Here is a 72,089-nt window from a genome sequence, read left to right as displayed (position 1 = left end):
AGAAACTCAGCGGGTGCACAGCATCTACGAAGGAAATAGGCAACGGGGGTGAAAACCTTCTCAGACTGAGGGAGATGGAGTGGGCAAAGAAAGGGAAAAGAGGTTAGGTTTGGGTGGAAGGGAAGTGGTTTGGTCTGCGCGCCACAATTTCTAGTGGTCTTGGATGGAGTGGTTTAGTTCAGTTCAATAGACAATAGGTGCAGGAGTAGGCCATTCGGCCATTCAAGCCAGTTCAGTTTAGTTTGTTATTGTCACGCGTACCGAGGTACAGTGAAAGGCTTTTTTCTTGTGTGCGACCCACTCAGCGAAAAGACTGTACGTGATTTCCATAAAACATTGTTAATGTGAACTTTGGTAAGTAAGTAGATTTTGATCTGCCTTGAAAATATTTTGGGACATCATCCTTTGCCAAGCAAAACATTCATTTTGGAGAGCACTTTGAGATGTTTGTGAAAAAGTTACGATCCACTACTGCAATGCATAATTCATAATTGTAACAACTCCACTACAATGGATAATGGATAATAGATTATTCTGGCATTAGACTTTGTAAAAGGCAGTTAGAGTGTAATCTTCTGGCATGACAAGTAACATTGCTGGCATTTTAACGTCGGAATTTTCATTAATAATGCAATTCCCTGCATGAAACTATCAAGTGTGAAAATAGTCTAGTTATGGGTGTTTAATTATCATATGTGTGCTTACAATGGAACAATGAAATTCTTACTAACAGCAGCATAACAGGCCTGAAAACACACAACTCATAGATAACTTAATAAGGGGCAGCACGGTGGCGCAGCGATAGAGTTGCTGCCACACAGTGCCAGAGACGCGGGTTCGATCCGGACTACGGGCGCTGTCTGTACGGAGTTTGTACGTTCTCCCCGTGACCTGCGTGGGTTTTCACCCAGATCGTCAGTTTCCTCCCACACTCCAATAACGTAGAGGTTTGTAGGTCAATTGGCTTGGTAAAATTATAAATTGTCCCTAGTGTGTGTAGGATAGTGTTAGTACGCAGGGATCGTTGGTCGGCACGGACTTTGTGGGCCGAAGGGCCTGCCTCCGTGCTGTTTCTCTAAACTAGATGAACAAAAGAAAATCAATCAGTTGGAAACAGTGCAATTAGTGCAAAATAGCCCAAAGTGCAGTCAAGAAAATTTGTAGTTCGGTGTTTCGTTGGTGTTTGTGGTGTTCCTGAGCCTGATGGTTGCAGGGAAGAAGCTGTTCTTCAACCCGGAGGTCACAGATTTCCGGTTCCTGTACCAGCTTCCCAATGGCAGGAGTGAAATGAGACCCGTGGCCAGGATGGTGTGGGTCTCTGACGATGTTGGCTGCCTTTTTGAGGCAGCGACTCCTGTAGATCCTTTCGATGGTGGGGAGGTCAGCAGCCGTTATGGACCAAACAACATCCACCACTCTCTGTAGATGCCTTCGATGGAAGGGCCGAAGGGCCTGTTTCCGTGCTGTACCTCTAAAGTCTATTTATTTTGTGAATGAGTGGGATATTAGACAATAGACAATAGGGGCAGGAGTAGGCCATTCGGCCCTTCCAGCCAGCACCGCCATTCAATGTGATCATGGCTGATCATCCACAATCAGTATCCCGTTCCTGCCTTCTCCCCATATCCCCTGACTCCGCTATCTATAAGAGCCCTATCTAGCTCTCTCTTGAAAGTATCCAGAGGACCGGCCTCCACCGTCCTCTGAGGCAGGGAAGTTCCACAGAATCACAACTCTTTATGTGAAAAAGTGTTTCCTCATCTCCGTTCTGAATGGCTTACCCCTTATTTTTAAACTGTGGCCCCTGATTCTGGACTACCCCCAACATGAGGAACATGTTTCTTGCTTATAGCGTGTCCAAACCCTTAATAATCTTAGTACAATAGTACAATATAGCACAAATTCTCCGAAGTCTTAAGTCTAAAGACATTTGGACAAACTGTATATGAATAGGAAAGGCTCTGAAGAATATGGACCAGATGCATGCCAATTAGACGAGGTTAGATGGGGCATCTTGGTCGGTGTGGATGCTTTTAGTTTAGTTTAGAGAGCACAAAAACAGGCCCTTTGACCCAACATGTCCGTGCCAACCAGCCATTTCTCACACTGTGGAACAATTTCCAATTTTACCGAAGCCAATTAGCCTACAAACCTGCACGTCTTTGGAGTGTGGGAGGAAACCGGAGCTTCCCAGAGAAAACCCACGCAGGTCACGGGGAGAACGCACAAACTCTGTACAGACAGCGTCTGTAGTCGGGATCAAGTGGTTGTGGTGCGACTGTTAAGATTGTTAAGGGATTGGACACGCTAGAGGCAGTTTCTCTGGATGCTTTCAAGAGAGAGCTAGATAGGGCTCTTAAAAATAGCAGAGTCAGGGGATATGGGGAGAAGGCAGGAACGGGGTACTGATTGTGGATGATCAGCCATGATCACATTGAATGGCAGTGCAGGCTCGAAGGGCCGAATGGCCTACTCCTGCATCTATTGTCTATTGTCTATTGACTCTACGACTGCAAGTTGGGAAATCGGGCACCGACTGTAAGTTGCGGGAGGGAGACACAGGAAAGACGTTTCACCTCTTGTCCTTTTCGTCGCAGGATGATTACATCCATTGGGTACTTTGTGCTAACCCTCGGCACCCCCAACATGTATGGAGACCTGTACCTCAACTGCTTAATCTCCGCCATCAGCGAGATAATAGCCTACACCATAGCCTGGTGGATGATGCACAACTCGCCGCGCCGGCTCGCTACCTCTTTCATGCTGCTGATCGGCGGACTCATACTCCTTGTCATCCAGTTTATTCCTCCAAGTAAGTGCTTAAAAATCTAGAATAGACACAAAATGTGGCAGCGCCTAACGACAGCGGCTCGCCCGGCGCGGCTTAAACGGCAGCGGGACTTACCATCGACTGCCATCGGGGCTTTAACATTGTAAGCCCCAGTCGCCTCGACGCTGCAGTTGGACTGCTGGACCGCGGGAGAAGAACAAAGGGAAGAGATAAGACTTTTTCCTTCCATCACAGTGAGGAGGTGTTGGAGATTCACTGTGATGGATGTTTGTGTAAATTGTGTTAAGTGTGTGGCTTGGTTTTTTTTTGTAATGTCATGACTGTAGGAATGAAATTTTGTTCAAACCTTGTCTGTTTGAATGACAATAAAAGGCATTCTATTCTATTCTATTCTAAAATGCCAGAGTAACTCAGCGGGACAGGCAGCATCTCTGGAGAGAAGGAATGGATGATGTTTCCAGGCCAAGACCCTTCTTCAGACTGAAGCATCGCCCACCGTCATTCCGCATCCTATGACTTATGAGCTCATGAAAGATACAGCGTGGAAACAGTCCCTTCGGCCCATCGTGTTCACACCGACCATCAATCATCTGTTGACACTAGTTCTACATCATCCCACTCCCATACACTTCCCACGCATTGGAGGCTTCCCACTCAGTGGGACCACACTTCCCACACGTCTGTGGAATTCTCTGCCTCGGAGGGCAGTGGAGGCAGGTTCTCTGGATTCTTTCAAGCGAGAGCTAGATAGGGCTCTTAAAGATAGAGGAGTCAGGGGATATGGGGAGAATGCAGGAACGGGGTATTGATTGGGGATGATCAGCCATGATCACATTAAATGGCGGTGCTGGCTCGAAGGGCCAAATGGCCTACTCCTGCACCTATTGTCTATTGCCCTATTGAGGCAATTTCACAGAGGGCATAATGGCAGTACATTGGCTCAACGGTAGATCTGCTGCCTCACAGGATTGAAGCCGGGTCTCTGGCGCTGTAAGGCTGCAACTCCACCATTGCGCCATCGTGCTGCCCCGGAATAACGTTTGACGCAAGGTAAAGTCCAGTAAAGTCTGATTAAAGATAGAGCGAGCATCTCAAATCAGGTGGACGGTAATGTCAAGAAACTATTAGACAGGTACATGGATAGGAAAATGTAGAGGGATATGGGCCAAATGCAGGCAGGTGGAACTAGTGTAGATGGGACATGTCGGCCGGTGTGGGTAAGCTGGATCTGGTTAGCACGCAACAAATGTTTTTCATTGTACCATGGTACACATGACAATAAACTAAACTTAACTGTGTTGAAGGACCTGTTCCCACTCTGTATGACTATCACTCTATGATATGACGATATGACTCTATGACTCTATGATATGACTATGACTCTCTGATATGACTCTATGACTATGATATGACTATGATTCTATGGTATGACTATAACTATGATATGACTATGGTATGATTCTATGATATGACTATGATTGTATGATGACTGTATGATATGACTCTATGGTATGACACTATGACTATGACTATGGTATGACTCTATGACTATGATTTGACTATGACTCTATGATATGACTCTATGACTATGGTATGAATACTATGACTTTGAAATGACTCTATGATATGACTATGACTTTATGGTATGACTATGACTCTATGGTATGACTCTATGACACTATGATATGACTCTATGCTTCTATGGTATGACTCTATGATATGACTATGACTGTAACATTGTTTCCACAGCACTTCATATTCTGGCTACAGTGTTGGTGATGATTGGGAAAACCAGTATCACGATAACCTTTGCGATCATCTACGTGTTCTCTGCGGAGTTGTACCCGACGGTGGTGAGGAACATGGGCATTGGAGTGTGTTCCATGGCTTCCAGGATTGGCAGCATTGTGTCTCCGTACTTTGTCTTCCTCGGTAAGTGAGGAGTCCATGGATCAATCAGTGGCCATGTCCATGCTAAACTCTCCTACAAACATCCCAGGGATGACAGCTCAGTGGGAAGACTGAGAGCTTGTTCAGTTCAGTTTATTGTCACATGTACCGAGGTACAGTGTAAATATTTTGTTGCGCGCTAACCAGTCAGCAGAAAGACAATACACGATTACAATCGAGTCATTTACAGTGTACAGACACATGATAAGGGAATAACATTGAATAGAGTCATTGAGGGACACAACTGGAAACAGGCCCTTCGGCCCAACTTGCCTGCACTGGCCAACATGTCCCAGCTACACAGGTGCCACCTGCCAGCACTTGATCCATGTCCCTCCAAACTTGTCCTATCCATGTACCTGTCTAACTGCTTCTTAAATGTTGGAATAGTCCCAGCCTCAACTACCTCCCCTGGCAGCTTGTTCAATACAACCACCACCCTTTGTGTGAAAAAGTTACTCCTCAAATCCCTATTAAATCTTTTCCCCTTCGCCTTGAACCTATGTCCTCTGGTCCTCGATTCACCTACTCTGGGCAAGAGACCCTGTGCATCTACCCGATCTATTCTTCTCATACACCTCAATAAGATCATCCCTCATCCACCTGCACTCCAAGGAATAGAGTCCCAGCCTGCTCAACCTCTGCCCACAGCTCAGACCCTCTAGTCCTGGCAACATCTTCGTAAATCTTCTCTGTACCCTTTCCAACTTGACAACACGGTGCCCAGAACTGAACGCAATACCTTAATGCAAGGAAAAGGCAGCAAAGTCTGGTCAAGAATTGTCCGAGGGTTACCAATGAAGATAGTAGCTCAGGACTGCTCTTGGCTGTGGTGGGATGATTCAGTTGCCTGATAACAGCTAGGAAGAAACTGACCCTGGATCTGGAGGTGTCCGTTTTCACACTTCTGTACCACTTACCTGATGAGAGAGGGGAGAAGAGGGACTGGCCGGGATGCGACTGGCATCTTGATTATGTGAGGTGTAAATGTATCTCGGTACACTAGGCAGTAATAAAACCAATACCATCGCCAACATGTTATGACCATTGACTGCACATATTGTGAGAAATAAAAATAATAGTCAAGTTTGTTTCAAATTTAATTTGCTGCACTGAAATTCTCAAGGCTTCATTAGTTCATAAGTGATACGAGCAGAATTAGGCCATTCAGCTCATCAAGTCTGCACCACCATTCAATCATGGCTGATCTTTCTCTCCCTCTCAACCCCATTCACCTGCTTTCTCGCAATAATCCCTGATGCCCGTACAAATTAAGAATCTGTCTCTCTCTGCCTTAAATATATAATTTGACATGGCCTCCACAGCCTTCTGTGGCAAAGAATTCCACAGATTCATCACCTTCTGACAAAAGAAAATCCTCCTCATCACCTTTCTGCAAGAATGTCCTTTAATTCTGAGGCTATGACCTCAGATCCTAGACTCTCCCACTAGTGGAAACATCCTCTCCACATTCATTCTATCCAGGCCTTTCACTATTCGGTAAGTTCTAATGAGATCCCCCCTCATCTTTTTAAACTCCAGCGAGCAGAACCGCCATTCAACGTGATCATGGCTGATCATCCACAATCAGTACCCCGTTCCTGCCTTCTCCCCATATTTCCTGACTCCGCTATCTTTAAGAGCCCTATCTAGCTCTCTCTTGAACGTATCCAGAAAACCAGCCTCTGAAGCAGAGAATTCCACAGACTCATAAATCTCTGTGAGAAAAAGTGTTTCCTCGTCTCCGTTCTAAATGGCTTACCCCATTTCCCTTAAACTGTGTGTGGCCCCTGGTTCTGGACTCCCGCAACATCAGGAACATGTTTCCTACCTCTAGCGTGTTCAAACACTTAACAATCTTAGATGTTTTAATAAGATCCCAGGCCCAGTGCCGTCAAACGCTCATAGTATATTAACGAACGCTTGGTCGGCTGCTCGCATTTATAGATGACATTGTCTTTGCCTGTCCTTCAGGAGTGTATGACCGGAAGCTGCCTTTCATGCTGATGGGCACGTTAATTTTGTTGGCTGGATGCTTCTGTTTGCTGCTGCCTGAAACACGAAACCAAGTCCTTCCAGAAACCGTGTACCAGGTACACCCAATTAAATGGTAAGTCATCCTCAAGAAACGGATATCGTACCTATGTTTAACACACATTTGGACAGGTACATAGAAGGTAGACAAAAAAAGCTGGAGAAACTCAGCGGGTGTGGCAGCATCTATGTAGCAATGTTACAACATTTTGAGATTTTAAAAATCAAGTCTGCAATTTATCCCATCAGATAAAGCATAAAAAGAAGTTTAATTTGAGACCTAATTCACTTTCATATTTTCAGTATTAAAAACGTTATGGCCATTTTCATACACGGAAATTAGCATCTTGTTCCCTATTGCTTTTCCATTGACTTAACACTAAAGCTGTGATCGAGGACAGTCAAAAACCCATAACTTTCTTGAAAATTAAGAGAACTGAAAGAAATTTTCAGTTATTATAGACTGAAGTATTCTGAACAAACATGAAACAATCTTACTTGGATGACCTGAAATTAAAGCATATAATTAGTTAGTTACCTAATTGTAGCTAATTACAAATTTCAATTACTAGATCTAAACATCTATCCATTTCTTAAGAAAAGGTTAACATCTTAAAATAGCCTAAGTGTCCAAATAACATTCACACAAGAATTCACAATATACATGATTTTTAAATCTCATTGTCATTAATTTATAGGCCAAATGGAAGGAATTTAATGTTTAATTCCCGTAAATTAATGGCCATTTTAATCATCTTGCGAGTGGGTTTTTGTGGAATGCGATCGATTGGAACGTTGCGATTGCAGTGAATTTAAACCCCATATCGGCAAGAAAAACACTGCCGGCTCGTATGGGGCCAAAATCACATTTTCGCCAAAGGAAATGTTGATTAAAGTCATCCTAAGAAGCAAGTTTATATGTAAAATACACGACTTACATTATGTTTTGTCCCCTACGTGAGATCCATCCCATTGTCGGCATTGACGGCGTTAGAAGTCGCTTTTTTATTTTACTCCAGCGATTTAAATTGTCCTGCGATTTTGTTTTTTAAACTTCCGAGAACGAAAGTCGGAATTCTTCTCAAAGATGGGCATGGGCAAGTTCATGATCATGTGATAGGAGAAGAAGTAGGCCATTCAGCCCATCGAATCTACTCCGCCATTTAATCATGGCTGATCTATCTCTCCCTCTCAACCCCATTCTCCTGCCTTCTCCCCATAACCCCTGACACACGTACTAATCAAGAAAGACATCAACTCTTCCAGTTGGGCCAAAGGAACTGTTTCCAGGCTATATGAATCCATGTAATAATTTAGTTTGAAAGTTTAGTTTAGTGATACAGCGCAGGAACAGCCCCTTCGGATGTCAATAGACAATAGGTGCAGGAGTAGGCCATTCGGCCCTTTGAGCCAGCACCGCCATTCAATGTGATCATGGCTGATCATCCCCAATCAGTTCGCAGTTCCTGCCTTCTCCCCATATCCCCTGACTCCACTATCTTTAAGAGCACTATCTAGCTCTCTCTTGAAAGTATCTAGAGAACTGGCCTTTGAGGCAGAATTCCACAGAATCACAAATCTCTGTGAGAAAAAGTGTTTCCTCATCCCCATTCCCCTTATTCTTAAACTGTGGTTCTGGACTCCCCCAACATCGGGAACATGTTTCCTGTCTCTAGCGGGTCCAAACCCTTATTCATCTTACATGTTTCATGTCCGCACCAACCAGCAGTCTACACACATTTGTTATAGCTCCAAGATTTCTTATGTTCACCAATGTCTTCCTTTCAGCCTCTGCACTTCAACTGTCACGTCACATTCTGGACCCAATGCTCCCAATGCACCTACAATGCAAGATGTCCAAGCGGCCAACAATGGTGCCTTCTCCTTGCCAACACAAATGGACCAAACTATGAGCGTATGTTAGCGGCCGACCGTCAGGTGAGAAACGTAAGTACTCCTCCCCAATTTTCACCGTGATACGGCGTCTAAAAACAGGGTAACCACCCGAAGAAGGGTGCAAACCCAAAACGTCACCCATTCCCTCTCTCCAGAGATGCGCCTGTCCCGCTGAGTTACTCCAGAATTGTGTGTCTATCTTTGGGGAAATAAGACTCAAGTCTAGAGTGTTTTATGTCGTGTGTCCCAGATAGAACAATGACATTCTTACTTACTGCAGCACAAACGACAGAATATGTAAACATAGTACACTGTAAACAATATGATAAACCAGAAAAATGTTTAGTGCACGTGTGCGTGTGTGTGTGTGTGTATATATATACACACGCACGCGCGCACACACGCGCGCACACACACACACACACACACACACACACACACACACACACACACACACACACACACACACACACGTGTGCATACATAAAAACACAATAATAGTGCAATAATAACAATAAAAGTCTTTGTAGTTAAGTAAGTAAGTAAGTTTATTGTTTATTGGCCAAGTATTCACATACAAGGAATTTGCCTTGGTGCTCCACTTACAAGTAACAACATGACATACAGCGACAATTACGAATGACTCCGAAAACACTAAACATTAATAATAATGAAACATTAATGATAAAACACCATTGATCAAGCATGTGAACCAACAAAATACCAGATCAAAGGGAGGCTATAGATTTTTGGCTGTTGAGTAGAGCAACTACTCGTGGATAAAAACTGTTTTTATGTCTGGCTGTGGCAGCTTTGACAGTCCGGAGTCGCCTTCCAGAGGGAAGTGATTCAAAGAGTTTGTGGCCAGGGTAGGAGGGGTCAGAGATGATCTTGCCCGCTCGCTTCCTGGCCCTTGCAGTGTAGAACAAACAGTTCAGTGCTTATTTGAGGTTGTAGTGTTTAATAGCCGAAAGGTTGTAGGAAGAAGCTGTTCCTAAACCTGGACGTTACAGTTTTCAGGCTCCTGTACCTTCTTCCTGATGGCAGGGGTGAGATGAAAGAGTGGCCAGGGTGGTGTGGGTCGCTGATGATGCCGGCTGCCTTTTTGAGGCAGTGATTCTGGTCAATCCCATCGATGGCGAGGGGGTGAGAGTCAGTGATGGACTGGGCAGTGGTCACAACTTTTTGCAGTCTTCTTCATCGAAAACCTATCGAGAACCATGTAAGGTGCAGGTAACACCCAAAACCCAGATACATATAACATTATAACGTGATACTCAAAGAGCGTTTTGTACAAGGTTGATTACAGGTTTGCAAATTTGTGATTAATTGTGTGCTGTGCCATGGAAACATACTTTTTGTTTAGTTTAGTTTAGCTTTTTTATTATCATGTGTACCTGGTATTCCTCAAAGTGTTTAGGCTTTAGAGATTCAGGGTGGAGACAGGCCCCGTCAGCCCACCGAGCCCGCGCCGAACAGCGATCCCCGCATGCTAGCACTATCCTACACACACAAGGGACAATTTACAATTTTACCCAAGCCAATTAATCTACAATACTGCACGTCTTTGGAGTGTGGGAGGAAACCGGAGCACCCGGAGAAAACCCACGCAGGTCACGGGGAGAACGGGGACAAACTGTACAGACAGCACCCGCAGTCAGGATCGAACCCGGGTCTCTGGCGCAGTTAGGCAGCAACTCTACCGCTACTCCACCGTGCCACCCTATCTCAAGAAATCTATTCCAGTTGGTACCTGTAAAAGTAAGCAAAGACTTGATTTTTTTTTTTGATCATAGATTTTTAAAAATCAAATCCTATTCCCAGATACAAAATGTATGACCAATGTAGGTCTAATAATCCTCATTAATATTCGTTACATTTATTCTTCTGTTGACGCCGTTGCAGTTTTCTGTCATTCCCAGGCAGAGGTTGCTATTCAAAGCAAAATATCTAGGCACTCTCCCCCCCCCCCCCCCCCCCCCCCCACACCCCCCTGGAATTATGACACAAAGTGCTAAAGTAACTCAGCGGGTCAGGCAGCATCTGTGGAGAACATGGATAGGTGACGTTTCACAGAAGTGCTGGAGTAACTGGTCAGCGGGTCAGGCAGCATCTCTGGAGAACATGGATAGGTGACGTTTCACAGAGTGCTGGAGTAACTCAGCGGGTCAGGCAGCATCTCTGGAGAACATGGATAGGTGACGTTTCACAGAGTGCTGGAGTAACTCAGCGGGTCAGGCAGCATCTGTGGAGAACATGGATAGGTGACGCTTCACAGAGTGCTGGAGTAACTCAGCGGGTCAGGCAGCATCTCTGGAGAACATGGATAGGTAACGTTTCTCCTCACACCTCCCATTCTTTAGACTTTAAACTATTTTGGAGTACGGAGCGCAAACAGGCCCTTTGGCCCGTCGGGTCCGCACCGCCCAGAGGTCACCAGCAGGTCGAGGAAAAGCTTCTTCCCGGCGGCTGTCACTCTACTTAACAACGTACCTTGGTGACTGCCAATCACCCCCCCCCCCCCCCCCCTCGGACACTCCTCCCACAGGAAAAACACTATGTCTGTATATATGCTAATGTAAATATTTATTCAAATCATATGCTATGTCGCTCTTCCAGGGAGATGCTAAATGCATTTTGTTGTCTCTGTACTGTACACTGACAATGACAATTAAAGTTGAATCTGAATCTGAATCTAAATCTGTACACTAGCACTATTCTGCACACTTGAGTCAATTTACAATTTTACTGGAGCTAATTCACCTACACAAACATGTACGTCTTTGGAGTGTGGGAGGAAACCGGGGCTCCTGAAGAAAACCCACGCGGTCACGGGGAGAACATACAAACTCCATACAGGCAGCACCCGTAGTCAGGATCGAACATGTTTCTCTGGCGCTGTGAGGCAGCAACTCTACCGCTGCACCTCCATTTGTGAAGATAATCTCTTCAAATGTTTATGTTTATCATTTGAGAATTTCTCAAATATTTAAAAATTCCTACGTGGTAACTTGTAAATGCCATTTCATTATTCCACAAAGTTATTCCATTTGCATTTCTATCTCCTCCTCCACATCTGGATAGGAGGTTATTAGCTACTGGGGGAGTTTGTACAAACTCGGAATGCTTTCTCTGGAATGTCGGAGGACGAAGTTTGTCAAACTCATGTCAGGCATTGAGAGGATATTGAATCAGAATATTTTTCCCCGGGTGGAAATATCAAAGACAACTGCCCTTATATGTTGAAGGCATAGATAATCTCAGGAGAAATTCAGAAGAATCTTTATTGGCCACGATTAGTGAGAATGTTCATTCCCGCAGGCCGTAGCTAAAGCAAATTGTCAACATTAGATCGGTTTAAGGGGAGGCTGGACTAGCGAAATAGAGAGGGGGAAGAGAGGGACTCCGTGATAGATTCAAATGACCAAACTCTGGAAGTGGCTCAGGTGTAACAAAAGCTAGTTTAGTTTAGTGGAGTTTAGTTTAATTTGGTTTGGTTTGGACTAGCATAGTTAGTGTGGTGTGTAGTGTGGTGTGTAGTGTAGTGTGGTGTGGTGTGGTGTAGTGTGGTGTGTAGTGTGGTGTAGTGTGTAGTGTGGTGTAGTGTGTAGTGTGGTGTGTAGTGTGGTGTGTAGTGTAGTGTGGTGTGTAGTGTGGTGTGTAGTGTGGTGTGTAGTGTGGTGTGTAGTGTGGTGTGTAGTGTAGTGTGGTGTGTAGTGTGGTGTGTAGTGTGGTGTGTAGTGTGGTGTGTAGTGTGGTGTGTAGTGTGGTGTGTAGAGTGTAGTGTGGTGTGTAGTGTGGTGTGTAGTGTGGTGTGTGTGTGTGTGTGTAGTGTGTCGTGTGTGTGTGTAGTGTGGTGTGTGTGTGTAGTGTGGTGTGTAGTGTGGTGTGTGTAGTGTAGTGTGGTGTGGTGTAGTGTAGTGTGGTGTGTGTGTGTGGTGTGTGTGTGGTGTGTAGTGTGTGTGTGGAGTGTAGTGTGGTGTGTAGTGTAGTGTGGTGTGTAGCGTAGTGTGTAGTGTGGTGTGGTGTGTGTGTGTGTGTGTGTAGTGTGTGTAGTGTGTGTGTGTAGTGTGGTGTGTAGTGTGGTGTGTGTGTGTGTGTGTGTAGTGTGTGTGTGTAGTGTAGTGTAGTGTAGTGTGTAGTGTAGTGTGGTGTGTAGTGTGGTGTGTAGTGTAGTGTGTAGTGTAGTGTGGTGTGTAGTGTGGTGTGTAGTGTGGTGTGTGTAGTGTGTAGTGTAGTGTGGTGTGTAGTGTAGTGTGGTGTGTAGTGTGTGTGTGTGTGTGTAGTGTAGTGTGGTGTGTAGTGTGGTGTGTAGTGTGGTGTGTAGTGTGGTGTGTAGTGTGTAGTGTGGTGGTGGTGTGGTGTGTGTGTAGTGTAGTGTGGTGTGTGGTGTGGTGTGTAGTGTAGTGTAGTGTAGTGTGGGGTGTAGTGTGGTGTGTAGTGTGGTGTGTAGTGTGGTGTGTAGTGTAGTGTGGTGTGTAGTGTAGTGTGTAGTGTAATGTGGTGTGTAGTGTAGTGTGGTGTGTAGAGTAGTGTGTAGTGTGGTGTGTAGTGTAGTGTGGTGTGTAGTGTGTTGTGTAGTGTTGTGTAGTGTGGTGTGTAGTGTAGTGTGGTGTGTAGTGTATAGTGGTGGTGTATAGTGTTGTGTGGGTAGTGTAGTGTGTAGTGTAGTGTGGTGTGTAGTGTAGTGTGGTGTGTAGAGTAGTGTGTAGTGTGGTGTGTGTAGTGTAGTGTGGTGTGTAGTGTAGTGTGTAGTGTAATGTGGTGTGTAGTGTAGTGTGGTGTGTAGAGTAGTGTGTAGTGTGGTGTGTAGTGTAGTGTGGTGTGTGTGTGTGTTGTGTAGTGTGGTGTGTGTGGTGTGGTGTGTAGTGTAGTGTAGTGTGTGTGGTGTAGTGTGGTGTGTGTGTGTAGTGTAATGTGGTGTGGTGTAGTGTGGTGTGTAGTGTGGTGTGTAGTGTAGTGTGGTGTGTAGTGTGGTGTGGTGTGTAGTGTGGTGTGGTGTGTGTGTGTGGTGTGGGGTAGAGTGTGGTGTGTAGTGTAGTGTAGTGTGGTGTGTAGTGTTGTGTAGTGTAGTGTGGTGTGTAGTGTTGTGTAGTGTGGTGTGGTGTGTAGTGTAGTGTGGTGTGGTGTGTAGTGTAGTGTGGTGTGTAGTGTTGTGTAGTGTGGTGTGGTGTGTAGTGTAATGTGGTGTGGTGTAGTGTGGTGTGTAGTGTGGTGTGGTGTGTAGTGTGGTGTGGTGTGTGATTGGCTCTAGCCCAAGTGGGAGGAGAGAAGTGAGTCAGAAGGGTGAAAACAGTTGAAAACTGAGGTATTTGCTTTGTAAATTGGTAAATCAGGCAATTTATCAGTCAATTTAAGCAGAACAGCTCTTAGCGAGCGGCAGTCAGTGAGCGGCCTAGTGAGGGAAGTGCCCTGTGAGTCTTTGGCTCGAGAGTCTTAGGAGAGGAGACCACGCAATACGCTTGAGAGGTAGAGACAAAAGAAGGAGATGTCAGGCAAGCTGATTCAATGCGATGCTTGCAGTATGTGGGAGGTCAAGGACACCGCTGGTGCCTCTGGCTGCTACAAATGCGAAAAGTGCATCCAGGTAGAGCTCCTGAAGGGCCGTGTTGGGGAACTGGAGAAGCAAGTGGATGACCTCCGGTTCGTACGAGAAACGAAGTCGTTCCTCGACAAGTCCTACAGTACGATTGTTACACCTAAGGTACTGGAAGAGAGAAGGTGGGAGACAGTGAGAAAGGGAGGGAAGCATGGAATGCCAACGTCCCCGGGTGGTGTACCTCTTGTAAACAGGTTCATCCACTTAGAAGCTGTTGGGACAGAAGACGTGAGCGGCGGACTGACTTGCGATGCGAATAGGGCTGTTGAGCCAAAACCAAAAAGGCCTAAGACAGGCAAGGCCATTGTAGTGGGAGACTCCATCGTGAGAGGTACGGACAGGGGTTTCTGCGGCAACAGACGGGATGCGAGGATGGTGTGCTGCCTTCCCGGTGCCAGGATCCAGGATGTCACGGACAGAGTGCAGAAAATCCTCAAGGGCGAAGGTGAACATCCGGAAGTGGTAGTGCATGTCGGCACAAACGATGTCGTAAAAAAGGGGATGAATATTCTGCAGCGTGACTTTAGAGAGCTCGGAAAAATGTTGAAAAGCAGGACCTCCAGGGTTGTTATCTCCGGTTTGCTTCCAGTTCCCCGTGCTAGCGAGAGCAGGAACAGGGAGCTACGGGACCTGAACGTGTGGCTGAGGAACTGGTGCACGGGGCAGGGATTTAGATTCTTAGATCACTGGGACCTGTTTTGGGGTAAGGGGGAACTGTACAAAAGGGACGGATTGCATCTTAACAGGTGTGGGACCAGCATTCTGGCAGGCAGGTTTGCCACTGCTACACGGGTGGCTTTAAACTGAATAAGGGTGGCGGGGTGTTGAATGGGATAGTGGAGGATGGAGTTAAAGGGAAAGGGTTTCTTAAATGTGTGAGCGTAGAGACCGAGGGGTGTAAAACGAGGGTAGAAGAAATAGGTAGCAAGGTGAAAAGTAAAAGTGGCAGGCAGACAAAACCAGGGCAAAAATCAAAAAGGGCCACTTTTCAACATAATTGTATAAGGGGTAAGAGTGTTGTAAAAACAAGCCTGAAGGCTTTGTGTCTCAATGCAAGGAGCATTCGTAATAAGGTGGATGAGTTGAATGTGCAGATAGCTATTAATGACTATGATATAGTTGGGATCACGGAGACATGGCTCCAGGGTGACCAAGACTGGGAGCTGAACATCCAGGGATATTCAATATTCAGGAGGGATAGAGAGAAAGGAAAAGGAGGTGGGGTAGCGTTACTGATTAGAGAGCGGATTAATGCAATGGAAAGGAAGGACATACTATCCAGTCAGTGGAAAAACTATACATGATTCCAATCATTTGAACTGATAAAGGGAATAATATTTAGTGCAAGATAAAGTCAGATAAAGTCCAGTATAGTCTGAAAAAACACCCTATGATGTTTCGGATGGATGTGAAAGGTTTAGAGGGATACGGGCTTAACGCGATGAGGTGGGGCTAGTGTAGATGGGGCATCTTGATTGGCATGGGCAAGTTGGGCCGAATGGCCTGTTTCCATGCTGTACAATTCTATGGCTCCATCAATGTTAATTTGTTGGGCTGAATGTCCTGTTTCTATGGAGACACAAAATAACACAAATGTTTAAAAGACATTTGGACAGGTACATGGATAGACCAGGTTTAGAGGGATATGTGACTATTGTGGGTGGGGCACTTTGGTCGGTGCGGGCAAGTTGGACCGAGATACTCTTTTCACGCTGTATCCCTCCATGACCTGAGAAAAACACTTGTTATAGGGATAGAATCATGCTTATTTTAGTTTGTGCCTCTTAGAGTTGTTGACTTTGCTATTCACGCCTTCTTCATCTCTGTCTAGGCACATCCCCAGCTCCCCTGCCTTGGCCACCGTCACGTCAGCATGAGCCAAGATTGAACAGCATGGTTCTTTGGTCTTAATAGTTTTGCGATTCTTTATCTCGTTGTTTCCTGGTCTGGTATTAAATTATGATGCATATCGTGCTGTACAAAATCATGAGAGGAATAGATCCGGTAGAGCACAGTCTCTTGCTCAGAGGAGGGGAATCGAGGACTAGGGGACATAGGTTTAAGGTGAAGGGGAAAACATTTATAGACAATAGACAATAGGTCCCAAGTAAGCTGCCCAAGCGAAATATGAGGTGCTGTTCCATACCTCTAGTTTCCCTCTCCCCTGACACTCAGTCTGAAGAAGGGTCTCGACCCGAAACGTCACCCATTCCTTCTCTCCAGAGATGCCGCCTGACCCGTTGAGTTACTCCAGCATTTTGTGTCTATCTGGTGTAAACCAACATCTGCAGTTCCTTCCTGCACAACACTGCACATGCAGTGGTCCCATAAGCTGTAGACAATAGACAATAGGTGAAGGAGTAGGCCACTCAGCCCTTCGAGCCAGCACCGCCATTCAATGTGATCATGGCTGATCATCCCCAATCAGTACCCCGTTCCTGCTTTCTCCCCATATCCCCTGACTCCGCTATCTTCAAGAGCCCTATCTAGCTCTCTCTTGAAAGTATCCAGAGAACCGGCCTCCACCGCCCTCTGAGGCAGAGAATTCCACAGACTCACCACTCTCTGTGTGAAAAAGTGTTTCCTCATCTCCGCTTTAGAGGGCTTACCCTTTATTCTTAAACTGTGGTCCCTGGTTCTGGACTCCCCCAACATCGGGAACATGTTTCCTGCCTCTCGCGTGTCCAAACCCTTAATAACATTATATGTTTCAATAAGATCCCCTCTCATCCTAAATTCCAGAGGATACAAGCCCAGCCGCTCCATGCTCTTATACTCATCGCCCCAACTGATGAAGGACACTCCATGGCCTCTTTACCGTCTAACCACTTCTGTTGTCACTTTCAGACAATTATGGACTTGGACTCTAATATCCCTCTGTACATCACTGCATCTAAGACACTGCACAATTAGCAGACCTAAAACGGTGGACCAAAATACTCATTTTTTGTCACACAGATTCTCCGTTATAAGTTAAAGTTAACCTAATGATGCAGGAGGATGGGGTTAGAAGGGAGAGATAGACGAGCCGTGGCGGAGTAGACTTGATGGGCCGAATGGCCTAAATCTGCTCCTCTCACTTGTGGACGTGAACTTTAGAATGTATGGATGGTCAGCCATGATCACATTGAATAGCGGTGCTGGCTCGAAGGGCCGAATGGCCAACTCTATTGTCTATTGTCTACAGCACAAGAACAGGCCCTTCGGCCCACAATGTCTGTGCCGAACATGATGCCAAGAACAACACTTATCTGCCTGCCTCCATTATCCCTGCATATCCCTGTGCCTTTCCGAAAGCCACTTAAACGCCACTATCACCTCTGCTGCCACCACCACCCCTGGAAACACGCTCCAGGTACCCACCACCCTCTGTGTAAAAGAACTAGCCCCGTACATCCGTTTTAAACTTTGTCCTTCTCAACTTAAAGCTATGCCCTCTAGTATTTGATGTTTCCACCCTGTGGAAAAGGTTCTGACTGTCTGCCCTATCTAGTTTAGTTTAGAGATACAGCGCAGAAACAGGCCCTTTGGCCCAGCAAGTCCGCACCGACCAGCGATCCCCGCACATTAACACTATCCTACACACACTAGGGACAATTTACCATTTTCACCGAAACCTATAAACTAACACTCCCACACTCCAAAGACATACATGTTCGTAGGTTGATTGGCTTGATAAATGTAAAAAATTGTCCCAAGTGTGTGTAGGATAGTGTTAACATGCGGGGATCGCTGGTCGGCACGAACCCGGTGGGCCGAAGGGCCTGTTTCCACGCCGTATCTGTAAACTAAACAAACCAGTTTGTGGGAGAAAACTGGGGCACCCGGAGAAAACCCACGCAGGCTCACGGGGAGAAGGTACAAACTCCGTACAGACAAGCACCCGTAGTCGGGATGGAACCCGGGTCTCCGGCGCTGTTAGGCAGCAACTCTACCGCTGCGCCACCCCTTTTGAAATATCCGAAAATTCTGTAGCGCAAGAAAATGTGTTTGAGGAAAGTACATTTTGATATGTGTCAGGAACGACTGACCTTGGGCCTAGAGATAGGGCAAAAATGTATACAAGCATCACAGGAACCTGCCACATTATTCAAGGCAGCTGGAATGAGACAAAACAAAATGAGATAACATAAGTTCTTAAAAATATTTAAGAACGTAACTGCAAGCAGTGCAGAAGAAAGTGTAAGTGCTGTCTGACTGTAAGAGAATACTCTCTTCATTGTAGGATGTACTAGTAATGAATGAATGTTCCAAAAAAAATTTGCCGCATTGTATGTTATATTTCAAAATGTGATGAACTTTATAAATAAATATAATTTTGCTTAATAAAAAAATCTGTCTTATTTAGCGGCATTCAAGAAACGTGCAGCTGTGAATAGTTTGACGCAAATATGATAACATTAGATGAGCAAATATAGGGTGAGGTTGTGTCGGGAGGAACTGCAGACGCTGGTTTAAGCTGAAGATAGGCACAGAGTGCTGGAGTAATTCAGCGGGACAGGCAGCATCTTCTTCAGCCTGAAAGAGTCAGGGGAGAGGGAGACTGGAGATAAAAAAAACATGATGGGTTGAGCAGGCTGGGACTGTATTCCTTGGAGTGCAGGAGGATGAGGGGAGGTCTTATAGAGGTGTACAATATCTTGAGAGGAATCTTGGAGTCCAGAACCAGGGTCAACAGTTTAAGAAATAGGGGGTAAGTCATTTAGAACGGAGACGAGGAAACACTTTTTCACACAGTTGTGAGTCTGTGGAATTCTCCGCCTCAGAGGGCCGTGGAGGCAGGTTCTCTGGATGCTTTCAAGAGAGAGCTAGATAGGGCTCTTAAAAATAGCAGATATGGGGAGAAGGCAGGAAGGGGATACTGATTGGGGATGATCAGCCATGATCACATTGAATGGCCGAATTGCCTACTCCTGCACCTATTGTCTATTGTCTGTTGAATAGATTGGGTAGATGCACAGAGTCGTTTACCTAGAGTAGGGGAATTGAGGACCAGAGGACCACAGGTTCAAGGTGAAGGGGAAAAGATTTAATAGGAATCTAACGGGGTAACTTTTTCACGCAGAGGGTATGGAACGAGCTGTCGGAGGGGGTAGTTGAGGCAAGGACTATTGCAATGTTTAAGAAACATGGTTAAGAAACATAAATTATATGGATACGACAGGTTTTGGACGGATATGAGCCAAACGCAGGCATGTGGGACTAGTGTAGATGGGACATGTTGTTTGGTGTGGGCAAGTTGGGCCGAAGGGCCTGGTTCCATGCTGTATGACTTTTTATCACATGACACAATTGGAAAGGACAAAATGTGTTTGCCTACTGTTCAATAATTCCGGATCAGACTATCCATGAGTACAAACAAACCATACAGAAGTCAAAAAGGCAGAGCAAGTTGCAAATGATAAGAGATGTTTTCAAGAGAGAGTTAGATTTAAGTCTCAGGGGTAAAGGAATCAGGGGGATATGGGGAAAAAAGCTGGAACGGCTACTGATGTTAGATGAGCAGCCATGATGATATTGAATGGGGGTGCTGGCTCGAAGGGCCGAATGGCCTACTCCTTCACATATTTTTCGATGTTTCTATTTTTCTATGAGATGCAGAATATAATTTTACTGTGTAGTAGAGTTGCAGTAGCAGAGGAAAAAGTCTACCGTGTGTAATGAGGTTGGTTGGAAGATCGTGACTACACCCTAACCTGGGAACAATAGACAACAGACAATAGGTGCAGGAGTAGGCCATTCGGCCCTTCGAGCCAGCACCGCCATTCAATGTGATCATGGCTGATCATCCCCAATCAGTACCCCGTTCCTCCCTTCTCCCCATATCCCCTGACTCTGCTATCTTTAAGAGCCCTATCTAGCTCTCTCTTGAAAGTATCCAGCGAACCAGACTCCACTGCCCTCTGAGGCAGAGAATTCCACAGACTCACAACTCTCTGTGAGAAAAAGTGTTTCCTCATCTCCGTTCTAAATGGCTTACCCCTTATTCTTAAACTGTGGCCCCTGGTTCTGGACTCCCCCGACACCGGGAACATGTTTCCTGCCCCTAGTGTGTCCAAACCCTTAATAATCTTATATGTTTCAATAAGATACCCTCTCATCCTTCTAAACTCCCGAGTGTACAAGCCCAGCCACTACAATCTATCAACATAAGACAGTCCCTCCATCCTGGGAATTAACCTTGTGAACCTACGCTGCACTCCCTCAATAGCAAGAATGTCCTTCCTCAAGTTTGGAGACCAAAACTGCACACAATAGACCATTGGAACGATCAGTAGTCCAAATAGTTCAGATATACCAAAGGTTTCCAAGGTTTCAAAGGCCTTTTATTGTCACGTGTAACAATTATGCGAATTACCATACATAGATACAATCAGGTCAAAATCAAGTACAATAGGTAAAGCAAAGGGGAAGATATAGAGTACATAATATAGCTCTCAGCATCAGTCCCAGAGACAAAGTTCAATGTCCGCAATGGGGTAGAGGTGAATCGGACAGTACCCTAGCTAATGGAAGGGCCATTCAGAAGCCTGATAACAGAGGGGAAGAAGCTGTTCCTGAGTCTGGTGGTGCGCGCTTTCAAGCTTCTGTGCCTTCTGCCGGACGGGAGTGGGGAGAAGAAGGAATGACCGGGGCGGGACAAGTCTTTGATTGTGTTGGCTGCTTTCCCGAGGCAGTTTGACCACAGATTCACTCAGCCAGAAGCAGCATCTGTGTCAAGCGTAACGGCTGCGACTCCCGCCTTGCCAGCACTGCCCACAGTCAGACCAGAATTAGGCCATTCGGCCCATTCGAGTCTACTCCGCCATTCAGTCATGGCTGATCTATCTCTCCCATTCTCTTGCCTTGTCCCCATAACCCTGGCACCCGCACTAATCGAAAACTTATCAATTTCTACTTTAAAAATACACCACAGCCACCAGTGCCAATGAATTCCACATATTCACCACCCTCTGGCGAAATAAATTCCTCCTCATTTCCATTCTAAAGGTAGGTCCTTTTATTCTGAGGATGTGCCCTCTCGTCCTAGACTCTCCCATTACTGGAAACATCCTTTCCACATTTCAAGTAAACACTGCATTCAATTCCCCCCCTCCCCCTCTCCCCCCCCCCCCCACCCTCCTCCCCCTCCTCCCCCCCCCCCCCCCCCCCCCCCCCCCCCCCACCACCTCTCCCTCCCATCACCCACCCTACTCATGCTACTAGTTCCACTGTCCGCATCCCTCTCGGTAGCACACCCTGCCCAGCCAACAATGGACCATTGTGGACTCTACTCTTGAGGAGGTCATCTGTTGCCGGCCCTATTTTGGCCTGGCTTTTTCACACCACCAGTTTTCTCCCCCCCCCACAAACACCCACCTCTATCTTTCAGTCTGAAGAGGGGTCTCGACCCGAACTGTCACCTATCCGTTTCCTCCAGAGATGCTGCCTGACCCGCTGAGTTACTCCAGCGTTTTGTATCTATCTTCAGTATAAACCGGCCACTGTAATAATTTTATACTTCAGGACAAAATGCGGCTCAGTGGCGCAGCGGTGATCTTGCTGCCTCGCTGCGCCAGAGACCTGGACTGGATCTTGACCGCAGGTGCCGTCTGTGCGGAGTTTGCACGTTCTCCCTGTGACCGCGTGGGTTTCCTTCGGGTGCTCCGGCCTCCTGCAACATCCCAAAGACATGCAAGTTTGTGGGTTAAATCGCCTCCGTGATTCGCCCCTAGTGGTGTAGGGAGTGGTTGAGGAATCCGGGTAACAAAGAATTAATATTGTGTTTAGTTTGGAGATACAGCGTGAAAACAGGCCCTTCGGCCCACCGAGTCCGTGCTGACCAGCAATCCAGCGTATGCCAAGCACTATCCTACACACAATTTACAATCTTTACCGAAGCCAATTAACCTGTATGTTTTGGGAGTGTGGGAGGAAACCGAGGCACCCAACGTACAAACTCCGTACAGACAGCACCAGTAGTCAGGATGGAACCCGGGTCTCTGGCGCTGTGAGTCAGCACCTAAAGGGTGATCAGTGTGAACGGATGATCGATGGTCAGCACGGACTCGGTGGGCCGAAGGGCCTGTTTCCATGCAGGATCTTTGCAGCCTGCTGAAGTGACGAGGCGCTGATCCAAATCGACAGCTGCTGGTCTCATTCGCATTCTATGAAACTGTTGGACTGTCTGTGGTGCGGGGAGAGGCGGAGAGGGGCGGGTGGGGACACAGAGGCACGGGTTTGACAGCCCACGAGAAATGAGCCAATCCTTTATTTGGTTTCGCCCAAAAAGAAATGTGTGGGAGGCGCATAAAAGCGCTGATTCATTTCCAAGAACTTTGTCAGATCGAGTGACGGCTGCGGAATTAGCCTGGGCAGCATTTAAAACTGTGCGGAGCTCCTTTGAGGAAAAACCTGACGGCTTGTCAGTGGATTAGACCAGGCAATATTGGGTGTTGCCGGCTAAAAGTTAATTCTAAATAATCCATTCGATTATCCAGTCTGGCAGCCGTGATAAATGGGAGGGAGCCACAACTCTGTCAGGAATTTGACTTTGCATTATTCGGCTTGTTCCGCTTGCCCGAGAAGTCAAAGCAGCAGCAATTGTGCAGAAAAATAGTGATTCTTTTTTTTATTTTTTTTTTAAACACGAAGAAACGATGGACAGTTACGATGAGGTGATTTCTTTCCTGGGGGAATGGGGGCCGTACCAGAGGAGCGTTTTCCTCTCTATCAGTATCATTATCATTCCTAACGGATACCTCGCTCTTTCAATGGTCTTTCTGGCAGACACCCCCCCACACCGCTGCCAGCTGAGTAACTCATCCGCGGACGAGACCTTCCTCGGCAACCTGAGTTTGCCGCTGCCCACGGAGGAGGTGGGCGGCCAGCAGGTATACAGTAGGTGCTCCAGGTACAGAGCCGGCCAGGACCTCGGCTCCAATGGCTCCACTCTTGTCACGGAGCGTTGCCTGGACGGTTGGGTGTACAGCACGGACAGATACGTCTCCACTATCGTCACGCAGGTAGGTCAAGTCAAGTCAATTTTATTTCTATAGCACAAGATTTAAAAACAAGTCTCGTTGACCCAAGTGCTTTACATCCGTGCAGGTACTAACGTGCCACACACAGTGGTACATAGATCAACAATACATACATAAATACATACATATAGCGCTCCCTCAGAGGACCTCAAGAAACGCTTGTGAGAAGAAATAAGTTTTAAGTCTAGACTTAATAGACAATAGACAACAAACAGGTGCAGGAGTAGGCCATTTGGCCCTTCGAGCCAGCACCGCCATTCAATGTGATCATGGCTGATCATCCTCAATCAGTACCCCATTCCTGCCCTCTCCCCATATCACCTGACTCTGCTATTCTTAAGAGCCCTATCTAGCTCTCTCTTGAAAGCATCCAGAGAACCTGCCTCCACCGCCCTCAGAGGCAGAGAATTCCACAGACTCTCAACTCTTTGTGAGAAAAAGTGTTCCCTCGTCTCCGTTCTAAATGGCTTAATGTGGGGTGGGGTGGGGGGGGCAGTTCTGATGAGAAGTTCCACAGTCTAGGTGCTGCAACCGCAAAAGTGCGGTCGCCCTTGAGTTAATACCTGGACCGCGGGATGATCAGTAGCCCCAAGCCGGCCGACCTGAGGGACCTGGAGGCTGAGTGGTGGGTTAGCAGATTTTGGATGTAGGTTGGGGCAAGCCGGGGCGAGGAGAGGGTTCGCGGGACGGCCTGGACCGCAGCAACGGGCCTGTCGTCTTGAATGTGTACTGAAAGTAAACATGCAGGTACAGCAGGCCGTGAAGAAAGCTAAGGGCATGTTGGCCTTCATAACGAGAGAAGTCGAGTACAGGAGCAAAGAGGTCCATCTGCAGTTGTACAGGGCCCTGGTGAGACCACATCTGGAGTGCCGTGTGCAGTTTTGGTCTCCTAATTTAAGGAAGGACATTCTTGCTATTGAGGCAGTGCTGCGTAGGTTCAAGAGGTTAATTCCCGGGATGGCGGGACTGTTGTATGAGGAAAGATTGGAAAGACTGGGCTTGTATACTCTGGAATTTAGAAGGATGAGAGGGATTCTTACAGAAACGTATAAAATTATAAAAGGATTGGACAAGCTAGATGCAGGAAAGATTTTCCCGATGTTGGAGGAGTCCAGAACCAGGGTTCACAGTCAAAGGATAAAGGGTAGGCCATTTAAAACTGAGATGAGAAAGAACATTTTCACCCAGAGAGTAGTGATTTTGTGGAATTCTCTGCCACAGAAGGCAGTAGAGGCCAATTCACTGGATGCATTTAAAAAAGTTAGATAGCGCTCTAGAGGCTATTAAATTTCAGCTTAATGGCATCCTTTCTATAGCAGATTGACCAAAACTGAACACAATATGCCTAGTGCGGCCACACTAATGTTATGTACAACTGTAACATGATGTCTGGGGACGGATCCCAACCTGAAATATCACCTATTCATGCTCTCCAGAGATGCTGCCTGATCCGATGAGTTACTCCAACATTTGTGCCTTTTTGGTTAAAACAGCACCTGCAGTTCTTTGTGTCCCTTGTTTTTTTTATACACAGTTCCCCGACTGATGAAAAGCCAAAAGCATTCTTCGCCACCCTATCCACCTGTGATGCAAGCAGATAGGGCGTACCAATCTACAACATGCTGGAGTAACTCAGCGGAGACAGGCAGCATCTCTGGAGAGAAGGAATGGGTGACGCTTCGGGTTCGAGACCCTTCTTCAGACTGAGAGTTGGGGAAGAAGGGAACTGGAGATAGGGACGGGTAGAAGGAGCATGGACGGCGTGAAAGCAGATCGAAGCTGACGGTGATATAGGAATTGTTCAATGGCTCATTGTTAGCTGAGGGGAAATTCCAATGGGGCACACAAACAGCAAAAATTAATCAGGACAGTGAAACGAGTCAGAGAACTAGGATGGGGGAGGGATGGAGTGAGAGGGAGAGCAAGGCAAGGGTTACTTGAAGTTAGAGGTCAATAGTCATACTGCTGGGTTGTAAGCTGCCCAAGTGAAATATGAGATGCTGTTCCTCCAATTTCAATTCCCTTCAGTCTAATTCCCTTCAGTCCTCCCCAGGGTCTTACTGTTTACTGTGAACATCCTGCCCTGGTTTGACTTCCCAAAATGCAACACCTCATGCTTTTATATATGTAGGGGCAGCACGGTGGGGCAGCAGTGGAGTTGCTGCCTCACAGCGCCAGAGACCCCGGTTCGATCCTGAGCACGGGTGCTGTCTGCTCGGAGTTTTGTACGTCCTCCCAGTGACCTGCGTGAGTTTTGTCCAAAATCTTTGGTTTCCTCTCACACTCCAAAGATGTGCAATAGACAATAGGTGCAGGAGTGGGCCATTCGGTCTTTCGAGCCAGCACAGCCATTCAATGTGATCATGGTTGATCATCCACAAACAGTATCCCGTTCCTGCCTTCTCCCCATATTCCCTGACTCTGCTATCTTTAAGAGCCCTATCTAGTTCTCTCTTGAAAGCATCCAGAGAACCTGCCTCCACCGCCCTCTGAAGCAGAGAATTCCACAGACTATCTTTAAGAGCTCTATCTAACTTTAGCTCTATCAAACGATCTAATTGTAGGTTAATTGGCTTGGTATAAGTGTAAAATTGTCCCTAGTATGTGTGCAGGATAGTGTTAATGTGCAGGGATGGCTGGCCTTGGTGGGCAGTAGGGCCCGTTTCTGTGCTGTATCACTAAACTAAACTAAACTCCATCAGCCATTTGTCAGCCCACTTGCCCAGCTCAAGTCAAGTCAAGTCAAATTTATTTGTCACATACACATACGAGATGTGTAGTGAAATGAAAGTGGCAATGCTCGCGGACTTTTGTGCAAAAGACAAACAACCAAACAAATTATAAACACAATCATAACACACATATTATTTTACATAATAAATAATGGCAGGAAAAACGTTCTGTAGAGTTAGTCCCTGGTGAGATAGGCCTTTACAGTCCAAATGGCCTCTGGGAAGAAACTCCTTCTCAACCTCTCCGTTCTCACCGCATGGCAACGGAGGCGTTTGCCTGACCGTAGCAGCTGGAACAGTCCGTTGCAGGGGTGGAAGGGGTCTCCCATGATTTTATTTGTCCTGGAGTTGCACCTCCTGTTGTATAGTTCCTGCAGGGGGGCGAGTGAAGCTCCCATAGTGCTGATCAAGCTCCTGCTGTAATTCTTGATAGCTTTCTTTTTCGCTATCTATGATACTACTTATTTTGATGTCATCTCCAAACTAACTAACAAGCCTCGTACATTCTTATCTAGGTCATTGCTATAAACCACAAACAGTAGCGGGCCCTGTACCGAACCCTGAGGCACACCATTAGTCACAGGCCTCCAGTCCGAAAAAAAACGACCTTCCACCATCACCCCCTGCTTCCTTCCATGAAGCCAATTGTGTATCTGGTCAGGTGACTCTCTCTGGACCCCATGTGATCTAACCTTCCAGAGCAGCCTACCATATGGAACATTGACACCGAATGCTGGAGTAACTCAGCGAGACAGGCAGCAACTCTGGAAAGAAAGGAACAGGTGACGTTTTGGGTCGGGACCCTTCCTCGGGTTGGAAGGTGGGGGTGGCCGGAATAAAACGGAGCCGGCAACAGATGCCCCCAGGCAGGGTGGTAGCCTGGTGGGTCCCACTGTTGGTTGGGGAAGGTGTGATCTCAAGAGGGATAGACTTTGGTGAACTGTTTAAATGAGTAGGGTGGAGGAAGGAGGCCAGGAGGGAGGGAAGGCGAGTGTTATTTGTAGTTTCTGCTAGCTGTGATTGTCATTGTGAATGGAATGTAAAAGGCACTCCAGCAATGGTCGAGGTCTAACTTCATAAGATCATGTGATAGGAGGAGAATTAGGCCATTTGGCCCATCAAGTATGCTCCGCCATTCAACCATGGCTGATCTATCTCTCCCTCCTAACCCCATTCTCCTATCTTCACCCCATAACCTCTGACACCCGTACTAATCAACTACATACTACAATGTAGAGGCCTGGTCAAGTCAAACTAGACCTAAACCCTGTGAGAGGCTACTTCCTTGCGACACCTTACACACTTCAATAACTTGCCCTCACCGCACTCTGGGTGACATCAGTAGTTTGGCATCATCCAGCTAATTTGTTTAGAGACACAGCGTGCCGACTACATGTCGCTGGAAAGGGTGCAGAGAAGATTTACGAGGATGTAAATCGAGAGTCTGAGATATAAATGCCCAGAGTCTCTTACCCAGAGTAGACAAATAGAGTACCAGTTGAGTATTGGAGAAAAGAGGTCCTTCTGCAGTTGTACAGGGCCCTAGTGAGACCACACCTGGAGTATTGTGTGCAGTTTTGGTCCCCTAATTTGAGGAAGGACGTTCTTGCTCTTGAGGGAGTGCAGCGTAGGTTTACAAGGTTATTCTCTGCAAAGAGTGCAGAGAAGATTTAGAGTCTGAGAGTCTTACAGCATGGAAGCAGGCCCTTCAGCCCAACCTGCCCACACCGGCAACATGTCCCATCTACACTAGTCCCACCTGCCTGCATTTGCCCATATCCCTCTAAACCTGTCAAACTGTTTCTTAAATGTTGTGATAGTCCCAGCCTCAACAGCCTCCTCCGGCAGCTCGTTCAAGAGTCTAGAGAGTTTTATTGTCATGTGTCCCAGATAGGACAATGAAATTCTTGCTTCCTGCAACACAACACAATATGTAAACATAATACAGAACAAGAGACAAAAAGTTCAGTGTGTCTATGGACCATATATATACACAATAAATAAACAGATAAAGTGCACTGATAATAATAGGCTGTTATTGTTCAGGGCTTGTTTGATGTTGTGTTTAATAGCCCGATGGCTGTGGGGACGAAGATGTTCCTGAACCTGGATGTTCCAGACTCCATACACCCACCACCCTTTGTGTGAAAAAGTTACCCCTCAGATCCCTATTAAATCTTTCCTCCTCACCTTAAACCCTTACAAGGATGTTGCTGGGACACGAGGGCCTGAGCTACAAAGAGAGCTGGGACCTTTTTCCTTGGAGCGCAGAAGGATGAGGGGAGATCGCATAGAGGTGTATAAAAATCATGAGGGGAATAGATTGGATGAATTAATTTAGCTTAATGTCACGTGTACTGAGTTACAGTGAAAAGCTTTTAACCATATAACCATATAACAATTACAGCACGGAAACAGGCCATCTCGGCCCTACAAGTCCATGCCGAACAAATTTTTTTTTTTTTTCCCCCCTTAGTCCCACCTGCCTGCACTCATACCATAACCCTCCATTCCCTTCTCATCCATATGCCTATCCAATTTATTTTTAAATGATACCAATGAACCTGCCTCCACCACTTCCACTGGGAGCTCATTCCACACCGCCACCACTCTCTGCGTAAAGAAGTTCCCCCTCATATTACCCCTAAACTTCTGTCCCTTAATTCTGAAGTCATGTCCTTTTGTTGCGTGCTACCAAGTCAGCGGAAAGATGATTACAATCAAGAGCTAGATCGGGCTCTTAAAGATAGCAGAGTCAAGGGGTTATGGGGAGAAGGCAGGAACAGGGTACTGATTGGGGATGATCAGCCATGATCACAATGAATGGCGGTGCTGGCTCAAAGGGCTGAATGGCCTACTCCTGCACCTATTGTCTATTGAGCCATTTACAGTGTACAGATGCATGATCAATGGATTAACTTGAATAACGTTTAGTGCAAGGAAAAGCCAGTAAAGTCCGATCAAAGATAGTCTGAGGGTCACCAATGAGGTTGATGGTAGTTCAGGACTGTTCTCTAGTTGTGGTAGGATGGTTCAGTTGCCCGAATTCACCAGTGCCTTTTAACATACCCATGAATCTTCAGGTATTGTGTGCTTCTCTTAACTTTCTTAGTAATCTAGGGATAGCTCATGAAGCCTTTCTTTTTCACTGGGGTTTAGTATTTCTGAAATTTATGGAACATCTCCTTTAAATGTCTGCCACTGCTGATCGGACATTTTTCCCGGTCTATTTTAGCCAATTTACAATCACAATAAAATCACTAATACTATTAGCCAAGTGTGTTTTGCACATACGAGGAATTTCATTTGCCAAGTCAGTCATACAAATAAAAGCAACAGAACACACAAAACACATTTTAACATAAACATCCACCACAGTGACTCCTCCACATTCCTCACTGTGATGGAAGGCAGAAAAAAAGTTCAAATCTCTTCCCTTCTTTGCTCCCCTGCGGTCGGGGGCCTCGAGCCCTCTGTTGACGGGATGATCCACTCCTGCATCGGGCGGGGGGGGGGGGGGTGTCAGCTCCCCCGTGCCGGCGATTGACCCCTGCGTCGGGGCTGGTCGAGCCTCTATTTACATAGAACAGTACAGCACAGAAACAGGCCTTTCGGCCCATAATGCCCATGCTAATCTCTGCCTGCACGTGATCCATATCCCTGCATATCCACGTGCCTGTCTAAAAGCCTCTTAAACACCACTATCGTATCTGCCTTCACCCCTGGCAGCGCGTTCCAGGCACCCACCACCCTCTGTGCCCCCTCATCCGCATCAAACCTTTGCCCTCTCACCTTAAACCTACGCCCTCTAGTGTTGGACTTTTCCACTACGTGAGAAAGGTTCTGACGGTCAACCCTATCTGTTTACTCAAATCATTTTATATACTTCTATCCTTTGACCTTGCTAATTGTCTTTATTTACACTTGGCTCAAGATTCCAGCATCGGCAGTTCCTACTCTCGGTGTCTCCTATTCTCTTGACGTGTGCCACTCTAACATAACTAAGGGCGGCCACGGTGGCGCATCGCTAGCGCTGCTGCTTTACAGCGCCGGAGACCAGGGTTCGATCCCGACCGCGGGTGCTGTCTGTACGGAGTTTGTACGTTCTCCCCGTGGACCGCGTGGGTTTTCTTTGGGTGCTCCGGTTTCCTCCCACACTCCAAAGACCCGAATTGTCACCGTGAATACGCGGGGCAAGATACACGTCGCTCAAACCTGTGTAAATGTCATCATGAAACCTTGGCCTACACAGCTGTCGATGCAAGACTGCGAGTTTAAGGTCATGTGCGTGCACTAAATATAGAGGTTGAAAAAGCGCACTTCACAAACAGCCAGATAATTAATCAGCCCGTGATCATAAGGTCATAAATTCATACGCTGTACGGCCCATCAAGTCTACTTCGTCATTCAATCAAGGCTGATCAACACCCGTACTAATCAAGAATCTATCTATCTCTGCCTTAAAAATATCCACTGACGACCTCCACAGCCTTCTGTGGCAAAGAATTCCACTCTGACTAAAGAAATTCCTCCTCATCTCCTATCGAAAGAAACGTCCTTTTATTCTGAGGTTATGGCCTTTGGTTCCAGATTCTACCACTAATGGAAACATCCTCTGCACATTTACTCCATCCCAGCCTTTTATCATTCAATGTGGTGAGGCGAAGAGGGTCCTGACATGAAACGTCACCTATCCATGTTCTCCAGTGATGCTGCCTGACCCTCCGAGTTACTCCAGCACTCTGTGAAACGTCTCCTATCCATGTTCTCCACAGATGCTGCCTGACCCGCTGAGTTACTCCAGCACTCTGTGAAACGTCTCCTATCCATGTTCTCCACAGATGCTGCCTGACCCGCTGAGTTACTCCAGCACTCTGTGAAACGTCAACTATCCATGTTCTCCAGTGATGCTGCCTGACCCGCTGAGTTACTCCAGCACTTTGTGTGTACAGTGCACTCAGAGAGTAGTCAGACCCCTTCACTTTTTCCACATTTTTGTTACGTTACAGCCTTATTCTAAAATGGATTAAATTATTTTATTTTTTTTTACCATCAATCTACGCACAATACCCCAGAATAAAAAAGCGAAAACAGGTGTTTAGAAAATTTCGCAAAGTAATTAAAAATAAATAACTGAAATATCACATTTACATAAATATTCAGACCCTTTACTCAGCACTTTGTTGAGGCACCTTTGGCAGCGATTACAGCCTCAAGTCTTCTTGGGTATGACACTACAAGCTTGGCACACCTGTATTTGGATAATTTCTCCCATTCTTCTCTGCAGATCCTCTCAAGCTCTGTCAGGTTGGATGGGGAGCGTCGATGCACAGCTATTTTCAGGTCCCTCCAGGGATGTTCAATCAGGTTCAAGTCCGGGCTCTGGCTGGGCCACTCAAGGACATTCACAGACTTGTCACAAAGCCACTCCTGCGTTGTCTTGGCTGTGAGCTTCAGGTCATTGCCCTGTTGGAAGGTGAACCCCCGCCCCAGTCTGAGATCCAGAACGCTCTGAAGCAGGTTTTCATCAAGGATCTCTCTCTATCAGTCTGGAGAAGGGTTTCGGCCCGAAACGTCGCCTATTTCCTTCGCTCCATAGATGCTGCTGCACCCGCTGAGTTTCTCCAGCATTTTTGTGTACCTTCTCTCTGTACTTTGCTCTGTTCATCTATCCCTCGATCCTGACTAGTCTCCCAGTTCCTGCCGCTGATGCTGCCACCACCATGCTTCACCGAAGGTATGGTATTGGCCAGGTGATGAGCAGTGTCTGGTTTCCTCCAGACGTGACACTTGGCATTCAGGCCAGAGTTTCATCAGACCAGAGCACCAGAAAAAACAACCCTTTTGGCAAATTGCAAGCGGGCTGTCATGTGCCTTTTACTGAGGAGTGGCTTCCGTCCGGCCACTCTACCATAAAGGCCTGATTGGTGGGGTGCCGCAGATATTGTTGTCTTTCCGGAAGGTTTTCCCATCGCCACAAAGGAACTCTGGAGCTCTGTCAGAGTGATCATCAGGTTCTTGGTCACCTCCCTGATCAAGGCCCTCTCTCCCAATTGCTCAGTTTGGCTGGGCAGAAGAGTCCTGGTGGTTCCTAAGTTCTTCCATTTAAGAATGACACTGTGGCTCTTCAGGACCTGCAATGCTGCAGAAATTGTTTTATACCCTTCCCCAGATCTGTGTTTCAACACAATCCTGTCTCGGAGGTCTACGGACAATTCCTTCATCTTCATGGCTTGGTGTTTTGCTCTGACATACACTGTCAACTGTGGGACCTTATATAGACAGGTGTGTACCTTTCCAAATCATGTCCAATCAATTTAATTTACCACTGGTGGACTCCAATCAAGTTGTAGAAACATCTCAAGGATAATCAATGGAAACAGGATGCACCTAAGCTCAATTTTGAGTGTCATAGCAAAGAGTCTGAATATTTATGTAAATGTGATATTTCAGTTATTTATGTTTAATTACTTTGCAAAAATCTCTAAACACCTGTTTTTGCTTCTTCATTCTGGGGTATTGTGTGTGGATTGATGATGATAAAAAAAATTTTTAATCCATTTTAAAATAAGGCTGTAACATACAAAATGTGGAAAAGGTGAAGGGGTCTGAATACTTTCTGAATGCACTTTATCTTTGGTATAAACCAGCATCTGCAAGTAGAGGTTTAGTTTTTAGTTTAGTTTAGAGATAGAGCGTGGAAACAGGCCCTTCTGCCCACCGAGTCCGTGCCGACCATTGATCCCCACACACTAGCACTATCCTACACACACTAGGGACAATTTACAACTATACCAAAGCCAATGAACCACAAACCTGCACGTCTTTGGAGTGGGGGAGGAAACCGGAGCGCTCGGAGAAAACCCACGCAGGTCACGGGGAGAGCGTACAAACTCCGTAAGGACAGACACCGTAGTCAGGATTGAACCCGGGTCTCTGGCGCTGTGAGGCTGTGCCGCCGTGTCGCCATTAGTATTAGATTTACTCTTAGCAAATCACTGATGCAAAAGATGTAAGTGAATATTTAAAGGTTTTCTTCAAGATCAAGAGTTCAAGGGAGTTTAATGTCATGTGTCTCTGGTAGGACAATGAAATTCTTGCTTTGCTTCAGTACAACAGAACATAGTAGGCATTTACTACAAAACTGATCAGTGTGTCCATATACCGTAATATAAATTGCTAAGAGTAAATCTAATTTAAGAGAGTATTTTAAGAGAGTTAATAGCCACGTATAGGTGGTAATCTCTGTGCCTTTATCTCTCCTCCATCACTGCAGTGGGATCTGGTTTGTGACCAGAAATGGAAAGGACCATTTACCACATCGGTATTTTTCCTGGGGGTGCTGTTTGGTTCAGCAATCTCGGGACAACTTTCCGACAGGTAACAGACTGCTATAAGCAAGAGCACGGTAACACCCATCTTGTATTTGTCAATGGTTCATTCTTTGTTCCCTGACCTTTTTGGCCTCCTTTTCGAAGTGATGATTCCGGATTTTATTTTTGAGACACAAGGTACGGCAAGGGCTGGAATAAGGGAGCCAACTTTAGCATTTGGAATATTGTGAGCAGTTATGGGCCCCATATGGGCTCTGCAGAAGGACTTGGACAGGTTGGGAGAGTGGGCTGAGAAGTGGCAGATGGAATATAGTGGAGCAAAGCGTGGAGTCGGGCATTTTGGTCGTAGGAATAAATTTCTAAATGGGGAGAGAATCCAGAAATCGGTGCAAAGGGACTTGGGAGTGCTGGTGCAGGATTCCCAAAATGTTAATCTGCAAGTCGAATCAGTAGTAAAGAAAGCAAACTCAATGCTAGCATTTATTTCAAGAGAGCTTGTATTCAAGAAACAGGGATTTAATGCTGAGGCTCTATAAGGCGCTGGTAATATTGCGAGCAGTTTTGGGCCTCATATCTGTGGAAGGGTGTGCTGGCTCTGGAGAAGGTCCAGAGGAGGTTTACAAGAATGATCCCAGGAATGAGTGGGTTAATCTATGAGGAGCGTTTGTCGGCACTGGGCCTGTACTCGCTGGAGTTTAGAAGAATGAGGGGGGACCTCATTGAAACGTACAGAATAGTGAAAGGCCCGGATAGAGTGGATGTGGAGGGGATGTTTCCACTAGTGGGAGAGTCCAGGACTCGAGGGCACAGCCTCAGAATTAAAAAGGACGTAACTTTAGAAAGGTGATGAGGAGGAATTTCTTCAGTCAGAGGGTGGTGAATCTGTGGAATTCATTGCCACAGAAGGCTGTAGAGGCCAAGTCAGTGGGTATTTTTAAGACAGAGATCGACAGATTCTTGATTAGTTCAGGGGTTACGGGGAGAAGGCAGGAGAATGGGATTAGGAGGGAATGATAGATTCGCCATGATTCAATAGCGGAGTAGACTTGATGGGCCGAATACTGCTCCTGGAACGTATGAAACGAAGAATGTAGAAACAAGGAACTACAGATGCTTGTTAACAAAAATAAGGACACAGAGTGCTGGAGTAACTCAGCGGGTTTATGCCTTTTCTAACCATATTTAACCCTAGCTGTGGCTTCTGAGCAAGGTCCAAATGCCTAGCGTAAGCATGCTTAATTTACATTTAATATTAATTTTATTTAAGTATCTAAGTATTGGTGCTTTAGACACATGGGAGGGATGTAATTAGTGGGTAATATTGGTGTATTAGTTTAGTTTAATTTAGTACAGTATAGTTTAGTTTAGTGATACAGCGAGGAAACAGGCCCTTCGGCTCACCGAGTCCACGCCGACCAGCGATCCACGCACACTAACACTATCCTACACACATTTACAATTTTACAAAAGCCAATTAACCTACAAACCCGAGTGTAGGAGGAAACCGGGGGTCTGGAGGAAACCCAAATAAGTCACGGGGAGAACGTATAAGCTCTTTGTATTACAAACACATTGTATGCATTTGTATGGAACGTCTCGTACAAGCATTGTGTCATTATTATTATTATTACTACGTGACCTCCGAGGCTCGGCAAAATAGATAATCCGTCAAGGCCCTGGAACTAGGGGTGTGGAAACATCAATGATGGACTGGTGATGGGTGGCACGGTGGCGCAGCGGTAGAGTTGCTGCCTCGCAGTGCCCCGGTTCAATCCTGACCACGGGTGCTGTCTGTACAGAGTTTGTAAGTTCTCCCCGTGACCTGATGTCGGTTTTCTCCGGGATCTCCGTTTCTCTCCCACACTCAGAAGATGTGCAGGTTTGTGGACTAATTGGTCAAATTATAAAATGTACCAAGTGTGCGTGTGGGGGGGTGGGGTGCTAGTGCGCGGGGGTCGCTGGTCAGCCCGGACTCGGTGGGCCGAAGGGCCTGTTTCCGTGCCATATCTCGAACCTCAACTGAACGTAACTAAAAACTAAACCTGTCCCTCCATTATGTTCTCCTCTCAGCCTCCGATGTGGTGGACAAAACATTCAAGTCCAAACTCCCCTGAGAGCTTAAAGAAAGACACAAATTGCTGAAGTAACTCAGCCTGATGAAGTGTCCTGACCCAAAACATCACCCGTGTTCTCCAGAGATGATGCCCGACCCGCTGAGTCACACCAGCACTTTGTGTCTTTTTTTATAAACCAGCATCTGCAGTTCCTTTTGTCCCTCTCTATTTAGCCAATAATCCAGGCATCATTCTGGTAAACCCCTTCTGCACCCTCTCCAAAGCCCCCACTCCCTTCCTGCAATGGGGCGACCAAAACCTTTATGAGATAGAAAGATAGACAATAGGTGCAGGAGTAGGCCATTCGGCCCTTCGAGCCAGCACCGCCATTCAATGTGATCATGGCTGATCATCCATAATCAGTACCGCGATCCTGTCTTCTCCCCATATCCTTTGATTCCGTTGGCCCTAAGAGCCAAATCTAACTCTCTCTTGAAAACATTGTGAATTGGCCTCCAGTGCCTTCTGTGGCGGGGAATTCCACAGATTGACAACTCTTTGGGTGAAAAAGATTTTCCACGTCTCAGTCCTAAAAGGCCTCCACTTAAGGGCCTGTCCCACTTTCACGACCTAATTCTGCCGAGTTTGACCTTGACCCGTACTCGCAGCATGGTCGTCAAGAGGCCGTAGGAAGTCGTCACAAGGTCGTAGGAGGTCGTAGGTAGGTCGTATGAGGCCATGATGCTAGTCGTAGGTACTCGTGGCATCAATTAGGTCGGGGCGTTTTTTCTAGCCTGATGAAAAATGTCCACGAGTGAAAAAGGTTGTGAATTAGGTTGTGAAAGTGGGACAGGCCCTTAATTCATAAAACGTTGCTGGTTTTACCTTGCACAATGTTGTTCCCTCCATCATGTATCTGTACACTGTGGATGACTCGATTGTAATCATGTATTGTCTTTCCACTGACTGGTTAGCACGCAACGAAAGCTTTTAACTATACCTCGGTACACGTGACAGTAAACTAAACTGAAATTGAATCTGGAGCATTTGTTAGCTTTCATTGCAAAAGGATTTGAGTATAGGAGCAGGGAGGTTCTACTGCAGTTGTACAGGGTCTTGGTGAGACCACACCTGGAGTATTGCGTACAGTTTTGGTCTCCAAATCTGAGGAAGGACATTATTGCCATAGAGGGAGTGCAGAGAAAGTTCACCAGACTGATTCCTGGGATGTCAGGACTGTCTTATGAAGAAAGACTGGATAGACTTGGTTTATACTCTCTAGAATTTAGGAGATTGAGAGGGGATCTTATAGAAACTTACAAAATTCTTAAGGGGTTGGACAGGCTAGATGCGGGAAGATTGTTCCCGATGTTGGGGAAGTCCAGGACAAGGGGTCACAGCTTAAGGATAAGGGGGAAATCCTTTAAAACCGAGATGAGAAGAACTTTTTTCACACAGAGTGGTGAATCTCTGGAACTCTCTGCCACAGAGGGTAGTTGAGGCCAGTTCATTGGCTATATTTAAGAGGGAGTTAGATGTGGCCCTTGTGGCTAAAGGGGATCAGGGGGTATGGAGAGAAGGCAGGTACGGGATACTGAGTTGGATGATCAGCCATGATCATATTGAATGGCGGTGCAGGCTCGAAGGGCCGAATGGCCTACTCCTGCTGCTAATTTCTATGTTTCTATGTTTCTATGTTTCATGTTTGAAGTGAAATGTATCTTTGTTCTTCAAAGGTATGGACGAAAAGTAGTTCTATTTGGCGCCATAGCCCTGAGGACCATCGCAAGCCTTCTCCAGCTGGCTTCTCAGAGCTGGGAAATGTTCTGCGTTCTGTATTGTTTTGTTGGCATGGGTGAAATCTCAAGTTATATCGCAGCCTTTGTACTAGGTAAGAACATTTTATTTTTCACCGTCTTCCCAGCTTGCCCTGTGAAGTGATTGTTCACGAGTTTGGTTCACGAGATTGATCCCTGGGATGGCTAGATGCAGGAAAAATGTTCTCAATATTGGGCGAGTCCAGAACCAGGGGCCACAGTCTTAGAATAAAGGGGAGGCCATTTAAGACTGAGGTGAGAAAAAACGTTTTCACCCAGAGAGTTGTAAATTTGTGGAATTCCCTGCCACAGAGGGCAGTGGAGGCCAAATCACTGGATGGATTTACCAAAGGATGGAGGGTCACCAAAGACGCAGAGTAGTTTGGGACTGCTCTCTGGTTGTGATAGGTTGCCTGACAACAGCTGGGAAGAAACTGTCCCTGTATCTGGAGGTGTGCGTTTTCACACACCTGTACATCTTGCCTGATGGGAGAGGGGAGACGAGGGAGTGGCCAGGGTGCGACTGGTCCTTGATGATGCTGCTGGCCTTGCCGAGGCAGCGTGAGGTGTAGATGGAGTCAATGGAAGGGAGGTTGGTTTGTGTGATGGGCGACTACAGGCGACTGCTGCAACATTTTCAACATGTTGAGAAATGTTCGGCAACAGTGGCGACAATTTTTGCTGTCGTAGGTGAATTCCATTAAAACTAGACCCTGGCAGTCGCCTAAAGAGTTGCCTAAGTGACACAGGCCCATTATTCTACTCCTATTCCTTATGACATTATGATATCGACTCCCAGCAAATTGAAGTTTTCAACCATCTCTACTTCGGTGCCGTCAATGCAGACTGGGGCAGATGAACCGCTTCACTTCCTGAAGCCCATCACTGTCTCCTTTGTCTTGCTGACATTGAGAGAAAGGTTGTTGTCTCGGCACCAGGACACGAGGTTCTCCATCTCCTTCCTGTACTCCGTCTCAGCATTATTTGATATCCGGCCCACAATGGTGGCGTCTTCTGCAAATTTGTAAATGGAATTAGATTTGTACCCTGGCAGGTTCAAGATTCAAGATTCAAGAGAGTTCAAGATTCAAGAGAGTTTATTGTCATGTGTCCCAGATAGGACAATGAAATTCTTGCTTTGCTTCAGCACACAGAACATAGTAGGCATGAATACAGAACAGTGTGTCCATGTACCATTATATAAATATATACACGCATGAATGAATAATCTGATAAAGTGCAAATAAACAGATAATGGGCTATTAATGTTCAGAGTTTTGTCCGAGCCACGTTTAATAGCCTGATGGCTGTGGGGAAGTAGCTATTCCTGAACCTGGTCGTTGCAGTCTTCAGGCTCCTGTACCTTCTACCTGAAGGTAGCAGGGAGATGAGTGAGTGGCCAGGATGGTGTGGGTCCTTGATGATACTGCCAGCCTTTTTGAGGCAGCGACTGCGATAGATCCCCTCAATGGAAGGAAGGTCAGAGACGATTATGGACTGGGAAGTGTTTACTACATTTTGTAGTCTTTTAGGGAAGAAGCTGATCCTGAACCTGGACGTTACAGTGTTCAGGCTCCTGTACCTTCTTCTTGATGGCAGGGGTGGCCAGGGTGGTGCTGTGGGTCGCCGATGATGCTGGCTGCTATTTTGCCTTCAATGCTAGATTTTTCTTTTGCCACAGGGATTGAAATCCTCAGCAAATCGGAGAGGGTTGCCTTCTCCACGCTGGGTATCTGTATGTTCTATGCCTTTGGCTACATTCTGCTGCCGATTCTTGCCTACTACATCCGAGATTGGAAGATGCTACTTCTAACGTTGACCATGCCAGAGTTTCTCTACATCCCTCTCTGGTGGTAAGTGAATTTATTCATCGCGCATTAGATTTGGCGATATGGGGAGAAGGCAGGAACGGGGTACTGATAGTGGATGATCAGCCATGATCACATTGAATCGCGGTGCTGGCTCGAAGGGCCGAGTGGCCTGCCCTTGCACCTATTGTCTACTGTCTATTTAGATCATAACATCATTAGGCCATAAGTGCTAGCAGCAGTTAGGCCATTCGGCCCATCGTCTACACCATTCAATCATGGCTGAGCTATCTCTCCCTCCTAACCCCATTCTCCTGCCTTGTCCCCTGACACCCGCGCTAATCGACAAACTGCCGACCTCTGCCCAAAAAATATCCACTGACTTGGCCTCCAAGCCGTCTGTTGCAATGAATTCCACAGATTCACCACCCTCTGACTAAAGAAATTCCTCCTCATCTTCTTCCTAAAGGAACGTCCTTTAATTCTGAGGCTACGACCTCTGGTCCTAGACTCTCCCACTAGTGGGAACATCCTCTCCACATCCATTCTATCCAGGCCTTTTACTATTCACTAAGTTTCAATGAGGCTCCCCCCTCATCTTTCTAAACTCAAGCGAGTAGAGGCCCAGTGCCGTCACAAGGAAGAGAGTCTAGGACCAGAGGTCACAGCCTCAGAATTAAAGGATGTTCCTTCAGGAAGGAAATATTGGGATATGGGGACAAGGCAGGAACGGGGTACTGATTGGGGATGATCACATTGAATGGCCGTGCTGGCCTGAAGGGCCGAATGGCCTACTCCTGCACATTGTCTATTATCTATTGTCAAATGCTCATCATAGGCTAACTCTCTCATTCCTGGAATCAATCTTATATACCTCCTCTGGACCATCTCCAGAGCCAACACTTCCTCAGAGACGGTGACTTGTCCACCGCAGATTTCCCGGCACCTGGTGGTCTGGCACTTCCTTTAATCCATGTAAAATTACGAGAGCTCACCTGCAAATCTCCCCTCGAGCTCCCACCGATGTCAAGAGTTATGAGGAGAAGGCAGGAGAATGGCAGAGTAGACTTAGAAACATAGAAACATAGAAATTAGGTGCAGGAGTAGGCCATTCGGCCCTTCGAGCCTGCACCGCCATTCAATATGATCATGGCTGATCATCCAACTCAGTATCCCGTACCTGCCTTCTCTCCATACCCCCTGATCCCCTTAGCCACAAGGGCCACATCTAACTCCCTCTTAAATATAGCCAATGAACTGGCCTCAACTACCCTCTGTGGCAGAGAGTTCCAGAGATTCACCACTCTCTGTGTGAAAAAAGTTCTTCTCATCTCGGTTTTAAAGGATTTCCCCCTTATCCTTAAGCTGTGACCTCTTGTCCTGGACTTCCCTAACATCGGGAACAATCTTCCTGCATCTAGCCTGTCCAACCCCTTAAGAATTTTGTAAGTTTCTATAAGATCCCCTCTCAATCTCCTAAATTCTAGAGAGTATAAACCAAGCCTATCCAGTCTTTCTTCATAAGACAGTCCTGACATCCCAGGAAACAGTCTGGTGAACCGTCTCTGCACTCCCTCTATGGCAATAATGTCCTTCCTCAGATTTGGAGACCAAAAATGTACGCAATACTCCAGGTGTGGTCTCACCAAGACCCTGTATAACTGCAGTAGAACCTCCCTGCTCCTATACTCAAATCCTTTTGCCATGAAAGCTAACATACCATTCGCTTTCTTTACTGCCTGCTGCACCTGCATGCCTACCTTCAATGACTGGTGTACCATGACACCCAGGTCTCGCTGCATCTCCCCCTTTCCCAATCGGCCACCATTTAGATAATAGTCTGCTTTCCTGTTTTTGCCACCAAAATGGATAACCTCACATTTATCCACATTATACTGCATCTGCCAAACACTTGCCCACTCACCCAGCCTATCCAAGTCACCTTGCAGTCTCCTAGCATCCTCCTCACAGCTAACACTGCCCCCCAGCTTAGTGTCATCCGCAAACTTGGAGATATTGCCTTCAATTCCCTCATCCAGATCATTAATATATATTGTAAATAGCTGGGGTCCCAGCACTGAGCCTTGCGGTACCCCACTAGTCACTGCCTGCCATTGTGAAAAGGACCCGTTTACTCCTACTCTTTGCTTCCTGTTTGCCAGCCAGTTCTCTATCCACATCAATACTGAACCCCCAATGCCTTGTGCTTTAAGGGCAAAACTTGATGGGCAAAATGGCCTAATGATGCTCCTACAATGTATGAACTTGTGAGGATCCTCTTACCTTTTCGACCCCCCGGGTGACTCATTCTTTCTCTCCAGAGATGCTGCCTGACCCACTGAGTTACTCCAGCACTCTGTGAAACGTCACCTATCCATGTTCTCCACAGATGCTGCCTGACCCGCTGAGTTACTCCAGCACTTTGTGTCATTCCTTTCCTGAACTCCGAGGTGATTTTGATTGAATTGTAGGTGTATTCCCGAATCACCGAGATGGTTGCTCACTCAAGGTCGAAAGGAAGAGGCTGAGGCGATATTGAAATATGCTGCCAGGAAAAACGGAGTCTCGCATGTCGGACCAATATTTATGACCATTCACAGTGACATGGTAACTGAGCACTTTTTATTATCTGTTATAGAGTCATAGAGTGATACAGCGTGGAAACAGGCCCTTCAGTCCAATTCGCCCACACCGACCAACATGTTCCAGCTACACATGTCCCACCTCTTGGCCTGTACCCCTCCAAACCTGTCCTATCCATGTACTTGTCTAACTGATTCTTAAACGATGCGATAGTATTCTTATACTAGATATGTCCTCCAATGTGAAGAACCGGCAGAGAACAGAGGAAAAGACTACAAAAAGTAGTAAACACTGCCCGGTCCATCATCGGCTCTGACCTTCCTTCCATCGAGGGGATTTATCGCAGTCGCTGCCTCAAAAAGGCTGGCAATATCATCAAAGACCCACACCATCCTGGCCACACACTCATCTCCCTGCTACCTTTGGGTAGAAGGTACAGGAGCCTGAAGACTGCAACAACCAGGTTCAGGAATAGCTACTTCCCCACAGCCATCAGGCTATTAAACCTGGCTCGGACAAAACTCTGATTATTAATAACCCATTATCTGTTATTTGCACTTCATCAGTTTATTTATTCATGTGTGTATATATTTATATAATAGTATATGGACACACTGATCTGTTCTGTAGTAAATGCCTACTATATTCTGTTGTGCTGAAGCAAAGCAAGAATTGTCCTATCAGGGACACATGACAATAAACGAACTTGAACTTGAACAGTACAGCACAGGAACAGGCCCGGCCCACAATGTCTGTGTCAAACGTGATGCCAAGAACATAGACTCATAGTGATACAGTGTGGAAACAAGCCCTTCAGCCCAAAGTGCCCACACTGACCAACATGTCCCAGCTACACTAGTCCCAGCTGCGTGCGCTTGGCCCATATCCCCTTAAACCTTTTCCTGTCCATGTACCCGTCTAAATGTCATTGAACACTATTCTGGCATACGTACAAAAAACCTGAGGTGATAGCAAAGATGGTAAAGTAATAACACATTGGATTTACGAGGATGTTGCCAGGATTCGAGGGTCTGGCATAATGAGAGGTTGAGTAGGCTGGGTCTTTATTCCTTGGAGTGCAGGATGATGAGGGGTGATCTTATAGAGGTGTACAAAATCATGAGCGGAATAGATCGGGTGGGCGCACAGAGTCTCTTGCCCAGAGGGAATCGAGGACCAGAGGACATATGTTTAAGGTGAGTGGGGAAAGATTTAATAGGGGCCTGAAGGGCAACCTTTTGTCCAGAGGGTGGTGGGTGTATGGAACGAGCTGCCAGAGGAGGTAGGTACACAAAATTGCTGGAGAAACTCAGCGGGTGCAGCAGCATCTATGGAGCGAAGGAAATGAGCAATGTTTCGGGCCGAAACCCTTCTTCAGACTGCCAGAGGAGGTAGTTGAGGCTGGGACTATCCCAACGTTTAAGAAACAGTGAAGGGCCTGTCCCACTTTCACGACCTAATTCACCACCTTTTTTACTCGTGGACATTTTTCATCAGGCTAGAAAAAACGCCCCGACCTACTTGATGCCACAAGTACCTACGACTAGCTATGACCTACCTACGACCTCCTGACAACCATGCTGCTTGTATGAGTCAAGGGCAAACTCGGCTAGGTCGTGAATTAGGTTGTGGAAGTAGGACAGGCCGTTTAGACGGGTACATGGGCAGGACAGGTTTAGACAGGTACATGGGCAGGACAGGTTTAGTTAGGCTGATGGGAGGTTGTGTTGCAGCTGTACAAGACTTTGGTGGGGCCGCATTTAGACTATTGTGTTCCGTTCTGGGCACCGTGTTACAGCAAAAGATATTGTCAAGCTGGAAAGGGTACAGAGAAGATTTACGAGGATGTTACCAGGGCTGGAGGGTGCGAGCTACGGGGAGAGGTTGAGCGGGCTGGGACTCCATTCCTTGGAGAGCAGGAGGAGGATGGGGGGGTTGGGGTTCACCAACGTCTTGTACAAGGGCACCATAACTGTTTTAGAACGTATGATCAGTTTGGATCAGTTGATAAACAACTTGGTTAAAGTAACAATAGTAAACCTGAACATAACGGTAAAGAACATTTCAGTTGTTGACCAAATGTAGATTCCTGGATGACAGGACCATTAGAATATAGACCGATACAGCACAGGGACAGGCCCTTCAGCCACAACTTCAAGAGTCAAGAGTCAAGGGTGTTTATTGTCATGTGTCCCTTATAAGACAATGAAATTCTTGCTTGCTGCAGCACAACAGAATATGTAAACATAATAATAAATAATAATCTTATTTATATAGCACATTTTTAGTCAACTTGCATTGACCCCAAAGTGCTTCACATAATTACATTACATTTACACACAGGCAAAGGTGGGTGAAGTGTCTTGCCCCAAGGACACAACAACAGTATGCACTCCAAGCGGGATTCGAACCGACTACCTTCCGGACGCCAGCCGAACACTTAGCCCATTGCGCCATCTGTCGTAATACATAATACAGAACAGGAGATAAAAAGTTTTTTAAAGGCTACTATCGTACCTGCCTCCACCACCACCCCTGGTAGCGTGTCCCAGGCCCCCACCACCATCTATATTTAAAAGAAGACTTGCCCTGCACGTTATATGAATATAATGCATACAAGCATAAGGGGGCGCCACTGAGCAGCGGGAGAATTGTTGCTTTCGATCATGGCTGATCATCCAAAATCAGTTCCCAATTCCAGATTTTTCCTCACATCTCTTGATTCCCTTAGCTACAAATCTAACTCTCTCTTGAAACAGCTTAGCATAGGTTCAATCTTAACTACGGGTGCTGTTTGTACGTTCTCCCTGTGACCGCGTGGGTTTTCTCTGGGTGCTCTGGTTTCCTCCCACACTACAAACACGTGCGTGTTTGTAGGTTAATTGGCTTCTGTAAATTGTCCCTAGTGGGTGTAGGATAGAGCTAGTGTGAACGGGGTGATTGCTGGTCGCTCTTTCAAGAGAGGGTTTGATTTGTAGCTCTTGAGGGCTAAGGGAATCAGGATATATTGGGGGAAAAGCCGGAACGGGATACTGATTTTGGATGATCAGCCATGATCACATTGAATGGCGGTGCTGGCTCGAAGGGCCGAATGGCCCACTCCTGCACCTATTTTTTATGTTGCTAGTGTACAGGGATTGCAGTTCAGTGCGGATTCGGTGGGCCTAAGGGCCTGCTCCGTGCTGTATCTCTAAATAAAACTAAGCAATACATTTTCTCTACAGGACTCGAGTAAACATTCACGGAGTTATTTGGATTTGATTGCTACGTCCAACATCAGGAATGTCACGATCATTTTGTTATGGATGTGGTGAGTGCAATCTTCAATGGTTCAACTGTTCAATGGTATCTTATGTGTCACACGTACCAAGGTACAGTAAAATTCATTGTACACAGTTCAATACAAGTATCACTGTACATAAGCACGTAGATACATCTCAGATACAGTACCGGTGTACAGCAGTAGTACACTGAGATAGTATACAGAGTCATCATCAGTTTGGGGCCATTTTCAAGTCCCATTTGTTGTAAGTGCAGGGATCTTGACCTGACCATGAAGGCCCGTTGTCCTGGCGACGTTGCAGGGTCAGCCTAGACAAGCGTAGCCGTGGTGTCCATCAGAACGTGGCCATGGCCAGAGTGAGTCCCACCACAAATTGGAGGAGCAGCACCTCCTATTTTGCTTGAGTAGTTTACACCCCAGCGTGTATGAACTTTGGCTTCTCCAATGTCAGGTAAGGGCCAGTCCCACTTTGGCGTCATTTGCGCGTTGTTTATGCAACATCATTTACACGTCACAACGCATGACGCGAGCATGCCGTGCATTACGCGGGCATGCCGTGCATTACACGCGCATGGTTGTACATTACGTGCGCATGGCGCATAGTGAGGCATAGGCAGTGAGGCGTGGTAGCTCGCGGCGCCCCAGTATTTTGGGATTCTCAAAATCCTCGCGGACCACCTGCGTGACGCGCAAATGATGCCCGAGTGGGACAGGCCCTGTAGTCCTTGCTTTCTCCCTCTTTCCCCTCCCCTTCCCAGCTCTCCCACAGCACACTGTCTCAGCCTCTTCCTTTCTTCTTTCTGCCACCCCGCACCCCACCCCCACATCAGTCTAAAGAAGGGTCTCGACCCGAAACGTCAACTATTCCTTCGCTCCATAGATGCTGCCTCACCCGCTGAGATTCTCCAGCATTTTTGTCTAAGAACGTATTCTTCGAACTATTATAACCTGAAGTAACAGCAAACTTACCATTAGACTCAAGACAAAGATGCTGCTTTACCAAAAAGGGTACACAGAGCTGGAGTAACTCAATGGGTCGGGCACCATCTCTGCAGAATGTGGAGCCCCGGAGTCATAGAGTGATACAACGTGGAAACAGGCCCCTCGGCCCAACTTGCCCACACCGGCCAACATGTCCCATCTACACTAGTCCCACCTGCCTTTGCTTGGCCCATATCCCTCCAAACCTGTCCTATCCATGTACATGTTTAAATGTTTTTTAAACGTTGCGATAATCCCTGCCTCAACTACCTCCTCCGGCAGCTCGTTCCATACACCCACCACCCTTTGTGTGCAAAAGATACCCCTCAGATTCCTATTAAATCTTTCCCCCCTCACCTTAAAACCATGTCCTCTGGTTCTCGATTCCCCTACTCTTGGCAAGATACTCTCTGCATCTACCTGATCTATTCCTCTCATGATCTTGTTTCCCTCCATAAGATCACTCCTCATCCTCCTGCGCTCCATGGAATAAAGACCCAGCCTGCTCAACCTCTCTCTATAAATCAGATCCTTCGAGTCCTGGCAACATTGTGGTAAATCTTCTCCATATACTCACCAGCATGAAAACACCTTTCCGATAACAGTCCCAGCCTGCTCAACCAATCTACCCGATCTACTCCTCTGGTAGTTTTAGAAACATAGAAATAGGTGCAGGAGTGGACCATTCGGCCCTTCGAGCCAGCACCGCCATTCAATATTATCATGGCTGATCATCCACAATCAGTGTCCAGTTCCTACTTATCCCCATATCCCTTGATTCCATTAACCCTAAGAGCTCTAGTTAATTCTCTTTTAAAAACATCCAGTGAATTGGCCTCCACTGCCTTCCGTGGCAGAGAATTCCACAGATTCACAACTCTCTGGGTGAAAACGTTTTTCCTCATCTCAGTTTTAAATGGCCTACCCCTTAATCTTAAACTGTAACCCTTAGGTTCTGGATTTTCCCCCAATATCAGGACCATTTTTCCTGCACCTAGCCTGTCCAATCCCTTAAGAATTTTATATATTTCTATAAGATCACCTCTCATCCTTCTAAATTCCAGTGAATACAAGCCCAGTCGATCCTTTCTTTCATGTGTCAGTCCCGCCATCCCGGGAATTAACCTGGTGAATCTACGCTGTACTCCCTCAATAGCAAGAATGCCCTTCGTCAAATTAGGAGGCCAAAACTGCACACGATACTCCAGGTGCGGTCTCACCAGGGCCCTGCGCAACTGCAGTAGGACCTCTTTGCTCCTATACTCAACTCCTCTCCCAATGAAGGCCAACATGCCATTGGCTTTCTTCACTGCCTGCAGGACCTGCATGCTTACTTTCAGTGCTTGTGTCTCCTTTGTTGTCTCTCAGGCTGATCTGTACCATTGGTTATTATGGGCTGTCCCTCAACACTCCCAACCTACACGGTGACCCGTACATCAACTGCCTCATCTCCGCTGCCAGTGAAACCCTGGTGTACGTGATGGTCTGGAGGCTGATGCGCATCTCACCGCGGCGGATGGCGACGGCTGGCCCCTTGTTGTTTAGCGGCACCATGCTGCTGCTTATTCACTGGGTTCCTTCAAGTAAGAATCCCAATAATAACATTTTATTTGACAGAGGGGCGGCTCGGTGGCGCAGCGGTAGAGTTGCTGCCTCACCGCGCCAGAGACCCGGGTTCCATCCTGATTACGGGTGCTGTCTGTACTGGGTTTGTACGTTCTCCCCGTGACCTGTGTGGGTTTTCTCCGGGTGCTCCGGTTTCCTCCCACACTTCAAAGTCGTTCAGGAAGGAACTGCAGATGCTGGAAAATTGAAGGTAGACAATAATACTGGGGAAACTCAGCGGGTGCGGCAGCATTTAAGGAGCGAAGGAAATAGGCAACATTTCGGGGTGAAACCCTTCTTCAGACTGAGGAAGGGTTACGGCCCGAAACAATATAGATAATAAACAATAGGTGCAGCAGTAGGCCATTCGGCCCTTCGAGCCAGCACCGCCATTCAATGTGATCATGAAACGTTGCCTATTTCCTGCCGCACCAACTGAGTTTCTCCAGCATTTTTGTCTACCTTCATAGTCGTTCAGGTTTGTAGGTTAATCGGCTTGGTGTAATTGTAAATTGTCCCCCTTGTGTGTAGGATGGTGTTAATGTGTGGGGTGATCGCTGGTCGGTGCGGACTTGGTGGGCCGAAGGGCCTGTTTCCGCGCTGCATTTCTAAACTACACTGAAGTAAATCAAACTAAACTGGATCATAAAACCATAAGACATCGAAGCAGAATTAGACCATTCAGCCCATCGTCCGCTCCACAGATACTGCAGACAAAAAATGCTGGAGTAACTCAGCGGGTCAGGCAGCATCTGTGGAGAACATGGATAGGTGACGTTTCACAGAGTGCTGGAGTAACTCAGCGGGTCAGGCAGCATCTCTGGAGAACATGGATAGGTGACGTTTCACAGAGTGCTGGAGTAACTCAGCGGGTCAGGCAGCATCTGTGGAGAACATGGATAGGTGACGTTTCACAGAGTGCTGGAGTAATTCAGCGGGTCAGGCAGCATCTGTGGAGAACATGGATAGGTGACGTTTCACAGAGTGCTGGAGTAACTCAGCGGGTCAGGCAGCATCTCTGGAGAACATGGATAGGTGACGTTTCACAGAGTGCTGGAGTAACTCAGCGGGTCAGGCAGCATCTCTGGAGAACATGGATAGGTGACATTTCAGTCTGAGAATCAAGGAGAGAGGGGGACTAGAGGTATGAAAAGGTACAGAACAAATCGAAGCCGGCACTGATGTCCCACTGACTTTTACTGTAGCATTTTGTATCTAACTTCGGCTTAACACAGTTCTTCCGGCACATTGAGTCTATTCCGCTATTTAATCACGGCTGATGTATCTTTCCCTCTCCACCCCATTCCCCTGCCATCTCCCCGCAACTTTTGATGCCCTTGCTAACCATCCTTGCAGTCTGGACATGGAGAGGAGCGGTGTAGAAGGGAACGGGACAAGGGGGAAGGTCTGTGCTTGTAAGTTTAGTTTACTGTCACGTGTACCGAGGTACAGTGAAAGCTTTTGTTGCGCGCTAAACAGTCAGCAGAAAGACAACACGTGATTACAATCGAGCCGTCCACAGTGTACAGATACATGATAGAGGGAAATAACTTGAATAACGTTTAGTGCAAGATAAAACCCAGCAAAGACTGATCAAAGATAGTCCAAGGTTGACAAAAATGCTGGGGAAACTCAGCGGGTGAGGCAGCATCCATGGAGCGAAGGAAATAGGCATCGCCTATTTCCTTCGCTCCATAGATGCTGCCTCACCCGCTGAGTTTCTCCAGCATTTTTGTCTACCTTCAATTTTCCAGCATCTGCAGATCCTTCTTAAACAAAAGATAGTCCGAGGATCTCCAATGAGTATTCCTCTAAATGTTATTCCTTTATCATGTCAATGGCTCGATTGTAATCGTGTACTGTCTTTCCGCTGACTGGTTAGCGCGCAACAAAAAGCTCTTCACTGTACCTCGGTACACGTGACAATGAAGTAAACTGAAACTGAACTGAAACAGATAGCAGCTCAGGACCGCTCTCTAGTTGGTGGTAGGCTGGTCCAGTTGCCTGATAACAGCTGGGAAGAAACTGTTCCTGAATCTGGAGGTCGAGGAACAGCTTCTTTCCGGCGGCCGTCACTCTACTCAACAACGTACCTCGGTGACTGCCAATCACCACCACCCCCCCCCCCCCCCCGGACACGCTCTTATTTATTTCGTTTGCTAGTCGCTCTTCAAAGGAGATGCAAATGCATTTCGTTGTCTCTGATAACACTGACAATGAAATTAAAATTGAATCTGAATCTGAATCTGAGGTGTGCGTTTTCACACTTTGCCCGATGGGAGAGGGGAGAAGAGGGAATAGAATAGAATATAGAATAGAATAGAATGCCTTTTATTGTCATTCAAACAGCTTGGTTTGAACAAAATTTCATTCCTACAGTCTTAACAGGGAGGTTAATGAGGTAACATTTTGTGTCCAGAACAGTGGTTTGTAAACTGGCTGAGCAGAAAATGAGGTGCTGTTCCTCCAGTTTGTGTGTGGTTCAGTTTATTGTCACGTGTACCGAGGTACAGTGAAAAGCTTTTTGTTGCATGCTAACCAGTCAGCGGAAAGACAATCCATGATTACAATTGAAACGTCCACAGTGTACAGATACAGTATAAAGGAAATAATGTTTTGTGCAAGATAAAACCAGTAAAGTCCGATCAAGGAGTTTGGTTTTTATACCCCTGGGTAGTAAACTGTGATCTACTACCTCATTGGTGACCCTCGGACTATTCTTGATCGGACTTTGCTGGACTTTACCCCGCATTAAACATTATTCCCTTATCGTGTATCTGTACACTGTGGACGGCTTGATTGTAATTATGTATTGTCTTTCCGCTGACTGGATAGCACGCTACAAGTCTGAAGAAGGGTTTCGGCCCGAAACGTTGCCTATTTCCTTCGCTCCATAGATGCTGCTGCACCCAATGAGTTTCTCCAGCATTTTTGTGTGGCGCGCTACAAAAGCTTTTCGCTGTACCTCAGCACGTGTGACAAGAAACTGAACTAAATAAAACTAAACTAATGTTTAAGAAAGAACTGCAGATGCTGGAAAAATCGAAGGAAGACAGACATGCTGGAGAAACTCAGTGGATGAGGCAGGCAGCATCTATGGAGCGAGGGAATAGGTGACATTTCAGGTCGAGACCCTTCAAGTTATCTAAAATTGGAGAATTTAATAAACAGTGATTAGCTGGGCTCGTTGTTTCAACATGTCCCAATATATACACTTGTCCCACCTGCCCACCTTTGGCCCAGATCCCTCTAAACTTATCCATGTATATCTGTCCATAGACAAAAATGCTGGAGAAACTCAGCGGGTGAAGCAGCATCTGTGGAGAGAAGGAATTGGCGACGTTTCGGGTCGAGACCCTTCTTCTCTTCGAGAAGAAGGCTCACGACCCGAAACGTCGCCTATTCCTTTGCTCCATAGATGCTGCCTCACCCGCTGAGGAAGAGAAGAAGGGTCTTGACCTGAGACGTCGCCGATTCCTTTGCTCCATAGATGCTGCCTCATCCGCTGAGTTTCTTCAGCATTTTTGTCTAAACTAATCTAATGAGGTGCTGTTCCTCCAGTTTGCCTGAGGCCTCACTCTGACGAGTGGAGGAGGCCCAGGACAGAACAACAATTGTAGTAATCGGGTACGTTTTTGGTGCATGTTGAATGGTGAGTGTTTTTGTTCCTCAGCTCTTCAATTTGTGATTACCACGTTGGTGATGGCGGGAAAATCTGGTGCGACGGCGGCCTTCACCATAATCTACATCTACTCGCTGGAGTTGTACCCCACTGTGGTGAGGAACATGGGAGTCGGTGTCTGCTCCATGACCTCCAGAATCGGCACCGTCATCTCGCCTTACTTTGCTTACATGGGTACGTCGGAGATTCAGACTTTATGCACATCTTGCAATTTCCTGCGTGGAAACAGGCCCTTCGGCCCCAACTTGCCCACACCGGCCAACAATATCCCGGCTGCACTAGTCCCACCTGCCTGCGTTTGACCCATGTCCCTCCACACCTGTCCGATCCATGTACCTGCCCAACTGGGATTGAGGAAAGAGCGTGGCCGTCGCGGCCCCCTGTCTCCACCAATCTTGCTACCACCACCACCCACAAGAAGCGACAAGACAGACACCATTGTATGCAGATGCCGAGAAGATGCAGGAAGATTGTTCCCGATGTTGGGGAAGTCCAGAACAAGGGGTCACAGTTCAAGGATAAGGGGGAAATCTTTTAGGACCGAGATGAGAAAAACATTTTTCACACAGAGAGTGGTGAATCTGTGGAATTCTCTGCCACAGAATGTAGTTGAGGCCAGTTCATTGGCTATATTTAAGAGGGAGTTAGATGTGGCCCTTGTGGCTAAAGGTATCGGGGGGGGGGGGTATGGAGAGAAGGCAGGTACAGGATACTGAGTTGGATGATCAGCCATGATCATATTGAATGGCAGTGCAGGCACGAAGGGCCGAATGGCCTACTCCTGCATCTATTTTCGATGTTTCTCTGTAAGTGCGTTCAGCTTTGGCTGAACAACTTCTAATCTTGTGATGTGGACTCGACAAGAGCAAGATCTGTCTAACTGCTTCTTAAACGTTGAGATAATCCCAGCCTCAACTACCTCCTCTGGCAGCTCATTCCATACACCCACCACCCTTTGTGTGTGAAAAGGTTACCCCTCAGATTCCCCTTCACCTTGAACCTATGTCCTCTGGTCCTTGAATCCCACTACTCGGGGCAAGAGATTCCGTGCATGCACCTGATCTATTCCTCTCTTGCTTTCATGCACTTAATATGTAGTTAAGAAACATGGTTATTTTAAGATGCTGCACCTGTCCCTATACCTCCTCCCTCGACCCTGTCCAGGGACCCTGACAGTCCTTTCCAGGTGAGGCAGAGGTTCACTTGCACCTCCTCCAACCTTATCTATTGTATCTGCTGTTCCAGATGTCAACTTCCCTACATCGGCGAGACCAAGCGCAGGCTCGGCAATCGTTTCGCTGAACACCTCCGCTCATTCCGCCTAAACCTACCTGACCTCCCGGTTGGCAAACACTTTAATTCCCCTTCCCATTCCCAAACTGACCTTTCAGTCCTGGGCCTCCTCCATAGTCAGAGTGAGGCCCAGCGCAAATTGGAGGAACAGCACCTCGTTTTTCACCTGGGCAGCTTACACCCCAGATGTATGAACATTGACTTCTCTAACTTCAAGTAACACTTGCTTTCCCTCTCTCTCCATCCCTCCCCCACCCTCGTCATTGTGCTAGTTTAACTACTGTCCTGTTGAGTTCTGTAGTCTGTATAACTTGTTACCACCTCTCCCACAGCCAACATTGTGGGCTCCACATTTCCACGAACATGGTTGCTTTTTGCAGATCTTCCATATCCCTCTCCTCCTTGAATATCCATTCATTTGTTCTAAGTACCATCTACATCTCTCATTCCCCTTTCCCCTAAGTCTGAGGAATTGTCCAGAGATGCTGCCTGACCCACTGAGCGATTTTATTCCAGCTATTTGTGTCTGTGTTCGCTGTTTTAGGTGTCAGGTCAACTTGGGAATTGGACTGTGAGGTCTTTCATCATTTTTAGTTGAGTTTAGTATAGAGATACAGCGTGGAAACTGGCCCTTCGGCCCACCGAGTCCGCGCCGACCAGCGGTCACCCCGTCCATTAGTTCTATCCTACACACTAGGTACAATTTGCAGAAGACCATGAACTGACAAACCTTTGCGTCTTTGGTGTGTGGGAGGAAACCAGCTCACCTGGGGGAAAAGGGGAGAACCTCACGGGGAGAACGTACAAACTCCGTACAGACAGCACCCACAGTCAGGATCGAACTCGGGTCTCTGGCACTATGAGGCAGCAACTTTACACCCGTCCACTTTTTGTACCACAGTGTCACAGCTGATGGAGCCACTGCCTCACAGCTACAGGGGCCCAGGTTCAATCCTGACCTTGGGTGCTGCCGGTGTTTGCACCTTCTCCCAGTAACTGCGTGAGTCTGAAGAAGGGCCCTGACCCGAAACGTCACCTATCCATGTTCTCCAGAGATGCTGCCTGACCCGCTGAGTTACACCTGCACTCTGTGTCTCTTTTTGTAAACTAAAGAGAGAAACTTAAAATATTAGTTGTCGCACAATCGTTTCTGGAGAAAAGGAATATATGGCGTTTTTGGCTCGAGACCCTTCTTCAGACTACATTCGTACCTGAAAGGATAGAATTTTCAGGGTGATAGGCACAAAAAGCTGGAGTTACTCAGCGGGACAGGCAGCATCTCTGGAGAGAAGGAATGCGTGACGTTTCGGGTTGAGACACTTCTTCTTCGAGACTCGCTGTGGAATACGGACTGGCTATAAACAATAGACAATAGGTGCAGGAGTAGGCCATTTGGCCCTTCGAGCCAGCACCGCCATGCAATGTGATCATGGCTGCCCATCCACAATCAATACCCAGTTCCTGCTTTCTCCCCATATCCCCTGACCCCGCTATCTTTAAGAGCTTGATCTCTCTCTTGAAAGCATCCAGAGAACCAGCCTCCACTGCCCTACGAGGCAGAGAATTCCACACACTCACAACTCTCTGTGTGAAAATGTTTTTCCTCATCTCCGTTCTAAATGGCTTATCCCTTATTCTTAAACAGTGGCCCCTGGTTCTGGACTCCCCTAACATTGGGAACATGTTTCCTGCCTCTAGCGTGTCCAAACCTTTAATAATCTTATATGTTTCAATAAGATCCCCTCTAATCCTTCTAAACTCCAGTGTATACAAGCCCAGCCGCTCCAATCTATTGACATATGACAGTCCCGCCATCCCGGGAATTAACCTTGTAAACCTATACTGCACTCCCTCAATAGCAAGAATGTCCTTCCTCAAGTTTGTAGACCAAAAACTGTTAGATTGTTTTAATTAAATCTGGTCTAAACTCAGTGATCTGAAGTAAGAATGTCATTGATCCACTGTCCGTACTGGTGAAGACACTGTCTCTTGCTGTTTTGCAGTTGCACAGATTGGCATTTTGGCCTTCATTGTGATGGGGAGTTTAATGGTGATGGCCGGATTGGTAAGCTTACTACTGCCTGAAACCCACAACAAGCCTCTTCCGGAGACAATATCGCAGATGCAACCAATGTACTGGTGAGTACTCTCTCTTCAAGAGAGAATTAGATCGAGCTCTTCGGGCTAATGGAATCAAGGGATATGGGGTGAAGGCAGGAATGGGATACTGATTGTGGATGATCAGCCATGATCACATTGAATGGCGGTGCTGGCTCGAAGGGCCGAATGGCCAACTCCTGCACCTATTTTCTATGTTCTTATGTTTCTAACAGCGTGAGCAAGCCCAAACTACTTAAGCAAGTCATAGTAACCACAACATTGTTATATCCTCATGACACATGTCATGTCCATCTTGTGAAGCATGTAAGATGATGTGTGTACAGTCATAGAGTGAGATACTTATTTCACGAGGACTGGAATAAAACCAGGATTGTAATGCTGAGATCCTATAAGGCACTGGTCGACCCAGCGCTTGACAGCAGTGGGCCTGTACTCGCTGGAGTCTAGAAGGATGAGGGGAGACCTCATTGAAACTTAACGAATAGTAAAAGGCCTGGATAGAGTGGATGTGGAGAGGATGTGTCCACTCGTGGGTGAGTCTAGGACCAGAGGGTGCAGCCTCAGTATTAAAGGACGTTCCTTTAGTTTAAGCTAGACAAAAATGCTGGAGAAACTCAGCTGGTGAGGCAGCATCTATGGTGTGAAGAAATAGGTGACGTTTCAGGTCGAGACCCTTCTTCAGACTGATGTGGTGGTGGGTGGCGGGGTGGGGCATGAAGAAGAAAGGAAGAGGCGGAGACAGTGGGCTGTGGGACGGGGAGGGGAAAGAAGGAGAAAGCAAGGACTGCCTGAAATTGGAGAAGTCAATATTCATACCGCTGGGGTGTCAACTACCCAAGCGAAATATGAGGTGCTGCTCCTCCAATTTACGGTGGGACTCACTCTGGCCATGGAAGAGACCCAGGTAAGAAGATTTGGAATGGGAGGGGGAGTTGAAGTGCTGAGCCACCGAGAGATCAGGTTGTTGGGCGAAGCGATCGCCAAGCCTACGCTTGGTTTCACCGACGTAGTGCAGTTGACACCTAGAGCAGCGGATGCAATAGGTGAGTTTGCAGGTGAACCTCAATTAGTTTAGTTTAGAGATACAGTGAGGAAACAGGCCCTTCGGCCCACCGGGTCCGCGCCGACCAGCGATCCCCGCTATCGTGGATCAACACTATCCTACACACACTAGGGATAATTTACATTTATACCAAGTCAATTGACCTACAAACCTGTATGTCTTTGGAGTGTGGGAGGAAATCGGACCAGCTGGAGAAAACCCACGCAGGTCACGGGGAGAACGTGCAAACACCGTCCAGACAGCACCCTTAGTCAGGATGGGACCCGGGTCTCCAGCGCTGCATTCGCTGTAAGGCAGCAACTCTACTGCTGCGCCATCGTGTTAGACCGATGAGGAGGAATTTCTTTAGTCAGTGGGTGGCGAGTCTGTGGAATTCATTGCCACTGACAGCTGTGGAAATTAATCAATGGATATTTTTAAGGCAGAGATAGACAGATTCTTGATTAGTCCGGGTGTCAGGGGTTGGCTGGAGAAGGCAGGAGAATGGGGTTGAGAGGGAAAGATAGATCAGCCGTGATTGGATGGTGGACTAGACTTGATGGGCTGAGCGGCCTATTTCTGCTTCTGGGACATGATCTTGGTTACTTTAAAGTAAAAGCCTTTTTAACAGAGCAAGGTGGAAAATCAAGTGTCAAGAAGAAGCAAATAGTAGGTGTGGGCCATTCAGCCCTTCAGGACTGCTCTCTTCAATGTGATCGTGGCCAATCATCTCAAGAGTATGACTTTTATTGTAAGGTGTCCCAGATAGGACAATTAAATTCTTGCTTGCTGCAGCAGAATATGTGAACATAGTACATAACGGGAGAAGAATAAAAAGTTCAGTGTGTGTATACACATGCACAATAAATACACATACTCAATAAATAACAAATATAGTGCAATAATAATAGTTTGTTGCAGTTCAGAGCTTATATGCTGTCGTGTTTAATAGCCTGATGGCTGTAGAGAAGAAGCTGTTCCTGAACCTGGACGTTACAGTTTTAAGGCTCTCGTACCTTCTTCCCGATGGCAGTGGTGAAATGAGAGCATGACCAGGATGGTGTGGGTCTCTGATGATGTTGGCTGCCTCAAGGCAGCGACTGCGATAGATCTCTTCGATGGATGGTGGGGAGGTCAGAGCCTCATTACCAGCCCCCTCTGTGGAATTCTCTGCCTCAGAGGGCGGTGGAGGCAGGTTCTCTGGATGCTTTCAAGAGAGAGCTAGATAGGGCTCTTAAAGATAGCGGAGCCATGATTGAATGGTGGAGTAGACTTGATGGACCGAATGGCCTAATTCTGTTCCTATCACTTATGAACTTGTGTGAACTTACGAGATACAGCATGGAAAAGAGCCTTGGAGTAACTCAGCGGGCGAGGCAGCATCTCTGGAGAGAAGGAATGGGCGACTTTTCGGGTAGTGACCCTTCAACAGACTGCTCTGATTCTGGATGATCAGCCATGATCATATTGAATGGCGGTGCTGGCTCGAAGGGCCGAATGACCTACTCCTGCACTTATGTTCTATGTTTCTAAATCTTCAAACGTAATAATATTTCTGCACTGTGCTATGAAAGAAAACCTAAGTATTTAAGAAAGAACTGCAGATGCTGGAAAAATCGAAGGGAGACAAAAATGCTGGAGAAACTCAGCGGGTGAGGCAGCGTCTATGGAGCGAAGGAATAGGTGACGTTTCAGGTCGGGAATATTAAAGAGCACAGAACACAATAGCCTTTAACACAGACATCCCCACATAGCAGGATCAAAGTTTCCCTCTGTGAGGGAAGGCTCCAAAGTTCAGTCATCCTCCTCTGTTGTCCTCTGTTGTTCACCCGTGGTCGGGGGGGCTCCCCGAACCCCTCGCTGTCACCGCTACGGGCGGCCCGATGTTCTTGCCGGGATGATGGAACTCCGTCGTCGGAAGGGGAACACATTCCCAGCGGCTTGGACATCCGAATTGGCCACTTCCTACCGGAGACCGCGGCTCCCTAAGTCCACAGGTCGAGCGGGGCGGAGATTCACGCTGGCGGCCCTCGGCAAAAGGCCCCAGGACTCCGCGATGTTAAAGTCAGGGCCGCCCTCTGCTGGGAGCTCTGCAAACCACAGCTCCGCGATGATGAAGCAGCAGGCCCAAAACTCCGGAGCTTCAAAAGGCGATCCCAGGTAAGGCATCGCCCGCTCCGCAGTGTATCCAACGCTGCGCCGCCGCTGCTGAAGCTTTGGTCCGGGTCCCCCGGCAGGAAAGGCTGCGCCAATCCAGTTGGTAGGCCGCGAGCAGGGGGGGTGGGGATGCGACTCTGAGAATAGTCACATCCTCGCCTGGAAGTGAATGGGAAACGGTTTCCCCCTTACCCTACCCCCCCGTCCCCCACATAGAAATACTAAAAAAATCCTCCAAAATGTACTTTTAAACAAACTAAAAATGAAAAAAAGATGGAAAAACAGACAGACTGTCGACAAAGGCTGCCATCATGCGGCGCTCCAGATGTTGAGTTCCTCCAGCAGTTTTGTTTAACAGCAAAGTATTGTCCTGCACATCTGTCTAATAGTACTGCTGTGTTTTGTCTGTATTGCAGCCAAGTGCACGCCCGTGTGGGATCACCCACTCATTCAGATCGACGGGATTAAAGTCCCACTCATGGTAGACCTGTATTTCACACCATCTAGGTAACATTTTTGTTTACTTCCATTCTTCCCCCGCCACCCCCACCCCCCTCACTTCATCTTCACAGAAGGATGTCAGATTAGTTTCATTTATGAATGGATGAAACTGGCAAAAAAAAAATTATGAATGGAAGGAGAGACAAAAGAAAATTGTGAGGTTTTCTAAAATGTCAGACTTTCAAAGAATTTTGCAATATAGAGTCAATAGACAATAGGTGCAGGTGTAGGCCATTTGGTCCTTCGAGCCAGCACCGCCATTCAATGTGATCATGGCTGATCATCCCCAATCAGTACCCCGTTCCTGCCTTCTCCCCATATCCCCTGACTCCGCTATTTTTAGTAGCCCTATCTAGCTCTGTCTTGAAAGCATCCAGAGAACCTGCCTCCACCGCCCTCTGAGGCAGAGAATTCCACAGACTCACCACTCTCTGTGAGAAAAAGTGTTTCCTTGTCTCCGTTCTAAATGGCTTACTCCTTATTCTTAAACTGTGGCCCCTGGTTCTGGACTCCCCCAACATCAGGAACATGTTTCCTGCCTCTAGCGTGCCCAAGCCCTTAACAGTCACAGAGTCTTACAGCGCGGCCCAACTTGCCCACACCAGCCAACAAGTCCCAGCTACACTAGTCCCACCTGCCTGCATTTGGTCCATATCCCTCCAAACCTGTCCTAACCACGTTCACTGTCCATGTACCCCTCCCCCCTTATCTTTTTCTTCTTTCCTCATCGCTTTTCGCTGATGTAATGGGTCTGAAGAAGGATCCCGACCCATAATATCACCTAATCATTTTCTCCAGAGATACTGCCTGACCCGCTGAGTTGCTCCAGCACTCTGTGAAACGTCACTATCCATGTTCTCCACAGATGCTACCTGACCCGCTGAGTTACTCCAGCACTCTGTGAAACGTCACCTATCCATGTTCTCCACAGATACTGCCTGACCCGCTGAGTTACTCCAGCACTCTGTGAAATGTCACCTGTCCATGTTCTCCAGAGATGCTGCCTGACCCGCTGAGTTACCCCAGCATTCACATGAATCAATATTGTGCCAGGCGGCACGGTGTCACAGCTGGTAGAGCCACTGCCTCACAACATGGGAGACCCAGGTTCAGTCCTGACCTCGGGTGCTGTTTGTGTGCACGTTCTCCCTGTGACTTTGTGGGTTTCCTCCAGGTGCTCTGGTTTCCTCCCACGCTACAAAGTTCGGTGAACCTTTGTATCTTTGTCAGCGCCAAAACGTGGCGACACTTGTGTGCAGCCCAGGTGTGGTTGCTGTGTGATTTTACCCGAAAACGAAGCATTTCACTGTACCTCGGTACACGTGGCAATAATGTATCATTGAATCATACAAGACTGTGTGCGTTTGGAAGTTAATTGGCCCTCTGTAAATTGCCCCTAGTGTGTCGGGATAGGATATGAATGTGGGATAACATAGAACAGGCAACTGAAACATCCTACCACAACCAGAGAGCAGTGTTGAACTACTATCTACCTGTTCGGAGACCCTCAGGCTATCTTTGATCGGACTTTACTGGCTTTATCTTGCACTATTCGGGACGACAGATGGCGCAATGGGCTAAGTGTCCGGCTGGCGACCGGAAGGTAGCCGGTTCGAATCCCGCTTGGAGTGCATACTGTCGTTGTGTCCTTGGGGCAAGACACTTCACCCACCTTTGCCTGTGTGTAAATGTAATGTAATTATGTGAAGCACTTTGGGGTCAATGCAAGTTGACTAAAAATGTGCTATATAAATAAGATTATTATTATTATTATCATTATTACTATTCATGTTATTCCCTGTATCATGTGTCTGTACTCTGTGGATCGATGGTAATCACGTCTTGTCTTTCCGCTGACTGGTTAGCACGCAACAAAAGCTTTTCACTGTACCTCGGTACACGTGACAATAAACTGAACGCAAACTAAACTCAAAGTCAAACTAGTGTGAACGGGTGATCGATGGTCGGTGTGGACTTGGTGGCAGGAAGGGCCTAGTTCCGTGTTGTATCTTGAATGAATGAATAGGTTTATTGGCCAAGTATTCACATACAAGGAATTTGCCTTGGTGCTCCGCCCGCAAGTGACAACATGACGTACAGTGACAGTTAGGAATGACACTTAAAACATTGAACATTAATAATAAAACATTATCGATGAAATATGTGAATTAAATAAAATACCGGAATAAAATCTTCAATGAATTGATCAATCATTACGCATGTAGTGGAAGCTTTTGGCAGTGGTAGAAGAATCACCACTTGATTAAGCAAAGTGAACACGGTTTTATGAAAGAGTTAGCAGAATACAGAAGACAGACTAATGTTCCAACTTTAGGTGAGAGGGGAAAGATTTGATAGGAACCCCTGGGACAACGTTTTCACACAGCTGGGTGTATGGAACGAGCTGCCGGAGGAGATGAAGGGTCCCGACGTGAAACATCACAGATCCATCTTCTCCAGGGTTGCAGCCTGACCTGCTGAGTTACTCCAGAAAGTTGTGCCAATCTTTAACAGAGGATGTAGTTGAGACGGGTACCGTGGCAACATTTACATTTGGACAGGTACATGGATATATGAAAGGTTCACAGGGATGCGTGCCAAAGCAGGCAGGTGGGTCTTGAGTAGATGAGGCCTCTTGGTTGGCATGGAGACTTGGGACAAAGACTCCATTAGAACAAAAAATATAAAAAACCAATAATAGAACATATGGAACAGAACCATGTGGGTTTTCTCCGGGTGCTCCGGTTTCCACCCATCCTTGAAAGACATCCAGGTTTGTTGGTTAATTGGTATAGTTGTAAATTGACCCTATTGTGTGTAGGCTAGTGTTAATGTATAGTTATTATAGACAATAGATGCTGGAGGAGGCCATTTAGCCCTTCGAACCACCAATGTGATCATGGCTGATCATCCCCAATCAGTACCCCGTTCCTGCCTTCTCCCCATATCCCCTAACTCTGCTATCTTTAAGAGCCCTATCTAGCTCTTGTAAGTATCCAGAGAACCGGCCTCCACCACCCTCCGAAGGCAGAGAATTCCACAGACTCACAACTCCCTGTGTGAAAAAGCTGCGTGTCACAGCCTCGGAATTCAAGGACGTTCCTTTCGGAAGGAGATGAGGAGAAATGTCTTTAGTCAGAGAGAGGGTGGTGAAAAAAAATCTGCGACTCGGTTTGTGTTCTATTATTTCCCCTTACTGTATTTTCCTCCTTACAGCTCCAGGGAACATTCTAACCCTCGCTCTCGAGCAGACTAATAAGGAGACAGGGGAGAGAAACATGACATCTTTTGTTCCGCCTTGCTGAGGGAGCGCTGCCTTAAGACGCAAACTTAACACAAGGGGGACAAGACACAAACTGCAGAAGAAAGTCTTCAGCAAAATGGATCAGAATCTCTTTAACAAATCTCTTTGTTTCTGCAATTACTTCTCTCAGAGTAACTTGTGTTGTCTAATTTCTGATGCAGAATATATAATGCTAACTACGTCAGGTCTGGATGGTGGTGAACTGGTCTCGATGCCTTCAGGGAATGGCTAAAGTGAACTAGTGGAAGGGTGATCTGCTTTTGCACGGGCTAAAGACTGCTCTGTCTCTAATTGCCTAGCGCCGTTCTCTCTTCTGTTAGATGTGACTATCAGTTCTCTCTCGTGTCAATTTCTCTTCGCGCTGTCTCATTTCTTTCTTTCTCTTCTTCTACTGGGATACATCGGCCGTCGTGGCAGTGCCTGAGGTGTTGTTAATCCCGACTATAAACTGCCCTTCGAAGGGCTTACATGCGCAATTTCGCAGTGGAATGGCGAGTTCTGTTCGTGTGTGCGCCCCTAATAACATTCAATCTAGGTGAGGTTCTCGCGCGTGGTCCTCATCGACTGGAGCCAGTCACGGGCCCAACGGGGTCTGCGATCTTCTGGGTTTTGGCGGAGTCGACCTGCCACAGTCATTGTATCGCGTCTTCTCGTCGTTCTCAAAGGGCGCGCTTCTCTTCTCTTCTTCTCCGTTCTTGGCAAAAAATATATCATGAGGTGCCTGTGCGTGTCTCTCTTAACATCCTAGTCGATGTGTCAATCCTGTTTTACAGCATGTCTTTCTAACAGAAAGAATTGTTTCTTAGCTTGCAATTCTCCTCGTTCTCTTCCCTCGCGTTGGTCATGTGGTGTCGCCTTTTGTTGCCATCGGTTCGTCTTTCCTCTCTCGCTTCTTCTTCTTCGGTCTCAGGGTTGTCTCCTCCTGTCTCGTTGCTTTCAACTTTCTACTTCACTTCGCGGGGGCGGGCCGGGTGTCGGGTCCTTTCTTTCTTCTCTCTTCTGCTTCAGAAGATGTGATCTCGTGGTTCCCTCTCGTCTTCGATTTCTCTCTCTTCTTCTTCTTTCTCTTTCTGTTCGCGACTCTCTCTGTCTACACGGCGCAGTCTGGTTTGAGGCCGTGGACCCTGTGTTCACAGTAAATGTAGGGAGCCTCTGGGTAACGTGTGGTGTAGCTAGCCGAGGGAGGTACTAGGTAGTACAGGTGCATGGTTCCTTGAAAGGTCAAGTCACAGGTAGATAAGGTGGTCAAAAAAGAGCTTTTGGCACTTTTTTCGCCTTCATCAGTCAGCAGAATTGAGCAGAACTAGAACTTGGTTTCGAGGTATGTGGCAGTTGTAATAAGTCGTTTGGTGAGACCGCAAGCTTAATCTTGGGGCAGCACTTTGTCCATTTTGCACACTTTGGGGTCCCGTGTTAAGATGAGGAATTAAGATATCGAATTGAGCATGTTATTCGCCTGTAAAGGAAAAGCGAAAAGATTTACTATTCTCCGAAGATGAAAAAAAGAAAGAAAGTGACTAGAGGGAGGCTCGCAAAGTCCGAGGTCACGGAAAACTTTGTGGCAAAGCGCTATCAAAACAATAGGGGGGGTTTGGGGGCATGGGGACAAAGTCTAAGTGTGACAGATGTGCCAGGCATGCAAACACGCGCGAAAATCGCGACATTGGCACGCCGTACACGACCTCAATAATGAACATCAACCAGCCGAGCAAAGGAACTTTAGCAGCAAAGTGCGTTGGGCCCGGTGGACTAATGTAACATCGGGAGCTGACCTGGTTGGTGACCGACTCCGAACTCCAGCAACAGCAGCTTTGTCCGCCGCGAATCGTGGGGCTTTGAATCGGCCCGTTAATGGGGTTCTTTTATCGGCCGTTTGGGGGCTTCAAACATCGGGAGCCCCTTCTCTCTCGGGTTCCTCCAATCGCCTCGATGCAAGAGCAGTTTGATTTTAAGACGCGCTATTTGCGTTCTGGTTGCTGGGAAAGGTTTGTCTGACTTGTGGGTGTGTGTTTTTTGTTTTTGGTGTTTTTTTTAGAAAGGCCCCCGTGAACGGGCAGATGTCAGCCCTCCCTCAAAGCATCTGATAAAGTTTTTTTTCCGGATTACAAAACATGGGATGGATTGTCCCCCACCTCTCAAAGCAGGGGACCCGTCCCCCCCGTCCCCCCCAGGATTTCCGCCCATGCGAGGGTGTGAACTATAGCGGGAGGTTGAGCAGGCTGGGTCTCTATTCCCTGGAGTGCAGGGAGATGAGGGTTGATCTTATAGAATTATGAGGAATATTATAAATACTAAATAATTATGAGAGGAATAGATCGGGTAGACGCTCAGAGTCTCTTACCATGAGTAGGAGAATGGAAAACCAGAGGGCTTGGGTTTAAGGGGAAAGGGGAAAGATATTATAGGAATCTGAGGAGTAACTGTTTCACACAAAGTGTGGTGGGTGTATGGAACGAGCTGCCAGAGGAGGTAGTTGGGGCTGGGACTAACGCAACGTTTAAGAGGCAATTGGGCAGGTACATGGATAGGACAGGTTTAATAGACAATAGGTGCAGGAGTAGGCCATTCGGCCCTTCGAGCCAGCACCGCCATTCACTGTGATCATGGCTGATTGTCCCCAATCAATAACCCGTGCCTGCCTTCTCCCCCATATACCATGATTCCACTAGCCCCTAGAGCTCTATCTAACTCTCTCTTAAATCCATCCAGCGATTTGGCCTCCACTGCCCTCTGTTCCAGGGAATTCGACAAATCCACAACTCTCTAGGTGAAAAAGTTTTTTCTCACCTCAGTCTTAAATGGCCTCCCCTTTATTCTAAAACTGTGGCCTCTGGTTCTGGACTCTCCCAACTGGGAACTTTATTCCTGCATCTAGCTTGTACAGCCCTTTTATAATTTTATGTTTCTATAAGATCCCTCTCATCGTTTTAAACTCCAGTGAATACAAGCTCTCGTGAGCCTATGCTGCACATACAACTTTCTCTCCGTTGCCTCAATCACAAGGATGTCCTTCCTCATATTAGGAGACGAAAACTGAACACAATACTCCAGATGTGGCCTTACCAGAGCCCTATACAACTGCAGAAGAACCTCTTTACTCCTATACTGAAATCCTCTTGTTATGAAGTCCAACGTTCCATCAGCTTTCTTCACTGCCTGCTGTACTTGCAAGTCAACTTTCAGTGACTGGTGTACAAGGACACCCAGGTCTCGCTGTACCTCCCCCTTACCTAACCTAACCCCATTGAGATAATAATCTGCCCCCTTGTTTTTGCCACAAAAGTGGATAACCTCACATTTATCTATATTATACTGCATCTGCCACGCATCTGCCCACTCACTCAACCTGTCCAGGTTACCCTGCAACCTCCTAACATCCTCTTCACAGTTCACACTGCCACCCAGCTTTGTGTCATCTGCAAACTTGCTAGTGTTGCTCCTAATTCCCTCTTCCAAATCATTAATATATATGGTAAACAGTTGCGGCCCCAACACCGAGCCTTTGCGGCACTCCTATCCCTTTGTGAGCTTTCTTTCCCGTAAATTCTGGGGTCATTAGCTATCCCTTTACTCCCTTTCCCTTTAGCCCCATCCTTGACTATCCCATTTGACACCCCCCACCCCCTCCCTTTATTTATCTCCCTCCATCTAACTCTGTCTTGAAAGTATCCAGAGAATTGGACTCCACTGCCTTCTGAGGCAGCGAATTCCGCAGAATCACAACTCTCTGTGTGAAAAAGTTTTCATAAGGAGGGATATGGGCCAGGTGGGACTAGTATAGCTGGGACATATTGGCTGGCGTGGACAAGTTGAGCTGAGGGGCCTGTTACCGCGCTGTATCACTATGACTATCCAGATCAGAGGCAGGAATCAGGTTCCCGATGTTGGGAGAGACCAGAACCAGGGGCCACAGTTTAAGAATTAGGGGTAAGCCATTTAGAACGGTGATGAGTGAACACTTTTTCTCACATAGAGTTGTGAGTGTGTGGAATTCTCTGCCTCTTGAGGGGGAGGCCAGTTCTCCGGATACTTTCAAGAGAGAGCTAGACAGGGCTCTTGAAGATAGCGGAGTCAGGGGATATGGGGAGAAGGCAGGAACGGGGAAGTGATTGTGGATGAACAGCCATGCCGTTGGGGTACGTCCACCACCGCTCACCTGGGGAGACCTATCACCGCACACGGCACCAAAGATATCTTTGCACAACACGCGTTGAGCATCCATTGAGTTTTGAGCTGCGAATGCCCCCAGTGAAATAGGAATCAGGTTAAAATGTTCACGCTCTGGGCTGCACGGTGGCGCAGCGGTAGAGTCGCTACCTCACGGCGCCAGAGACCCGGGTTCGATCCTGACTACGAGTGCTGACTGTACGGAGTTTGTACGTTCTCCCCGTGACCCGCGTGGGTTTCCTCCGGGTGCTCCGGTTTCCTCCCACACTCTAGTGACCTACGGGTTTGTGGGTTAATTGGCTTCGGTAAAATCATAAGTTGGCCCTCGTGTGTGCAGGATAGTGTTAATGTACAGGGTGATCACTGGTCGTGGCTGACTAGGCGGGCTGAAGGGCCTGTTTCCTCTCTGTGTCTCTACAGTCTAAAAAGTCTAAAGTTCTACCACCATAACCTAAATGTCATTTAAATGTCTGAAGAAGGGTTTCGACCTGAAGCGTTGCCTATTTCCTTCGCTCCATAGATGCTGCCTCACCCGCTGAGTTTCTCCAGCATTTTTGTCTACCCTGTCATTTATTTTCCTTGGTGAAAAGAGTCATTTCCACCCTCTGGCTGAAGATATTCCCCTTTATCTTCTTTCTAAATGTACGTCCTTTTATTTAAGGCTGTGCCCTCAGGTGCTAGAATCGTCGACGAGTGGAGAATCCACTCTAAATCCACCCTATCCAGGCATTTCACTATTCAGTAAGTTTCAATGAGATTCCCCCCTTTAATACGGGCGTCAGGGGTTATGGGAAGAAGGCATGAGAGGAATAGATCGTGTGGATGCACAGAGTCTTTTACCCAGAGTAGGGGAATTGAGGACCAGAGGACATCGGGTTCAAGGTGAAGGGGAAAAGATTTAATAGGAATCTGAGGGGTAATGTTTTCAAAGGGTGGTGGGTGTATGGAACGAGCTGCCAGAGGAGGTAGATGAGGCTGGGACTATCCCATCGTTTAAGAAACGGTTAGACAGGTACATGGATAGGACAGGTTTGGAGCGTTATGGACCAAGCGCAGGCAGGTGGGACTAGTGTAGCTGCGGCATTGTTGGCCGGTGTGGGCGAGTTGGGCCGAAGGGCCTCTTTCCACACTGCATCTCTCTATGACTCTGTGACCAAGGCAGGAGAATGGGGTTGAAAATGAGAGATAGATCAGCCATGATTGAATGACCTAATTCTGCTGCTGGAACTTATTAGTTTCTGAACTGCTCCTTCTAAACTCCAGCGAGTACATCCCCAGAGCCATCAAGCAGTCATCGTACGTTAACCCATTAATCGCCGGGATGAGGGAGGTAAGATTTAATAGGAACCTGAGGGTAATCATTGTTCCAACACTGTCTTGCAAGCATCTCCTGACATTAAACTGACGGGACAGGAAGCATCTACACATCTCCCGTAGACAGATCGGGGATCATTTCATGACACATTTCCCGCACAATGATAGATGACACCAATTTTGTTACCACAAAGCTGGAATTTGCTGCAAGTGTCGGAGAGGGATATGGGCAAGTTTTTGCAGGTGGAAAAGTATGAGTAATTGTTAATGTGTAGGAAGGAACTGCAGATGCAGGTTTACATCAAAGGTAGACGCAAAATGCTGGAGCAATCCAATGGGACAGGCAGCATTTATGGATAGACCCAAAACGTCACCCATTCCTTCTATCCACTGATGCTGCCTGTCCCGTTGAGTTACTCCAGCATTTAGTGTCTGGAATTGATAATGGGTTTTGATGTGGACTCCTAGACACACGGAACTTTAAGAACAGTGTGCGATGGTGTTGCAGCCTCACAGCGCCAGGGAGCCGGGTTCGATCCTGACCACGGGCGCTGTCTGTACGGATTTTGTACATTCCACCCATGACCTGCGTGGGTTTTCTCCGAGATCTTCGGTTTCCTCCCACACTCCAAAGATGTTCAGGTTTGTATGTTAATTGGCTTCAGTAAAATTGTAAATTGTCCCTCGTGTGTGTAGGATAGTGCTAGTATACGGGGTGATCGCTGGTCGGCGCGGATTCGGTGGGCTGAAGGGCCTGTTTCCGCGCTGTATCTCTAAATGAACTAAACTAATCCATCCCAGATTCTGCAAACAATTTATAACACTATTACACAGCGGTAGAGTTGCTGCCTTACAGCGTTTGCAGCGCCGGAGACCAGGGTTCCATTTCGACCACGGGTGCTGTTCGTCGGGAGTTTGCACGCTCTCCCCGTGACCTGCGTGGTGAGTTTTCTCCGGGATCTCCGGTTTCCTCCCACACTCCAAAGACGTAGGTTAATGGCTTCAGTAAAATTGTAAATTGTCCCGTGTGTGTGTGTCAGATACTGCAAGTGTGCGGGGATCGCTGGTCGGCGTGGACTCGGTGGACCGAAGGGCCTGTTTCTGCGCTGTATCTCAAAACTAAACTAAACTAATCGTTCCCAGATTCTGCAAACAGTTTATAAGTTAATAACTCTATGACGATGGTTCTATAACAACATTGAAATAAACATTTAGATAGGTACAAGGATTAGTAAAATTCACCTGTACCAGTTTTGGGCAAATGGACCTGGAATGGATGGGGCGTTTTGGTCCGCATGGCCGACTTGGGCCGAAAGGCCTGTTTCCATGCTGTACAACTCTGCGACTATAACTGCTACATTTGCCTGGTATGACATTAAGATGGGCCGAAGGGCCTGTTTCCACGCAAGATTCCTTTTCAATCTTTCTTTCATCGTGAAAGTAGCTTAATGGCCCTGTCCCACTGTACAAGCTCATGAAAGAGCCCTCCCGAGTTAAAAAAAATATCAAACATGTGGAAGCACCCAGAATGTATGTAGCGGGTACATCGGAGCTCGGGACGTCTCTTAGCGGCTCGTAACACTAATGGCAGGTTCTCGGGAAACGCGGTAAGCTCGTGAAGGCTCGTGAAGATTTTTTAACATGTTGAAAAATGTCCACGAGAGCCCCGAGTACCTACGAGCGGCTATTACCATAAATCTCCGAGATCGAATCAGGGGAAACTCGGGAGAACTCTTGAATGAACTTGTACAGTGGGACAGCCCCGTTAAAATGTTGCCCTCTTAACTACCTTCAAGGTGAGAGATGGTGCAGCAGTGGAGAGTGTACACAACTTGGTTTCGGCTCCTGAAGGCTTGCTACATTTATTATAATGCAGCTTTGTTACTTGAAGATGATTGATATTGTTCGTGGCATCTTGAACTAAGTGTGCAAGTGAATGTTCTCCCATTATCCGCACATTCCAGCCCTCTGATACCTGACATCACAAAGGAACAGCTTTCACAAGTATTTGCTCTCTCTCCACCTTTATCTCCCTTTGCTTGTGGCATTTTCCCTCATCAAACAAGATGTAGACATCTGACCTGTCCCCCTAATGGAAGCCCGAACTGTGATATGCCTACAGGGGAGATTGTCAACAGCTTCACCACAGAAGCAACGAAAGAGACTTTACAATGAAATGGCTTCAGCTGAAAGCATTCAGAGCAGCAGCAGAGTTTAGTTTAGTTTAGTTTAGTTTAGTTTAATTCAATTCAATTTGGTTTGTTTCAGTTTGGTTCAGTTCAGTTTAGTTTAGTTTAGTTTAAGTTTAGTTTAGTTTAAGCCCCTGCCCACGATGCGAGTTTACCCAAGAGCTCTCCCGAGTTTAAAAAAAAATCAAACTCGTACTTCAACGCGAGTATTTATTTATTCTTGGAAAGTTTTCACACTGTTGAAAAAAACTTCACGAGTTACTGCGTTTCCCGAGTACCTGCCATTCGCATCATGAGCCGCTACGAGACATTCACGAGCTCTGACGTACCCGCTACATACATTCTACGTACTCACCAGGAGTTGGATTTTTTTTTAAACTCAGGAGAGCTCTTGGGTAAACTCGCATCGTGGGACAGGAGCTTTAGTTTACTTTACTTTAATTCAAATTGGTTTCTTTCTGTTCACAACTCTCTGTGTGAAAAATGTTTTCCTCGTCTCCGTTCTAAATGGCTTACCCCTTATTCTTAAACTGTGGCCCCTGGTTCTGGACTCCCCCCAACATCGGGAACATGTTTCCTGCCTCTAGCGAGTCCAAACCCTGTCTCACGGTACGAGTTCATTCCAAGAGCTCCCCCGGGATTAAAAAAAATAAAACTCGCGGTAAGCACGGAGAATGAACGTAGCGGGTACGTCGGAGCTTGTGAATGTCTCTTAGAGGCTCGTAACGCTAACGGCAGGTACTCGGGAAGAATCGCTAATGGCAGGTAAGCACGGGAAGACTCGTGAAGATTTTTCAACGTGATGAAAAATGTCCACGAGAGCCCCGAGTACCGACGAGTGGCCATTACCGTAAATCTCCGAGTTCGAATCAGGGCGAACTCGAGAGAGCTCTTGGAATAAACTCGTACCGTGGGACAGGGCTTTTAATAATCTTAGTTATTAATAATTAATAACAAGCCCAGCCTCTCCATTCTCTCAGCATATGACAGCCCGGCCATCCCGGGAATTAACCTGGTGATCTGATCATTGGAATTCACCTTCAATGTGATAATGGCTGATCATCCAAAATCAGTACCCCCGTTCCGTCTTTCTCCCCATATCCCAAGATTCCGTTAGCCCGAAGAGCTAAATCTAACTCTTGAAAACATCCAGTGATCGACTTCCATCGACTTCTGTGGCGGAGAATTTCACAGATTCAAAACACTCTGTTGGAGAAAGTTCAACGTGGGAATGGGAAGGAGCGTTAAAAATAGTTGGCAACCGGGAGATCCAGCTGGCCTTGGAGGAAAGAGTGTAAGTGCTTGGTGGAAAAGAACATTGATTGATTATGTGGCACGGTGGTGCAGTGGTAGAGTTGCTGCCTCACAGCGCCAGAGACGCGGGTTCGATCCTGACTACAGGTGCTGTCTACGGAGTTTGTACGTTCTCCCCGTGACCTGCGTGGGTTTTCTCAAGGATCTTCAATTTCCCCCAAACACTTCCAAAGGCGTACAGGTTTGTAGGTTAATTGGCTTGTAGGTTGAAAAGCACAATCTGCCACAGGTAATGATGGTCCAATTCTACACGGCCATCGTAGAGTCTGTTCTCACCTTCTCCATCATGGTCTGGTTTGGCTCAGCCACCAAGCACGATACCTGGAGGCTGCAGCGAATCGGCCGATCAGCTGAGAAGGTTATTGGCTGCAACCTTCCCTCCATTGACGATCTGTACACTGCAAGGGCCAGGAAGTGAGCGGGCAAGATCATCTCTGACCCCACAAACTCTTTGAATCACTTCCCTCTGGAAGGCGACTCCGGACTGTCAAAGCTGTCACAGCCAGACATAAAAACAGTTTTTATCCACGAGTAGTTGCGCTACTCAACAGCCAAAAATCTGTAGCCTCCCTTTGATCTGGTATTTTGTTGGTTCACATGCTTGATCAATGGTGTTTTATCATTAATGTTTTATTATTATGAATGTTTAGTGTTTTCTGAGTCATTCGTAACTGTCACTGTATGTCATTTTGTTACTTGTGGGCGGAGCACCAAGGCAAATTCCTTGTATGTGAATACTTGGCCAATAAACTTACTTACTTACTTACTTACTTGGTATAAACGTAAAATTGTCCCTAGTGTGTGTAGGACAGTGTTAGTGTGCGGGGATCATTGGTCGGTGCGGACTCGGTGGGCCAAAGGGCCTGTTTCAGCGCTGTATGTCTAAAACCAAAAAAATAAACTAAAAGAAATAAGAACAGGAATTTTTATATTTTAATTGGTAGAAAAGCCATATTATGTTTTTTGATTATAATGCAGCTTAAATTTGCAAAACTTGAATTTCAGCCCCGTGGGGACAGAAAAACAATTAGAATGTAATAATTTTGGCTCAGATAGTAATCTTTCCTCAGAATTGGAAGATTGCGGGGAACATCGATATGTGAAACTTTAGTAACGTCGAAAAAATGTAAACTTCATTACCTTTTCATTAGCTTGTTAAGGAGTGATAGAGTGTAAACAGGCCCGTTGGCCCAACTTGCCCACGCCGAACAACATGTCCCATCTACACTAGTCCCACCAGCCTGCGTTTTGGTCCACATCCCTCTAAACCTCTCCTGTCCCAGTACCTGTCTAATTGTTTCATAAACGTTGCGATAGTCCCTGCCTCAACTACCTCCTCCGGCTATGAAAAGTCATGATATAAAATGGTTTTTAGACTTCAGAGATACAGCGTGGAACAACTAAGTCTGCACGCCGTACACTTCCACTGTCCTACACATTAGGGATAATTTACACTTTTTACTTACGCTAATTAGCCTACAAACCTTCACGCCTTCGGAGTGTGGGAGGCACCCG

At 46.9% G+C, this 72,089-nt stretch overlaps 1 protein-coding gene across 2 annotated transcripts; it reads left to right on the top strand.

The window, feature by feature from the left end:
* The first annotated feature begins 22,576 nt into the window (after window positions 1-22,576).
* Window positions 22,577-61,786, top strand: LOC129695253 (organic cation/carnitine transporter 2-like). 2 transcript variants are annotated; one of them, XM_055632044.1, is made up of 11 exons: window positions 22,577-23,275; window positions 33,302-33,405; window positions 37,150-37,304; window positions 38,912-39,083; window positions 41,510-41,645; window positions 44,846-44,931; window positions 47,254-47,468; window positions 51,164-51,346; window positions 54,469-54,604; window positions 58,202-58,292; window positions 61,503-61,786. In XM_055632044.1, exons 1-10 carry the CDS (start codon window positions 22,910-22,912, stop codon window positions 58,251-58,253), a joined length of 1,605 nt encoding a protein of 534 aa, XP_055488019.1. In that variant the 5' UTR covers window positions 22,577-22,909; the 3' UTR covers window positions 58,254-58,292; window positions 61,503-61,786. The 2 variants fall into 2 exon arrangements, with proteins under 2 accessions (XP_055488019.1, XP_055488020.1); XM_055632045.1 differs by lacking the exon at window positions 58,202-58,292.
* The last annotated feature ends 10,303 nt before the right edge of the window (window positions 61,787-72,089 follow it).

This window comes from Leucoraja erinacea, chromosome 3 (assembly GCF_028641065.1).
Source record: "Leucoraja erinacea ecotype New England chromosome 3, Leri_hhj_1, whole genome shotgun sequence".
In the NCBI taxonomy this organism is placed as follows: Eukaryota; Metazoa; Chordata; class Chondrichthyes; order Rajiformes; family Rajidae; genus Leucoraja; species Leucoraja erinaceus.
The sequence above is the reverse complement of the archived record's forward strand: the minus strand, read 5'-3'. Positions and strand labels throughout refer to the sequence as shown.

What these genes read in the sequence shown, in the direction of transcription:
- LOC129695253 (XM_055632044.1), top strand. Translation starts at nt 22,910, where the DNA reads ATGGACAGTTACGATGAGGTGATTTCTTTCCTGGGGGAATGGGGGCCG. An exon ending in TATTCACTGGGTTCCTTCAA is followed by an intron (nt 47,469 to 51,163) that starts GTAAGAATCCCA and finishes TTTGTTCCTCAG; the next exon opens with CTCTTCAATTTGTGATTACC. An exon ending in GCCTTACTTTGCTTACATGG is followed by an intron (nt 51,347 to 54,468) that starts GTACGTCGGAGA and finishes GCTGTTTTGCAG; the next exon opens with TTGCACAGATTGGCATTTTG.